Genomic DNA, 67,694 nt, shown 5'->3' with positions numbered 1-67,694 from the left:
ATAGATTCTTCTCGACGCAATTTGATAGGCTATGGACAAAAATATATATATAGGAGCTATATCTAAATCTGAACCGATTTATTCCAAAAATTTATATACGTCAATCTGTTTTTATTCAATGCGCTGTGCAAAACTTTGTCTTAATCGGACACAAATTATAATTTAGGTGAACTATTGTGGAGTCGAACAGACCGATATATGGGAGCTATATATAAATCTGAAATAGAGTTCGTCCTTTGGCCAATTAAGTGGGCTGTGCCAAATCTCATCTAATTCGGATAATAAATGCGTCTTGTCCTATTTTCAATTTTACATGAACAGACAGATGGACATACATAAATCGACTCAGAACGTGATCCTTTCATTTTCTCAAAACCAGGGGTCTATCTCGTTTCATTTATTCCGAGCCTCACTTCGGCCCTTTGTATGTGTCCTCGTTCGATAATATAAGATATCATGAAGTTGGTCAATCCGATGGGTTGCATTCGTGTCTCTACGATTGAGATTTACGGGTTTTTGAGACGTGGCAGTAGTCTTACCCCAGCAGAAGTTGGAATTTTAGAAATGTATACCTAAGTCATTGACAAACTGATACTAATATGATCCTCCTACTTATCCTTGTGGGAGAATTTCCATAGCTTTTGAAGACCAAATATTTCCGATTCAAACTTGCTGACCAATTCATTGGCATTCTGCTTCTGCTTCAGTCAGATGAGTCTTTGTTTTGTCCTCTTTGATGTTAAATATCTCCGTGAAAGCCTTCACATTCGACCATGCTAAATCACAACTCTGCCCAGGTATCAGGTGGTGGTTTTAACTTCCATTGCTTTAGTCACTGCTCATATCCATCAATATAGAATACAGCCTACCACCTTAGTGTTTCCTACGGCCATTTTCTTCATATAGAGGGTCGGTGGCTTTATTAAAGTTTCGACGGACATCTTCGAAATATTCACCGGAGACCCGAAAAAGTATATATATATTCTTGATCAGAATAACATTCTTTGTCGAATTCGGCATTTCTGTCTGTTCGTCTGTTGAAATCACGATAGAGGTCGCAATATTTAAGAAAGAGTTCTGGTTGTTTGGTATTAGGATATATGAAATAAAATGGAATATATCGGTCAAAATTAAGCGTAATTTAGAATTTTGTGTTCTCATTGTATAGCACATCTCCGTACTAAAAATTATCAATAGTTATCCAATTTTCAGGGTAGCTCCCATATAATGGTACCCCACAATATTCGGTATTTTGGCGATTTTGGACACGCCTTTTAACCGAATTGGCTGTCATTTTGTATTTATTATTTTTATTGGATGTCAAGTTTCACTACCGAAAATTATCAATATCTGTTCCTGCTTGGTATAGCCCCACTATTCGGTATTTCGAGTATCTAAAACATATTTTTCTCGAGTCTTTTTCGGTGTTTTTAAAGTAAAAAAGTATCCACGTCAGTATTTCGTGGTGTTAGAGTCTTGATCCCCAACCAATACCTCCCACTACATAATTGTGTAGAACCAACTTACATAGACTACTGGGTGTCATCGATGGTGGTGGCACCTATCATCAACATTGCTACAACGTTAGCATTGGGACCGACTGTCAATACAGCAATTTTAAACATAAATAATACTCAATATTCATATTGAGTTTTAAACTTTAAACAGCAACAATAACAACGACGACAACAAAAAACTAACGGTAGTTAATGCAATTGTTTATGGTTTACATGTTTCTCTTCTCTTGCCCCACACTTTTAAAATGTCACCAACTTCTGAGATACCTTGTGGACACTCAAAGTCTAGCCACACACACGCACGCAGGCGAACCTACGATATCTATATTATTACCGAGGCAAATGTAAACAATGTGGTGGACCGAGGAGACCCATTGGTGGTCGTTACTAACAACAGTCGTGGGCATTGCGTTTTTGTCTTTTTTTTTCTTTTTGACTTTTTTACTTTGGGTTGTGTGTAAAGTTTTCGTGTCAAGAATATTTTTATACAATAAATTAAAAATGTTGTTTCCTGAAAATGGGTCAATGATTTGTTGACTTTGTCTTTTCAAAAAAATTACTATACTAAACTTTTTTTAAAAAAATTTAAAACATAATTGCAATGCTGATTAAATAAAATGATACAACTTAATAATATACAAAAAAAAAGAAATAAACAACTTGTGTTTGCCTCTTTGAAGGCCCTTTTGTTAGATTGCATAAAAATAAGCAACCAAGTTTGTTGCTTAAGTCTTTTATTTTTGCCTAGCTGTCTGCCTGCCTGCTTGTCTTGTAAAAAAAAATACCAAAAAATATATTAGTGGTCATTTCTCAATATGCGATTATTAAACAGCCCATGGGGTCTTTTTAAATAATCCCGATTAATCATCTGTTATTAATATCCGATCATTTAATAACAACTCATAAGTGAATTAGTAATTTAATAAATTTGCATCATGTTGTAAATAATCTACAAACATTAATCTGCCAATGATGAGGTTGCAACATCAGCCTTAGCCTCATCGCCATCATCATCATCGCCGTCGCTTGAAATTCTTTTGTAATTGACCCAGCATTTGAAAAGCGTAGTGCAAACGAGAACTTTTACGATCGCTTATCTTTAGTGGTGTTCGGAAATTAATTACAACGATTAACACGAAATAAAAAGCCCATTAATAAAACACCAATGATGATGTGCTGATATTATTCATGGGCTGACTAATTAAAAATAAGTGTAAGAACATTTGTTAAATGTCAGGTTCAACAGGTAATATTGGATAAGCAAATGATATAGTTTCAAGAATTGTAATTTGCATAACCTCTCCCTTAATGTGGAGTGAAAAATTCTCATTCCGAGTGTAACTTTTTGAAATATTGGTCGGACAATTCATTCCAATCATACCCACCAATATTCAAAATTTATGTCACTTTGGGTTCGCATTGAATAACATACATTCGTACCAAAAAGCCCTCTATAAAGGACAGCATAGTTATAGGGGGCCCGAAATGCCAAATTAAATTATTGCAACTATACCCTTTAAAATATCGACGTATTCCTGAACCTGTCATTAATTTAAAAAAAAATCGTACCTTTAGGTCTTCATTTTGAAAATATTTAAATAGTTTTTTTTCGTTAATGGCTCATGTTATGTTACACATGTTATTCACTTGAACCGCAACAACAGAGGGAAGAACAAATAACCGGTTCATTTAACTATCAAACATACTTTCATTTTTGTTTCCTCTTAATAGTCGCACAACAGACACACACTCTCTCACACATAAATACAATTTGTAACAACCAGGAAATTATTGACATGCATTTCAAAAGCTACATTAGCCCTTTTCAAATACACACACACACACAAGAAGACAAGTGTAGGTTGTAGAAAAGCATTTTGAACTTTCACTCTAATACATTTTGATAAAGATATGCTAATGAGAGCACTTAGAAATGACTAGACAATATAAAGACATTTTTTTCAAATTTGTAAAACTTCGTATTCAAGAAAAGGAGAAAAAATATTCATCTTAATTAATCATGAATATATGATTTACACAAATTTGAAATATTTATTAAATTAATTCAATTCAACTTACAATGCTAACTAAAATATTCACTTATTTATTTATTTTTTGAATATCAGGTTTTTACCTATTTATACCCTTCACCACACTGTGGTACAGGGTATTATGTCTTTGTGCATATGTTTGTAACAGGCAAAAATAATCGAGATAGACCCATGGTTCCTTTTGAGAATATGCATAGAATCACTTTTTAAGTCGATTTATGCATGTCCGTCCGTCCACGTATTTTTGTTAACAAAGTACAGGTAGCATTTATGATTCGATTTGAATGAAATTTGGTGCAGTTCACTTATTTGGCTCAAGGACGAACACTATTGAAATTCCAGAAAATCGGTTCAGATTTAGATATAGCTCCCATATATAGTTTCGTCCGATTTTATGTGAAGGATGCACCAAATTCCCAATATGTGTCCGATGGGCACAACATTTTGCACTGAGTTCTGAATTCGGTCCAGACTGATGTCTACGAAGTTCTGTGAAAATCCGTTCAGATTTAGATATAGCTCCCATATATAGTTTCGTGCGATTTTTGGTGAATGATACACCAAACTCCCAATATTTGCCCGATTGGAACAAAAGTTTGAACAGAGTACTGAATCAGGTTCAGATTGATGTCTGCGAAGGTTTGTGAAAATCGGTTTAGATTTAGATATAGCTCCCGTATATAGTTTCGTCCGATTTTTGGTGACTCCCAATATTTGCCCGATTGGTTCAAAATTTTGCACAGAGTACTGCATCAGGTTCAGATTGATGTCTGCGAAGTTTTGTTAAAATCGGTTCAGATTTAGAATACATATGTAGAATATACCCAAAGTGGTGAAGGGTATCATACAGTCGGCTTCGTCCGGCTTTTGAACTTTCCTTACTGGTTTTGATTTGTATTTTTGTCTAGATTTTCTTTAAAATATGTATGTCATTATGACAATTTATTTTCTAAACAGCAAACTTTTCCCTGCCTCTGTTTTACATTGTAAACCTGAACAACACCATGTGACATCATTATCATCGAAATCTGTCAATCAAAATACAAAAAGTGAGAGTTAAAATAAATAGTTGTGTTAATTAATTACAACAATGAATGGCAATAAATCACCAATCAGTGGTGACCAAGACAGGGACATACCAATGATGATGATGATAATGACGATGGTGATATAATTTAACAATGATTTCATTTAATATTATTTATTTATTTTAATTATGCATAAAATTGTAACATTGTTAGGTGACTTGACGGTAATTTTATAAAAATGGATTTGGTTTATTTTAAATGACACAAACTATGTCTCTTAAGTCTTTTGTTTCAAGGATAAAATATAAAACATGAGATCAAACATGATTACAAAAAAAGAAATCCGACGAAAATATATATAGGTGCAATAATAGCTTTTGACCGTGGTAGTCACACTACGCTAGTTTTAAGCTAATTATATTATGTTTGTTATTTAAAAATCAACATCCCTGAAGATGAAATCCAATGAATTTCGAAATATTGGAAATTAATAAATAAATAAAAATATTCAGCTCAAGATCGATCAGCCATCTATAATTTATTAAACATTCGAAAGGTCGAAAAATCATAAACATAATTATATGAGAGCTATATCTAAATCTAAACTGGTTTCGACAAACCTTATTACACTTAACCCTACGGTCAATAACCAAAAAAGTATACGTAGATCAATAACCGTGGTACATTTGTACCCATCCAAAGATAGCTCTGTAACTCATTAAAAAATTGGACTATCGTGAGGTTTTTTGTTTTAAATTAGTCTATGCGGATCTGGTCTAGATGTAGGAACTCAAAATTATATATACATTAAAATAATATATATTTAAATCCATGCTTAAATGATAATCTATCTAAAACAATCATAGTAAATTCGTTATAACTTTCGAACGGGTTAATCTTTTTTAGTTATTCATAGCTTATCCTTTTGTGACAATTGATAATCAAGTAGATTAAAATAACATTTAAGAATTAGTTACTCTTTTAGGAGTGTTCCCATTTTCACATTGCGTTAAAACCAGGGACGTACGCAGGGGGGCGGCCCGGGGGGCCCGGGGGGCCCGGGCCCCCCCCGAAAGGAAAACCAGGGTAGTTTCAGACTTCCACGAGTCGCCCTGATGGCCCCATGTTGTCTAGGGCCACAAAAATTTGCAGAAGGTTTGAGGAACACCTAAATGAGATCCCAATAAAAAAATAACTAAAAAAGATTAACCCGTTCGAAAGCTATAACGAATTTACTATGATTGTTTTAGATAGATTATCATTTAAGCATGGATTTAAATATATATTATTTTAATGTATATATCATTTTGAGTTCCTACATCTAGACTAGATCCGCATAGACTAATTAAAACAAAAAACCTCACTATAGTCCAATTTTTTAATGAGTTACAGAGCTATCTTTGGATGGGTACAAATGTACCACGGTTATTGATCTACGTAGGTAATAACTTTAAAAAAATGTAAAAATTATAAAAATGGAAAATATTTATAATTTTTTTCTTCGATAATGTGTGAAAATACCTCAAGAATGATTCCTCAAAATTTGATCCAAATATCTCCATTATTAAACATTTTACAGCATTTTTATTCAAAAAAAGGTACAAATGTACCCGGTTATTGACCGTAGGGTTAATTTTTTCCTCAATTACATTCGCTATGCACACATTTGTCTCAATCGGACAAATATTGGGAGTTTGGTGTATCATTCACATAAAATCGGATGAACCTATATATGGGAGCTATATTAAAATCTGAAACTATTTTAACAAAACTTCGCACACATCAATCTGGACCTAATTCATAACTCTGTGCAAAATTTTGTGCCAATCGGACATATATTGCGAGTTTGGTGCATCATTCACATAAAATCGGACGAACCTATGAACCTGAACCGATTTTCTCCAATTTCAATAGGGTTCGTCCTTGGGTTAAACAAGTGTACCAAATTCCATCCAAATCGTATCATAAATGCGACCGACTTTGTACACAAAAATACATGGACGGACAGACGGACGGAAGCGTAAATCGATTCAGAAAGGAACCATGGGTCTATCTCGATTACTTTTGCCTGTTACAAACATAGGGTATAAGAAGAAAAAAGTACGGGCCAATAGGACTGCATTTTTCCATAGAAGCACATTTACTGGCCCCTATGTCAGCTTTTCTTCTATAAAAAAATATTACAGGCCTCTACGATTGTTTTCTCTCTCTCTAAATATTAAGGCCGTCCAATAGCCCGCCACCATAATGTAAAGTATTTATTAAATTTGGAACATAGTCTGCAATACCTAGAGTTATTTAACGTAGACTCCATATCGTTTTTATATTTTTGATCACAATAAAACTTGTCGTATTTAGTATGGAGCTCACCCCATTTAAAATATTGCTGTCAATCCTTGGGTACTTGTTAATGTAAGAGTGATATATATCGGTTCGCGCTTTAGCATAGCCCCTATATAATGGTACCGAGCAATTTTGTTATTTTGATGGTTTTATGTTCATTCTCCTATCAAAGAGGTTGTTATAAAAAAGATTTGCAAACAATAATTAATATTTGTTGGCAGTTTGACCTAGCCCCAGTATACAGGTCCCACCCAATTTTATGTAACCAATTTGTCTCTATTTTGGCATTCAGGGTTCTTAGAGGACGAAACATATATTTGCAGAAAAATGTTCAATGAATGTCCATGCTTTGACATATACCCCATAAAAAAATCCGGATATACTTTTTAGAGCTTTAGTCGTCCTTTCCAAATGAAATGGCTGCAATTTGCCATTGCGGATTCTTAGCTTATTTGCAGAAAATTGTGAATATAGGATTGCAGACTATTTTCTGTTTGTTGATAGTCCTAGTATTGAATTTCATTATATCAGACAAAAACCAGTAAGGAAAGTTCAAAAGTCGGACGGGGCCGATACCCTTCACCACTTTGGGTATATTCTACATATGTATCCTGAATCTGAACCGATTTCAATAAAACTTCGCAGAAATCAATCTGAATCTGATTCAGTACTATGTGCAAAATTTTGGCACTATCGGGCAAATACTGGGAGTTTGGTGAATCATTCACCAAAAATCGGACGAAACTATATATGGGAGCTATATCTAAATTTGAACCGATTTTAACAAAACTTCGCAGACATCAATCTGAACTTGATTCAGTACTCTGTGCAAAATTTTGTCCCAATCGGGCAAATATTCAGAGTTTGGTGTTTCATTCACAAAAAATCGGACGAAAATATATATGGAAGCTATATCTAAACCTGAACCGATTTTAACAAAACTTCGTAGACAGTCTGGACCTAATTCAGAACTCTGTGCAAAATTTTGTGCCAATCGGACACATATTGGGAGTTTGGTTTATCATTCACATAAATCGACGAGACTATATATAGGAGCTATATCTAAATCTGAACCGATTTTCTGCAATTTCAATAGTGTTCGTCCTTAGACTAAATAAGTGAACTGTACCAAATTTCATCCAAATCGAATCATAAATGCGAGCTGTACTTTGTTAACAAAAATACATGGACGGACGGACAGACGGACATGCGTAAATCGACTCAGAAAGTGATTCTATGCATATTCTCAAAAGGAACCATGGGTCTATCTCGATTACTTTTGCCTGTTACAAACATATGCCCTGTACCACAGTGTGGTGAAGGGTATAAAAAATCCCCGGGTAGACAATTTCCCATAATTGTGTTATATCGTGAACATCTCCCTTATGTAAGTACCCCACCGATTATAGATTAGTATTTTTGTATAGGTTAGTATTTTTTATATGAGACCTTAATGAAGTTTGAAAGGTCTTATTATAGAAATAAACAATTATTCTTAAAACAGACCAGTAGGCCTATTCTGTAGCTTTTAACAACATTCGATATTGTTTAAATTTCTTTTGTTATTGTAAAAACAATAAAACTAACAAATGAAATTGTTGTAAAATAGACAATATCGAATGTTGTTAAAAAGTTACAGAATACAGGGGCAGGAGGCACTCGCATAGAATCTTAGAAAGGCAACAGGGAAAGTTCTTATTACAGAAAATCTGAAAATAAATTTATAGAAGTCTACAAGACCAAATTTCTTCTTCAGATGACCAAAAGGACATCTTATATAATTATAGACCAAAGGTTTCTCCTTTAGAAGACCAGAAGATATTCCTATAGAAGACCAGAAAAACGTCCTACCAAAGACCAAAGGACATTTTTATAGAAGACAAGAAGTCTTCTTTAGGAGGGAAGAAGATCTTCTTATAGAATACCAGAAGATCTTCCTTTACAAAAGAAGAAAATCTTTTTTTTAGAAAAACAGAAGTCCAAAACTTTTAGAAGTCCAGGATGTATTCCTTTAGGATACCAGAAAGCCCTATCAAATCCCAGAAGGTTTCTTTATGGAAGATCAAAAGGTCTTCCTTTAGGAGCCTGGAGGTCTTCCCATATATATGACCAGAAGGCCAAAAGGCCTTCCTAAGGAAATGTCTAGATCTAAGATGATCTAGACATTCCCTTATGTAAGTACCCCACCGATTATAGATTAGTATTTTTGTATAGGTTAGTATTTTTTATATGAGACCTTAATGAAGTTTGAAAGGTCTTATTATAGAAATCAACAATTATTCTTAAAACAGACCAGGAGGCACTCGCATAGAATCTTAGAAAGGCAACAGGGAAAGTTCTTATTACAGAAGATCTGAAAATAAATTTATAGAAGACTACAAGACCAAATTTCTTCTTCAGATGACTAGAAGGACTTCTTATATAATTATAGACCAAAGGTTTCTCCTTTAGAAGACCAGAAGATATTCCTATAGAAGACCACTAGGTCCGTTTTTACTCAGAACGTCTTCTTATAGAATACCAGATGATCTTCCTTTAGAAGACCAGAAAAACGTCCTACCAAAGACCAAAGGATATTTTTATAAAAGACCAGAAGTCTTCCTTTAGGAGGGAAGAAGGTCTTCTTAGAGAATACCAGAAGATGTTTCTTTACAAAAGAAGAACATCTTTTTTTAGAAAAACAGAAGTCCAAAACTTTTAGAAGTCCAGGATGTATTCCTTTAGGATACCAGAAAGCCCTATCAAATTCCAGAAGATTTCCCTATAGAAGATCAAATGTCTTCTTTTAGGAGCCTGGAGGTCATCCCATATATATGACCAGAAGGCCAAAAAGCCTTCCTATGGAAGACTAACGATAAGGAAAGATGGTCTAGACATTTCCTTACGTTTGTATTGCGTTGTATTTTGTCTGCAGGCAGGTCAAATTCGAAGATGGGCTATATCGGTCCACGTTTTGGGGTAACCCCTATATAAGGGTACCTCCAAATTTTTACCCACGTGGGGTTATAATTTTCATGCCAAGTAATTGCCAGCGTACCTGTGGTGGAGGGTATGCAAAGATCGGCCAGGCCGAAATTAACGCCTGTTTAAGATAGTTTTTTCCTTGAAGACTAGAATCTTATAGGAAACCAATCGAACTTCTTAGAACTACAAAATGGCTACAATAATGCCTTTTAGGCCGACTATTATTGCGGTCCATATGTAATTTTTTCCCCATATTTGGCCCACATTTATTTCACAAATGTGCATTGCCGATAATTGTATCTATCTGTACTCATTCAATCACAAGAAAGTAGCTTCCCATTACCTATTTCTCAGGATTTTGAAACTATTTATAGTTTCATGCAACCTCTTTTGTTTTGTTATTGTTTTTCTTCCCAGTCGTATTGTTCCTTTTTTGTTTGTTCTCCTAAAAATGTCAATTTCGCCTTTAGCAGCCCAATGAGATCAGCGAGTATTATAAAGTTCAGTCACAAATGGTTTACTTTTAAAATGTTGTCCCATTATTTAGGGCTTTTTTCCCATGACAATTTAACATTTCTTAAAGTTTGTTGTTGTTTTTTTTTTGCGATGCTTGGTGTTTGTTGTTGTTGCTTTAAGTTTCCTTGCCAAATTTTTGTTTATAAGTATATCGCCTTAAACTACAAAAAAAAATCAAAACAACAATAACCCACAAAAAATGTCATGCAAAGAAACAAAAATAAAACAAAGAAATGAAATCAGAAAAAAACACAACAAAAGAGACAAAAACAGAAAACCCAAAAACAACAAACGAAACATAAGAAACTGTAATAAAATAAAAACCCTAAGATTAAGCAATAATAGGTTTTTGTAATATTCACTAAAGTTTCTTTTTATAGTTTGCGATTGTTGTTGTAGTTTTTGTGTTATTTTTTTTTTTTTTTTGCACAAAGTTTCCTAATATCCAGTATTTTGTGTGCTCTTTTTTTGTCTATGTTTCTGAGGCGTGTTTGTGTGCCACAATAAAAAAAAGGAAATACAGACGACAAGCAAATGTGCAGAGAAGAAAAAAACACCAAAATTTTGTCATTGTTTTGAATTTCAATTTAGGTTTGACTTAGTTTTAGTTTCTTGGCTGCTGAGCTCTGGTGTTTGTGGGTTGGGAAGCTTGGCCAAAAAAGTATCTTCGACAGAGAGGTAGTGGTGACTGCAATTGCTTTATTTGTGGGAGCATTAATAAATTTGACAAACAATAATGTTAGTAAGGCAAGCAAGCAGCCACCCCAGCTAGTCAACACATTAGTCAGTCAGTCAGCCAGCCCAGTCAGCCACCCAGCACCTAGTCTAGTCTAGATTTATCTGCATGGCACAGACGAAAACAAAAAACTAAAACAAATTGAAAATTGTACAAAGCACGACAGACCATTACAGGAAAACAATAACAACGAGTAAGTTTTGTTGGTGAGAATTTTTGTTGGAGAATAAGTATTGTCGCTTAGGTAATGGTTAGTTGTACTCCAAACAAAAGACTTAAGCAACAAACTTGTTTTGTTTTTATACATTTTCTTCTTTTATTACACTTACCCAGTAAGTCAGTACCCGGCTGTCACTTTTAGTGAGTTTGTCTGTCTGTCTGCCTATTTTGTTGTTTGTAAGTTTTTTTTTTTTAATTCGATATGGTCATAGAATTGCGACAAAACACTTTTTTTCATTTAATTTCCGTTTTATTTAAAATATATTATGTTTAATTTATTTACATACAAATGGGTCTACAAAATTTAATGGGAAGCTGTTTGTGTTTCTTAATTACGAGGGAGGGTAGTTTTTTGTGACACAAACCTATAAATTTAGTATTAAATAGGTGCTATATTTTTGAGATTATGTCATACAAATGGATGTCTCGATGTAACTGTTATATGAGTTGGAAAACGTTAAGAAGTTTTTATAACATCAGAAACAGATTTAGACATCTCCTAATCTTGTATAAAAGGATTTTGTGGACTTCTGATGATTTTTTTCTAGCATTCTATAATGAGATTTGTAGTTTTTACAATAATTATTTATTTATTACCTATTATATTTATAATTTGTTATTATTGGCTACTGAGGCCTTAAGCTTATTCTATAACAATACTTTATGGCTTACCTTAGATGAGCGAAGAATAAAAATTTCTTATAGAATGGACTTTAGTGACGGACTTTATATGGCAGGTCAGATGGTCATCATATAAAGTAATGGTTTTATGTAGAAGGGAAGGAAGTTCAGAAAGGTAAAGGTACCTTATTAGCAGATCCCCTGATCTACTGACATCCAACAGTAATGATTTTAAGGGGTTTAATAAGAACGCCTGAAAACAGACGTTCTTTTTATACCCTTCACCACACTGTGGTACAGGGTATTATGTCTTTGTGTATATGTTTTTGTAACAGTCAAAAGGAAACGAGATAGAAACATGGTACCTTTTGAGAATAGGCATAGAATCCCTTTCTGAGTCGATTTATGCATGTCCGTCTGTCCGTCCGACCGTCTGTTCGTCCATGTATTTTTGTGAACAAAGTACAGGTCGCAGTTATGATCCGTTTTAGATGACATTTGGCATAGGTCACTTATTTGGCCCAAGGATGAACCCTATTGAAATTGGGAAAAATCGGTTCAGATTTAGATATAGCTCCCATATATATTTTCGTCCGATTTAATGTAAATGGTGCACCAAAGTCCCTATATACCTTTCGATTTGCACGAAATCTGGCATAGCGTAAAGAATTAGGTCTAGAATGATGTGTGATAAGTTTCCGGAAAATCGGTTCAGATTTAGGTATAGCCCCCATATATATCTTCGTCCGATTTAAGGTAAATGGTGTACCAAAGTCCCTATATATCTTTTGATTTGCCCCAAATTTGGCATAGCGAAATGAATTAGGTCTAAAATGATGTGTGTTAAGTTTCCTGAAAATCGGTTCAGATATAGCTCCCATATATATTTTCGTCCGATTTATTATAAATGGTGTACCAAAGTCCCTATACATATTTCGATTTGCACCAAATTTGGTATAGTGCACTGAAATGAGACTGGAGTGATGTGTGTAAAGTTTCCTGAAAATCAGTTCAGATTTATATATAGCCCCTATATATTTTTTCTTCCGATTTAATGTAAATTGTGCACTAAAGACCCAAAGTTTGTCCGATTGCCACACAATTTTTTACAACTGTAGTTAATATAAGCTAATCTCTGCCATTCTCACTGAAATCGTTTCAGATTTTGATATATCTGCTACATATATATTTTCATTCATTGTACACAAAATTGACACAAATTTTGCACAACGTTCTAAAGTTTTGAAATCGGTTCGGTTCCAAGGTCTAGCCATAGGCATGGATTTTTAAAAAATATTTTTCCAAGGTCTAGCCTTAGGGGTGGATTTTTATACATATTTTCCAGGGTTTCCAAGTTCTAACATTTGGCGTGGATTTTCTGAAAATATTTTCCATTCACCAAGATATGGTTTGGAAAACCCACCTAGAATCATGGGAATACCTAAAATGAGGGCGGAATCTTTAAATTAATATTTTTTACAATTTTTGCCACCAATAACACAGACTGCCAATAGTTGTCAAATTGACCGATTGGAAAGTTTAAATACAACAACAAGGTTTTTTCTGTGCAAAGCCGTATGGAAATCTAATATTGTAATGGTGACAATATTTTTCCAAGGAACCTGCAACATTTTTTTCGTTATTTAAATTAAAAAAAAATAATTAAAATTCTTTGTTATAGATTTTATGTAAATTATTTTAATTGGAAGTTTTCATTGAATACCAAGCAATACAGCTATTTAAAAGAGGCTAATAAATTCCTACAAGTTATACAATTTCAAAATCAAACTACATAAAACATGTTGCTAGTTGTTGTTGTTAGTTGTTCTGTTTTAACTTAATGTTGTTTATTTATTTATTTTTTCTATCTCAAAAGAATTTATTAGTTTTCAAGCGATAAATCAAGTTGGAGGGGGAAAACACAAACTAATTGCAAATATACCGAAAAACTAGTCTAAGGCAAGTTTTGACGTGAAACGCCAACTCGTATGAAACCACAATATTAAACATGGATTGAAAAAAGCACTAAAAACAACAAACACAAAACTCCAATGGCTACATGTATATCTGTAACAGTCAAAGAAAAAAAATCTCAAAGCTCTATGAACTGTCGTAATTCAAAGGAGACCACAAAACAACTTTCGTTTTATTGCAAAATATGTGTGTTGTTTCTTTTTTTTTTTGCAAATGAACGCAAACATAAACAACCCCAACAGCCAAGACCACCACCACCAACAAAACGACCAAATAGGCAGCACAAGTCAGTCATTTCATTTTGGTGGAGGGGAGGCTCTAATATCTTGTTATCGAACCAGACCAGATTTGTTACTTTGCACCACATATTACAGCGAACCAAACTACCAGCCACCTATAATGGCCATAAAATAAACCCGATTGAAAGGAAAAAACAACAACAAATATTCAACAATTTGTTATTAGATAAACCAAGTAATAAAAAAAACCAAAAATAAAAAAAAAACACAATATGATTTCGTAAAACAAAAACCTAGAGAGTATTCACAAAAATTATTAACAACTATTAGCAATAAATACAAAAATAAGCAGAAACAATAACAACCGATGATGGAAAACTATTTCAAATATGAAACAATTATTTTTTTTGGCAAAGTTCGTGTCTTAAGTCTTTTGTTTTTAGTTTTTTTTTTTTCATAGAAAAGTAATACACGAAATTTGATTCCTTAAAGGAATCGTTTGGATTTTTGTTGTTACTGTTTTATGGTTTCACTGACAGCTGTGAGAATTTTTATGAGGTAATAATAAGAAAAAATCGTGTTGTTGTATAGAAGAAAATATTATGTAGCTAGGTGAATTAAAGCTGAACATTGAGAATGCATTGTTCAACTAAAAAATATTTTTAAGTGGCATTTTTAAAATGAAGTGGTTGTAATTTTTTTTGACCGCATTTTTTCTCCGAATTGGCTGTAATTTAGTACTTTGAGTTCTTATTGGGTATGAAATCTCTTCACAAAAAAATTATAAATATAGGTCGATTTTTCGGGTAGCCCTCATATAAGGGTACCCCCAATTTTCGGTATTTTTGGGTTCTTTTGAGCGTATTTCAACCGAATTCGCTGAAATTTGGTATTTTGTAGTCGTATATGGGAGTTCTTATTGCGTAGCAAATATCTCCACAAAAAATTATGAGTATAGGTCCATTTTTTCGGATAGCCCCCATATAAGGGTACCCCCAAATTTCGGCCCGGCCGAACTTAACGCTTTTTCACTTGTTTATATTAAAATAGTTATCTAATTTGTTCCGGATTTTGGGTTTGGTTCTAAGACTCTTTTGTAATCATTTCATCTGCGGAGGATATTGAGATAAAAACTAGAACGTAAGGTTGGATAATGAACTATAGTCCGGATTTAGGCCTAGCCCCTGTCTTGAACGTACCAGAAGGAGTGGACCGATATTCCCCATCTTCGAACTTGAAGTAAGTTTGGAAGAAATAATAAGATACGCAAAGTTTGGATGAAATCAAAATTTTCTGAAACGGATTTGGTCCAAAGAAACATGGGATCTAGAACCAATATTTCGATGAGGCACATTTTGTCTGTATCAAAGTGTATACATCCTCATTAGCCATATGGCTGCGGGTATAAATATCCATTAAAAATTGCTGAAATTTGTATTTGGTGTACATTATGGTTTACATAATAAGTTTGTAAAAAGGTCACTTTTCGTTCCCTATATTTTCATTTCAAGTACCTGTCAGTATATCTATGGTGGAGGGTATCCAAAGTTCGGCCCGGCCGAACTTAATTCTTTTTCATTTGTTAAAATATATTTTCAAGCTATATTTATGAGCATGGATTTTGTCTTCTAATTTGCTATGATTTCTCTAAAGCACATATAGGATTTTACTATTTTTCTCTCTGACTCTAAAGTCGACCGCTTTGATTCTGTAGTCTTCTGATTTTCTATGTGGGATCCTTTCGGACTTTCAACCTCCTTTAAAATACCAATAAGATTTCTTACTTCTTCAGCTCATCACTACAGACTCAATGTATCATTTTCAGATCGGTCTTAGGCCGATTTATTTTAAAAATTTGTTCTACGATTTTGAACCCCAAGAACACGTACTGTTAAATTATAATTTCGTCGGCTGTAACTGTAATAGTGGATTTTTATAAATATTTTTTCTATAGGCTAAGTATAACCTTGGATTTTTTAAATATATTATTCATAACGTGGATTTTTATACCCTTCACAACTATGTTGTCAGGGTATTAAAGCTTTGTGCAGCCCCAAGAGTTTGTAACGCCGCGAAATATTGGTCCCAGACCCAGCATTAAATATACCGATTGCCTTATCTCGACTAGCTGAGTCGTTCTAGACATGTGTGTCCGTCCGTCCGTCTGTCCATTATAATTTGTAAACATGATACAGACCACAATTATGGATCAATCTTCACGAAATTTTGGATGTAGAAGGGTTTTGGCCAGTGAGGACCCCTATTGTTTTTGGTAAAGATCGGTTAATATTTAGGGGATGATATGAACCAAATATGACCCGAACATCGCGAAATTTTACATGTAGAAGAGGATTGGGACAGATAATATGCATGTCTGCTTTGATAAAGATCGGTCATTATTTAGCGGATCAAATTGACAAACTTTGTATTCTATGACGTACATATTTACTCGCGAAGCATACAGATTCGCGAAGTTGATAGTGTATCCAAGTGGAATGGTTGACCTTCAAAATGACTCAAATTTACATTCTCGTATGTACTCGGACGTGGGAGTTACACACAAATATTTACAGGTGATTACGATACAGATATTATTTTGTAACCCATTACCTCATTAGAGGGCGGAAATATAGCGCTGAAGTTCCAAATATGGTTTTAATATATATTTTTATTTTTACCCGTTTTATTTGTGCAAAAAAATCTGTAACAATTTTTTTTTACAAAAATAATTTTAATTTTTTCAAATGTCAAAAATTTGTATTTAATCCAAAAATAGGAAAACATATTAGAATTTGTACTCAATTTCACGTTCAATCACAACATTCAAGTCAAACGATAATGACTCAAAGCAATGTTACGTTTTGATGTCTTGTCTCGAAGCTAACCACGTTCACCACAGACTCGCTCGGTCGCTCGCCCGTTCATTTATTTCAGTATTCCGCAAAATATGAGTAGGTGTAAATATGTCATAAATTTAAGTTTTTTTCGTTTTTACGTTAAATGTTAATAGCGCGGCCTGGCGTTGCACCCCGCCATTTCAACTGTAATAGCTAATCAATATTTTATTTAACAAATTGGAAAAAAATAATATTTTCAAAGCAGCACAATTTGCTGTGTGGAGGGAGTGACTTGATTGCAGTTATTTTGTTGGGGTTGTTATGATATCCATTCTAGCTGATTTTTTTTGCGATATGGAGGTATGTCATTATTTGTCAGGGAAGCAGGGGCGAAAAATGTTTGCAAAGGTCGTTTAAAATGGTTTTAGTTAAATCAAAATTAATGGGTTAAAATCTCGAAATTGAAATTGAATTGACCTTTAGCAAATTTGTATTACTTTGCTAATTACTTTTGGGGGCAAATAATTACTTTTTTGAGTGACGTGTGGATTATGTGGACTTTCATTATTTTATTACAAATTTTAAAAAATCATAATCAGACTTAGGCAATGGAAAAATATTGAAAAAAAATCGCTCTTATTTATGAATACTGAAAAAAATTAAAAAATCCATCTTAAGACTAGACCTTGGAAAATTTTTTTTAAAGAATCCACGCCTAAGGAAAAAATATTTTTAAAGAATCCACGCCTAAGGAAAAATATTTTTATAGAATCCACGCCTAAGGAAAAAATTTTTTAAAAGAATCCACGCCTAAGGAAAAATATTTTTAAAGAATCCTCGCCTAAGGAAAAAATATTTTTAAGGAATCCACGCCTAAGGAAAAAATATTTTTAAGGAATCCACGCCTAAGGAAAAAATATTTTTAAAAAATCCACGCCTAAGGAAAAATATTTTTAAAGAATCCACGCCTAAGGAAAAAATATTTTTAAAGAATCCACGCCTAAGGAAAAAATGGAAAATGTTTCTTTAAGCAGCAATTATATCCAGTCCATGGAGAAATATTTAAAAATAAATAGCAAATCAATATTAAAAAATTTCAATTTAAATTAAGTTCCATATCCCCTTGAAGTCACTTCATATCACTTCGAAGAAATCAAATAATTCTAAATAAAACTCTCAACTCTGCATTACTAATGTATTCATGGCGACAATGTATAGAAAATGAAACTTAAAGCGAAACCAAGTTTTAATTTTAAATGTTAGCAATGGCAGGCAGACATTTTAATAAACAGCAACAACAACAAAAAAAGAAAACCAGTTAACCTTTATATAGCAACAAATTAAATTTATGAAAACGAAAAATGAAAAAAAAACACAAAACAACATACATAATTAAACAAAAGCAAAAACAACAAAAAACACTCTTTTGAATTCTGAAGTGTAGCTCTATGCGAACAAAACGGCCAAACCTATGAAGCGGCCCAAAAAAAAGAAGTAGAATTTATAATTTTTTTTTTTTTTTTGTTTTCATATACATTTTTCATAGCTGTTGTTTATAAAGAGGCTCCTAAATGGTGTATTTCTTTAAGTTTTTTACTTGATTGCTTACAACGCAATCATACTTGAATGACTACAGAAACCACTTTTCATTTCATTTAAACAAACAAATGTTAATGATAAAATAAAAAAATCCACAAAACTTTAGTAGCCAAAAAAACGCAACTTGCAGAACCTTTTTGCCAAGCCAAAACATGAAAACACAACAAGTTATAGCTGAAGAAGCTCCTCCAGTCCGCTTGTTTGCCAGTCGGCCGCTTGAAAATGAACACGTTTTCTTTAACCGAAGACTCCTCCATTGAGATTTACACTTAAATGACTATGAAGCTCATGTCTATTTCTTTTTTCACTTAGCCGGTTTATTTGAAATGTTATTTAGACTTTTTTGTTATTGTTGTTTTTGTAAATATAAAAAAATAAACATTACTTATAATGTGATTGCACATATTAATAAATAATGAATGATGGAGACAGTGGTTTGAAATACAGATAAAAAATTAAAAAAACCAGTAAGGAAAGTAGTAAAGTCGGACGGGGCCGACTATATGATGCCCTTCACCACTATGGGTATATTAAACAGGACTATTAACATGAAATTGGATGAAATAAAATATGTGATATTTATCTAAATGTGAATCTACCTAGATCTGTCCATAAATTATGTAAATCGACTTCAAACAAATATAAATAGGTCATCCGTTGGGCTATGCCTGTACTTTTAGAAAACGCAACTACGTAATTCTATGCTCAATTTTGTACGTTGTGCAAAATTTGATGTCAATCTGACTAACATGAGGAGTTTGATTACTTGAAATCGGGCGAAAATATATATGGAAGCTCTATCCAAATATTAAGCGATTTCAAACACACTTGTCACAGGTTAGGTTATACAAATTTTAGAACGTTTTGTTCCTATTGGTTTCTTGGTGCGTAAATTACTTAAAATCAATCTATAAGGCAGACATCACTCTAGGCTAAATTCAGTACGTTATGCCAAATTTCGTGCAAATCGAAGGATATATTGGGACTTTGGGGCACCATTTACATGAAATCGGACGAAACTATATATGGGAACTATATCTAAATCTGGACCGATTTTCACGAAACTTGGCAGGCATCATGCTAGGCTCAATTCAGTACGTTATGCCAAATTTCGTGCAAATCGAAAGATATATTGGGACTTTGGTGCACCATTTACATGAAATCGGTCAAAACTATATATGGGAGCTATATCTAAATCTGGACCGATTTTCTTGAAACTTGGCAGACATCACTCTAGGCTTAATTCAGTACGTTATGTCAAATTTCGTGCAAATCGAAAGATATATAGGGACTTTGGTGCACCATTTACATGAAATCGGACGAAACTATATATGGGAGCTATATCTAAATCTGGACCGATTTTCACGAAACTTGGCAGGCATCATTCTATGCTCAATTCAGTACGTTATGCCATATTTCGTGCAAATCGAAAGATATATAGGGACTTTGGGGCACCATTTACATGAAATCGGACGAAACTATATATGGGAGCTATATCTAAATATGGACCGATTTTCTTGAAACTTGGCAGACATCACTCTGGGCTAAAATCAGTACGTTATGCCAAATTTCGTGCAAATCGAAGGATATATAGGGACTTTGGGGCACCATTTACATGAAATCGGACGAAACTATATATGGGAGCTATATCTAAATCTGGACCGATTTTCACTAAACTTGGCAGGCATCATTCTAGGCTCAATTCAGTACGTTATGCCAAATTTCGTGCAAATCGAAAGATATGTTGGGACTTTGGTGCACCATTTACATGAAATCGGTCAAAACTATATATGGGAGCTATATCTAAATCTGGACCGATTTTCTTGAAACTTGGCAGGCATCACTCTAGGCTTAATTCTAGTACGTTATGCCAAATTTCGTGCAAATTGAAAGATGTATAAAGACTTTTGGTCACCATTTACATGAAATCGGAAGAAACTATATATGGGAGCTATATCTAAATCGGACCGATTTTCTTGAAACTTGGCAGACATCTCTCTAGGCTTAATTCAGTATGTTATGCCAAATTGTGTGCAAATCGAAGGATATATAGGGACTTTGGGGCACCATTTACATGAAATCGGACGAAACTATATATGGGAGCTATATCTAAATCTGGACCGATTTTCACGAAATTTGGCAGGCGTCATTCTAGACCTAAATGATTAGGCTGTACCAAATTTCGTGCAAATCGGAAGATATATAGGGACCGTTTACATTAAATCTATTAAATATATATATGGGAGCTATATCTAAATCTGAACCGATTTGTCCCAATTTCAATAGGGTTCGTCCTTGGGCCAAATAAGTGACCTACGCCAAATTTCATCCAAATCGGATCATAAATGCGACCTGTACTTTGTTCACAAAAATACATGGACAGACAGACAGACGGACAGACGGACGGACGGACGGACATGCATAAATCGAATTAAAAAGTGATTCTATGCATATTCTCAAAAGGAACAATGTGTCTATCTCGTTTCCTTTTGCCTGTTACAAACATATGCACAAAGACATAGTACCCTGTACCACAGTGTGGTGAAGGGTATAAAAATCCACGCATAGGCAATGGAACATTTTTTTTAAACCAGTAAGGAAAGTAGTAAAGTCGGATGGGGCCGACTATATGGTACCACTTTGGCAATATTCATGAAATACATTTGTACAGACCTTGAACTTTTGAAATTCGACTAAGTTAAATATGTGATCTGTGTCTATATGTGAACCGACTTAACCCAACAATCAATAACCGGGTATATTTGTATAAAGTATATATATATATATATTCTTGATCAGCGTAAAATTCTATGACGATTTATGCAGGCCCGTCTTTCAGTTGCAATCACTCTAACGTTTAAACGAATTGAGATAGATTTGGGATAGATTTGCATAAAGTTGTCTCTTGTCCGCAGGTCCGAAGATGAGTTTTATCGGTCCACGTACCAAATGTCTCCACTAAAAATTATTAATATCGGTCCACTTTTTCGGGTAGCGGTTAAACCAGACCTATTTCGATACGTTGCGCGTAATGTTGTCCCAATCGGACACACTTTAAAACTTTGGTGCCCCATTTGCGAAAAATCGGACAAACATATATATGGGAGCTATATCTAAATCTGAACCGATTTCGATTAAACATGGCACACGTTAGTCTATCCTAACTTCGGTATGTTGTGCAAAATTTCGTGCCAATCGACATAAATTTGACACTTTGGTGCACCATTTGCTACAAATCGGACGAAAATATATATGGGAGCAGTATCTAAATCTAATCCGATTTCAATAAAACTTGGCACAAGTTAGTCTATACTAACTTCAGTACGTTGTGCAAAATTTCGTGCCAATCGACCTATATTTGACACTTTGGTGCATCATTTGCGAAAAATCGGACGAAAATATATATGGGAGCTATATCTAAATCTGAATCGAATTTTCCCAATTTCAATAGGGTTCGTCCCTGGGCCAAATACATGACATGTGCTAAAATTCATCTCATTCGGATAATAAATGTTACAAGTTTACGTATTTTGCCTGTTACAAGTTTATAAAAAGTCGTTCTTTTAGATAGACCCCGAAAAAATTCAAAAATCCACTCCTAAGGCTAGACCTTGGAAAAATATTTTTAAAAAATCCACGCCTAATACTAGACCTTGGAAAACAATTAAAAATAATACCGCCTACGGCCAGACCTTAAAAACATGTTGAAAAACCCCCACCCTTTTAGCTAGACTATGAAAATAGTTTTAAAAAATCCACGCTTATAACTGAACATTAGAAAATATTATTTAAATATTCCACCCTTTTTATTCTCATTCAAAATCACTGTTCATCTTCAGACCAAAAAAAAAACGGGCAAATGTCATGCAATTGTAAAGCTTAAATGAATTTACACATTCAAATGATAATTATGGGATTGTCATGAAGACGCACTCAGCAAGCTCACTCACTTGCACACACACACAGACTAACACACATAGATAATAAATTAGAAACATTCAACATATATATGTTTCTATACAAATCTATGCCTAAAATCTCAGTTAAGCAGCAGACAAGCAACCAGAATAGGCCATACATCTTGAAGATGTTGTTAAATTTTTGTTGATGTTGTTTTTTTTCGAGTGGAACAACAACAATAACAAATGTCAAAGTTTATTTTTTTGGTTTGAAGTCATAGAAGAAAAATAAAAAAAATGAGAAGAGTGGTTTGACATTTTTCTAAAATGATAAGAAGTAGAAAAAATAATATAAAACTTGTCTATTTCTTGTGTTAGTGTGGCTGTGTTTGTTCCAAGTCATATTAATCATTTCAATTATAGAAACACCAAAACCGGATCTAAATTTCAAGCTTTATAATTATTTACTTTAGTATTTACAACATGGCTAAGACATGGTAACAGCAGCAGCAGCAAAAACAGCCGCTGCAACAACTACATCTACATTAATAGCTGTCAATAATAATAATAATAGTAGTACCCAGCCCTGTTTTTAGCTACCATGTTTTCTAGTGACATACATACACACTTACACATAAGACTACAGAGATAAATGATTAACTTGTTTTGGTAGAATTTTTGAAATGTTTCGTTTTGCGAAAAAAAAAACAGACAGAGATAAATTTTTGAAACACCCTACACAGAGAATTTGGGGTAAATACAGTTTAAAAAGTGTGTAGGCCTTCCGAAAACCTTACCAACCACAGAACAATCAACAGAATATGTATTTTTTAAAGGATATTCATTTTATAAGGGATTTATATAAGCAAAAACTAGGTCGAAAAAGCCTTTTCAAGGAAAATTCATAAATAATTGCTACATTTACAGAAAAAGTTTTAATGGAGAAAATTTTAATTCAAAGGTCTCCTATAGAAAAATACATTTCATCGCTCCGATGGATTTAAGATATTTGGAAGGTACTAGCCTAATTTTACAGTTTGAAATTTCTATTTCTCAAAGGCTAATAAAACTTCTAGGTATATATTTGTCAGAAAAAGTCCATGTCTTTAAACAAGTCCACATGTAATGCTCCCGACTCAACCTAAGTATAGTAATGGTCCTGGCCGCATCTCCCCAACCCAAGCGACAAATAATTAGCTATTTAGTACGTTATACAGGACTTGTCAAATTTCGGTATTTTGAAGATCACAGCCTTATTTTTCAACCGAAGTGGCAGTTCTGGTTCATGTTTTGTAATCCACCATATACAGTTCATATTTCAAAGGTCCTGGCCTAATGTTCCAATCGTGGCTAAAATTAGGAATTTCAGTTTCGTAGAGGTTAAACCAGCGAGTGAAGCGGTATAGTCGAACGGGGCCGACCATATGATACCCTACACAACTTTCACGAAAATCCAACTTTCTGTCGTACTACATTCAGAGCTTGGCAATATTTCGCTATAATTGCACCCTCTTGACCGACTAGAGGTCAACAAATATTACTAATATTCAGTACAGCCCTTCTAATTACTTGTCCAGTTTCCCTTCGCCGTGGGTTGTGTTGTGAAGTTCGGCTTTTAATTATGGCCTATATGTAGATCGACTCGAAAAAACACAAAAAAATAAGTTTTCGGTCCACTTAATCCCAATATTAGTATCTGATCACCACCGAAAATTATAGGCGTTGTCCTTGACCATACCTGGTTCCTCATGGAAAATTTCAAGGCGATCAAGGCTATATTTCTGCCCTCTTGTGTGGTAATGGGTTACTGAATAATATATGCATACGTATGCAACTGTAAATATTTAAGTGTATCTCCCCCATCCGAGTACCTACGACAATATAATTGGTATCAGTTTAAAGGTCAACCACTCCTCTTGGATTGACCTTCGGGTCTATGTTCTTAACCCCTCAATATATACGCTATAGAATACAAATGTTGCCACTTTTCACACTAAAGTCAGTGTCCATTTGACCAACTAAATATTGACCGATCTTTATCTAACAGGCATGCTTATTCTTTGGCCCGATGCCCTTCTCCATGTAAAAAATTCGCGAAGTTTGGGCCATAACTGCGGCCTCTAGAGCGGCCCGGAAACCCAAACAAAATTAACTATTTGGTCCATTTCATCCCCTAAATATTAACCGATCTTTACCAAAAACAATAGGGGTCTTCATTAGGCAGAATCCATCCTACATGCAAACATTCGTGACGATCGTGTCCTGTATCGTGTTAACAACTTATAATGGAGAGATAGGTATACTTAAAGGTGGGTTTGGACAAATATTTCGCGGCGTTACAAACTGGGGCTGCACAAAGTTATAATAACCTGACAACATAGTTGTGTAGGGTCTGCTTTAAATCGAGAAGGGGGTTTCCTTTAATCTTGTCTGTAGGTCTTCTATAAAATAGCTTTTCAATCTGTATACTATAATCAATAACATTCTTCAAATATCTTTTACCAATGGAAGCCTTTGTTAAAAGTCTCAAGGTGTCTAAAGTAAAGTCTGAAGAAGACAGAAAGCCTGCCAAAGTGTATTTCTGTACCAAAAACCCAAACTGTTGGTATGCTAAGGCTTATCTATAAAAAAAACAGTAAAGAAAGTAGTAAAGTCGGAAGGGGCCGACTATATGATACCCTTCAACACTTTGAAGGACCATTAACATGAAATTACACATGTCATTCTGCTACCTATACTAAATTGTGGTCAGATATAGAGTTGTTTCTTACAATGGGACAAAATTATGTTAATACATTTAAAGCAAAATATCGAAATCTAAACCGATTTCATCAAAACTTGTCACATGTTATGTTACACTTATTTCAGTAGGTTTTTTGCATTCGGCCACATTTTGAGTTCTTCATTTAAACGCACGTCGTTCTAGGCATAATTCAGAATGCTATGCCAAAGCTCGTGCAAATCGAAGGATATATAGGGACTTTGTTGCACCATTTTTATAAAATCGGACGAAAATTTATATGGGAGCTATATCTAAATCTGAACCGATTTTTCCCAATTTCAATGGGGTTCTTCCTTGGGCCAAGTAAGTGACCTATGCCAAATTTCATCCAAATCGGATAATACATGCGACCTGTACTTTGTTTACAATTTCACATGGAAAGACGGACGGACGGACAGACGGACGGACGGACATGCATAAATCGACTTAAAAAGTGATTATATGCATATTCTCAAAAGGAACCATGGGTCTATCTTGATTCATTTTGCCTGTTACAAACATATGCACAAAGACATAATACCCTGTACCACAGTGTGGTGAAGGGTATAAAAAACCAAATTACAAAGAATTTGGTTGAAAAACGCGCTCAAGAACCCCAAAATACCGAAAATTGGGGGGTACCCTTATATGGGGGTTACCCGAATAAATTGACCTATATTTATAATTTATAGTGGAGAGATTTGCTACCTAATAAGAACTCGACGTACTAAATTACAGTCAATTCTGTCAAAAAATACGATCAGAACCCCAAAATACCAAAAATTTGGGGGTACCGTTATATGGGGACTACCAGAAAAACTGGACTTATATTTAGTGGAGTAATTTGGTACCCAATAAGAACCCAATGTACAAAATTTCAGAGAATTCAGTTATAAAACGAGCCCAAGAACTCGAAAATACCGAAAATTGTGGGTACCCTTATTTGGGGACTATCCGAAAAAATGGACCTATATTTATAATTTTTAGTAGGGAGATTTGCTACCCAATAAGAACTCAAAGTACCAAATTTCAGCGAATTCGGTCCAAAAATGCGATCAAAACCCCCAAAATACCAAAAATTTGGGGGTACCCTTATATGGGGACTACCAGAAAAACTGGACTTATATTTATAATTTTTAGTGGAGTAATTTGGTACCCAATAAGAACCCAATGTACAACATTTCAGAGAATTCACTTATAAAACGAGCTCAAGAACCCCAAAATACCGAAAATTGTGGGTACCCTTATATGGGGACTATCCGAAAAAATTGACCTATATTTATAATTGTTAGTAGGGAGATTTGCTACCCAATAAGAACTCAAAGTACCAAATTTCGGCGAATTCAGTTAAAAAACGTGCTAAATAACCCCAAAATACCGAAAATTGGGGGGTACCCTTATATGCGAGCTATGCCTAAACGTGGACCTATTTTCTCCAATTTCAATAGGGTACGTCCTTGCGCCAATTAAGTGACCTGTGCCAAATTTCATCCAAATCGGATCATAAATGGGACCTGTACTTTGTTAACAAAAATACATGGACGGACGGACAGACAGAAGGACATGCATAAATCGACTCAGAAAGTGATTCTATGCATATTCTCAAAAGCAACCATGGGTCTATCTCGATTATTTTTGCCTATTACAAACATATGCACAAAGACATAATACCCTGTACCACAGTGTGGTGAAGGGTATAAAAATCAAGGAATAAATGTCTTACAAATTATTTTTTAGAACGCATATTTTTACCATGTATTCTAAGGTAGAAAATCATTGTTTTTATTTCATAATTTTCCATTAATACTTTTCCCAGTATGATTTTATTCCCATTTTGATTAATAACATTTTCTACTTCCTTTCCAAAAAAAATCCTCCCATCTAATTGCATAGAGTATAATCGAGTCGACATAGTCATTAGCAAATTGCTTAATTGTTTTTATTTTGGAAACACATTTGTGTTTGTCGACAATTCTCCAGAGACGCTCTAGACGCCAGAGAGTTTAGTCACTTGTAACGGTATTTAAGCCTCATTAAATTCTTGCCTAATTACCAAAGTTTCATTAAACGGCAGAACAACAATCAGCCGTCAGAGGCAGAGAAGCAATTGATGTGTTATTGCAAACAACCTGTATTGGTGATTTTTATTGCATTTGTATCTGTTGTTGTTGTAAACAACAGCAACAACAATTACAATGAAATAGATAAACGTCATTTTGTTAAATAGAAACGTTAACGCAATGTTTTTGTTGTTGCTGTTTTGCGAAAAAGTTAATTTTTGTTAAACACAGACATCCGTTTTGTTGTTGTTGTTGTTGTTGTGCGATATCTACAGCAAACGCTTAAGCCAAATAAATGGCAAAAACAATAGCAACAACTACAATAACGACGACACTAAACCGTCCTAATCTATAGACAAAATAGTAATTACATCGCCTCCAATATAAGCGGATGATGACGGTGACGACGATGATGATGTGTGGCGTTAAGCACGTTACGTTATTGCATTACGCGAATTTTCCATTGCAAATCGAAGTTTTTAATACTATTTAACACTTTGCTGAAGTGGATTTCAGTTTTTTTCGTTATTTATTTTTTTGTTAAACATCTTCAAATCCGAACAACTAGCTTAGAAAGAATATTTATGGCAAAGATAGTCAATCACTTGGAAGACGTTGCTGAATGCTCTTCTTCTTCTTTGTCATCGTTGTCGTAGTTTTTGTTTTACGAAAACAATTCACTTTTATTTTCATTTGAAATGTTGTTGAACTTTTAAAGTCACGACTTTTATGACTTTACCAGCCTGCCAGCCAGCCATCCAGCACATGAGTTGTGTGGCGCAGTGTGATGCGATTTTCTGTTGGCCGCACTTGGTGTTGTTGTTGCTCATAGATGTTGTCGCATTTGATTTGTTTTTGGTTTTTTGGGCACACGTTTTTCTATCGATGAATGTTTGAAGTGGGGTTTTGATTTTTGCTTGCAACGGCAGATGAGTCGTTTGCCTGTTATGTTTGTGTTGTATTCTCCACCATAAAGCATGATAAAATGGCAATGATTATTAGAAGAAAAAGACAAAAAAAAAAAAAAAAAACAAAAACTATAAAATGTTGACATTTATTATTTTGTGCTAAGATTTGTTAAACTCGTTATGTAACATTTTGTTAATTTTTATTCCGTTTGGTTGTTTTTTCCCACTAGAATATATTATTTATTATTGAGATGGTGTGTGTTTTTGTTTGTTTTTTTAGAACATTATACGCAACCCACAAAAATGAATTTTTTATATGGAAACAGATATTCCAATGAATCGATATTGGTTAAGTTCTATTGAATCAGAATTTTTAAAGGTTGATGTTAGAATGTAAAATCAAAAGGTACATTTGATAAATCATGTTTGTGTCTTAAGCCTTTTGTTTGTTGAACAATATCTATGATATGAAAATGGAGCAAAGAAAATGTATACTAACGCATCAATTGAGAACGACTGGACCTATTTGACCCAAAATTTCTTTCAGTTGTCGGTAATTACAGTGGGAAGGTTTTCATGAAAGAAAATTTTGAGAAAATCCGGGAAAATCTTTCAAGAATGATTTTAAAGAAACTGCTGGCCGATTTGACTTTATGTTTCTGTTAGTAGTCTGCAGTTGAAGTGGTAAGATTTTAATGAAAGAACATTTTGAGAAAAATCCGCGAAAATGTTGCAAAATATATTTTGAAAGATATTAGCATTTCCACATATTTTATATCGAACCTTTATGGTTTCATCTCTTCGTAGTTCTTTTTGGACATATTTTGGGCAAAAATGGCCAGCGTATATCTTTAATTAATTGTCAATTATGGAAAATTCTCAAAATATGTTAATTTTCTACAATTAATTGGAATGTCATTGCCTTGAAAAAGTAAATTTATATTTTCATTAGAGTTAAATTTAATAATAAGAAATCGAAAAGAGAGAGTAAGATTAATCGCTATCATTATTTGCATGGTATGTATAGGTTGTGAATTTTTTTCTCAAATAAAACCCAGTACGACATGGTAAAGTAAAGATTGAGCAGTTCTATTATGTGGAGCCTATACCAAAAACCATACCGACAATTATGAGGGAAGTTTCTTACCTTATGGGGAATACCGCATTAAAGGCCATTAAATGGATATTTTGTTACTACTTTCCGAATCCCTTAGGATAAGGATGCATAAAAGCGCACAATAATGTAACAAATTGTTTTGATCTTATAAATACAACACATATCTCATTGACCGAAACTTGATCCTGTCCTTAATAGGAAACAACACCAGGAATATGTATGATTTTAAGTGCATTTTCACATAGAAAGGGCTATAATCTGGCACATCGAGTTTTGTTAAAGCTGACATACATCTATGCAGAAAATTATCAATACAAGTCCATTTTTTGACATACCCTTCATATACAGCTCCAGCACAATTTTCGATATTTTGAGGCTTGTAGACGCATTTTCCAATCAAAAAAAGTTCTAATTTGGGATATGGAGGTTTCTGCGGCTGGCATACATCTACGCCAAAAATGAGCTCTATATGTCTATATAGCTCCCTTATAGATGTCCCGCACAATTTTCGGTATTTCGAGTGTTTTACCATATTATCCAAAAAATAAGAGACTCTAAATCGACATATGGTGGTCCATTTTTTTGGCATTACCCCAATATAAAAGTATCGCCTAATTTTTGTTATGTCGAGATTTTTTGACGTATTTTCCAACCGTAGAGGCTCTAAATTGCCATTTCGGAGGTTTAGATGCTGATATACATCTGCACACAAAACGATAAAGATACTGAAAAAATTTTCGACGATTTTGGCCGCATTTCCCAACCGAATAGGATGTAATTTGGCATTATATTTTAGGTCAATGTTTGATGTAGCTCCCATTTGATGGTGCCGCACAATGTTCGATTTTTTGAAAATATTTGACGGATTTTGTAACCGAAAATGATATTATTTGGCACTCCACGTCACATCGATAGGTCAATTTTTTTAAATACATACAGATATTCCACTATATTTTTATCATCTTGAAGTTTCTAAGCCAGTTTTATAATCTTAGCATTGTCTCCATATAATGGTTCCGGTTTTTAGAGAAACTCATATTCACAACCAGTAAGCGGAGCAGTATAGTCGAACGAGGCCGCCTTATACAACTACCACAAGTCTAACATTCTACACATTTATATTCCGAGCCTGGGCATTTGTTGATATTTGCATAAATCGTTCGATTCAATAGTAGTCCAGATTCTCTTCCCCGTGTAAAATGTGTTCAACTATAATTATGTCCTCTTGATAGATTAGAAAAGCTGACGGTCCACTTCATCCCCTATATATCATCTGACCATAATAATCCTTGTACCCAACCGGAACTTCATGTAAAATTCCATAGCGATCACAGCATTATTTGCGTCTTCCAGTGTGGTAATGGGTTACAAAATAATATCAGAATACGTAGACACCTGAAAATATTAAAGTGTAACTTCCATATCCGAGCAGATACATCACTAAAATTAGTATCACTTAAAAGTCAAATACTCGTCTACGAGATTGTCAACTTCTCCGGTCTATATTTTGCCATTCTTAAAAATAAAAAAAATCTGAGTCCTTTGAACTGCAAGATTTTTCATGAATGTTTGTTCCCTGGTCAGATCCCTTTCTCCGTGTAAAATTCCGTTGTGTTTAGGTCATAATTTTAGCCAGTAAAGTGACCCGAAAAACAGACAAAAGTAATGTTTTTGATCCCCTAAATATTAACCAATCGTTACCAAAAACAATAGCGGCCTTCTCCGACCCAACCGAACCTACATAAAAATTTCGTGACGATGGATAAATAACTATGGCCTGTACTGTATTTACAAATTATAATGGAAGAATGGATGTACACACATGTTTAGATCGACACAGCTAGTCGGCATATGATCGTCGGTATACTAAAAGGTGGGTCTAGGGCTACTATTTCACGGCGTAACATAGGTGGGAAGGGTATAAAAATGGTGGGGGCCCATTCGTATCGAATGAAGAATATTTTTAATACATATCATTCTAACATCTTAAGGCCATTGAATCTTTTTCGTCCTTAATTTATTTTTGACCTCCAAATATCCTACAAAAATGTCGCTCATACGCCTTGAGCTAGGTTCCTCAAACGCATGAAATCGATACTCGAATGTTTGCAAAGTCATTTTCTATTTTCACCCAGTACTTGCTCTGAAAACCTTATATCTACAAAAATTAATAAATTTCAAATTATGAAGAACTGAACTTCAACAAAATAAGGTGGCAAACGATGCATAAGGACTCAAGAGAGAGTAGAAAGATATATTTTACTAACATATTTCTTATGCGATATGACTCTCATTATGTTTTTTGAATATACTCGTCACGGGATTTTATTCCCATAAAGAATTGCCCACCTGTCATATTACAACTTGTTTCACAGCGCAATCAGAATCAGAGATATGAAGATATTACGAATTTCTATGTGCTATGGATTTTTATACCCTACACAACTATGTTGTCAGGGTATTATAGCTTTGTGCAGCCCCAAGAGTTTGTAACGCCGCGAAATATTGGTCCTAGACCCACCTTTAAGTATACCGATCATCATATCTCGACTAGCTGAGTCGATCTAGACATGTGTGTCCGTCCGTCTGTCCATTATAATTTGTAAACACGATACAGGGCACAGTTATGGACCAATCTTCACGATTTAGGGGATAAAATGGACCAAATACTAAATTTTTGTCGGTTTTTCTGGTCACTCCAGAGGCCGCAATAATGGTCCAAATTTTCCATGGAGATGGGGATCAGGCCAAAGAATAAGCATGCCTGTTTTCATAAAGATCAGTCAATATTTAGCGGGACAAATGGTCCTTGACTTTTGTATAAAAAATTACAAAATTTGTATTCTATAGCGTATATATTTACCCCTGAAGACATAGACCCGAGAAGTTTATATCGCTTTGAAATGTTCCATGAGGTTCCAGTTATGGTCAAGGACAACGCCTATAATTTTCGGTGATGATCAGATAATAATTTTTTGTGTTATTATCGAGTCGATCTATAGACCACAAATGAAAGCCGAACATCAGAGCACAACCCACGGTGAAGGGAGTCTTGACAATAGCTGTACTGAATACTCGTAATATTCGGAAAATATGTCAGTGTGAGGTACTGTTTACCACTAATCGGGCAAGAGGGTGCAAATATAACGAAATATTGCCCAGGCTCGGAATATACATCCGCATAAAATTTGAGTTCCGTGGTAGTTGTGTAGGGTATCGTATACTGCTCCGCTCACTGGTTAAAATATCGAATATCGGGATTTTCAAACCTAGTTAGAAAGTTCAAATCGATGTGGCCGATTATAAATACCCTCAGTGGAATTTTTTTAATCGGTACACTTTCTAACCAGGTTTGAGGATTTGAGTCTCCGTATCAGCTTCCATATATTTGAAGCTTCCCAATTATATAAAAATACGATCTTTTAAAGTTGTCCATATTTATCGGTGAGGTACCAGAAGAAATTGAGTTATGGAGTCCATATCAGACCCATAAATATGTTCTGTATAAATCCGTTTAATATTAGTTGTATAAATTTCTAAAATGTTTGCCCTTAGGGAGGATATACCTTAAGATATATGGCGATGGGGTCAATTTACGGACTTGACCCAGGGTTAGTGAAGATATTGCGATTCTTAAAGTTTGAACTTGATCAGATGGAATGGATTTAACGTAGATTTGAAAAATATAAAATTATGTGCTGATATTCTCAAAAACTACTCCATTTTTTATACCCTTCACCATAGTATGGAGGGTATATTAATTTTGTTTTTCCGTTTGTAACTCATCGAAATAATCATTTCCGACCCTATAAAGTATATATATTCTTGATAAGCGTAAAATTCTAAGACGATCTAAGCATGTCCGTCTGTCCGTCTGTTGTAATCACTCTAGCGTCTAAACGAGTTGAGATAGATCGCCAAAATTTTGCACAGAGTCGTCTTTTGTCTGCAGGCAGGTCAAGTTCGAAGATGGGACATATCGGTCCACGTTTAGGCATAGCTCCCATATAAGGGTACCCCAAAATTTTCGGTATTTTGGGGTTTTTGAGCGCGTTTTTCAACCGAATTCGCTGAAATTTGGTATATTGAGTTGCTATTGGGTACCCAATTTCTCCACAAAAAAATATACATATAGGTCCATTTTTTCTGGTAGCCCCCATATAACGGTACCCTCTAATTTTCAGTATTTTGGGTGGTTCTGATCGTAGTTTTCAACCGAATTGGCTGTAATTTAGTACTTTGAGTTCTTATTGGGTACCAAATCTCTCCACTAAAAATTATAAATATAAGTCCATTTTTTCTGGTAGTCCCCATATAAGGGTACCCCCCAAATGTCGGTATTTTGGGGTTCTTGAGCGCGTTTTTCAACCGATTTCGCTGAAATTTGGTACATTGGGTTCTTAGTGGGTGCCAAATATCTCCATTAAAAATTATAGATATAGGTCCATTTTTTCTGGTAGCCCCCATATAAGGGTACCCCCCAAATGTCGGTATTTTGGGGTTCTTGAGCGCGTTTTTCAACCGATTTCGCTGAAATTTGGTATATTTGGTTCTTATTGGGTGCCAAATATCTCTACCAAAAATTATAAATATAGGTCCAATTTTTCTGGTAGCCCCCATATAAGGGTACCCCCAAATTTCTCTATTTTGAGGAATTCAACCGAATTCGCTGAAATTTGGTATTTTGTAGTCGAATATGGTAACAAATTTCCCTACAAAAAATTTTTAATATGCACCCCCTTTTTGGGGTAGTCACCATATAACCCCTTTTTTATATTAAAATAGTTATTTATATTAAAATAGTTATGCAATTTGTTCCGCGTTTTGGGTTGGGTTCTAAAACTCTGTTGTAATCATATCACCAGCGGAGGATATCGAGATAAAAAACTAGAACATAAGGATCGATAATGAACTATATATGAACTATAACCCGTATTTAGACCTAGCCCCTGTGTGGGAGGTACCAGAAGGAGTGGATCGATATTCCCCATCTTCGAATTTGAATTAAGTTTGGAAGAAATAATAAGATGAGCAAAGTTTGGATGAAATCTAAATTTTTTGAAACAGATTTGGTCCAAAGAAACATGGGGTGTAGAACCAATATTTCGATGAGGCACATTTTCACGGTGTTAAAGCGTATACACCCACATTAGCAGTAAGGCTGAGGCTATAATTATCCATTAAAAATTTCTGAAATTTGTATTATAGTTTACATAGAAATGTCGGTATAGGTCCACTTTTTGGTATGTTCCCTATATTTTCATTTCTAGTACCTGTAAGTATATCTATGGTGGAGGGTATCCAAAGTTCGGCCCGGCCGAACTTAACGCTTATTCACTTGTTTGGCATTATTTTTGGTCAATTATTACAAATCTATGAGTTCCATACAATTCAAACTTTCAATTTTTTAATAACACAAGAAAAAACCTTTTTTTTTTTTTGAAAAAAAAAAAAACAAAAAATGCGAAACAAATGCTCAAATTATTCGTGCTTTACAAAACAATGATGTAATTTTTAATGCATTTCAATTTTCGGTTTAACTTTTCAATGTATTTCATTATTTGTTATTTTTGTTCATTTGTTTGTTTATTTGTTGCTTGTGTTTTTTTTTCTTTTCTATGAGATTTTATATAATTTGCATTTAGCCTTAAGGCGATCATTTAAAGTATAACAATTTTGATTTTTTCTCTGTGTGAGATTATTAAAACTCCTCCAAAACAAAAACGACTGAGAACAAAAACAACAACAACAACAGCATGAGTACCATAACAATTGTTTCGATTTCTAGCAATGTTTTCTTAATAATAACAAAGAGTAACAATGAAACATAAAGCTAAAGTACCGCCAAAGAAGACAACAACAACAAAAAGGAAATTTTTCAAAAACCAAAAAGAAACAGAAACGAAAATCTATATATTTGCAAATGAATGTAATGTTTTTTGTTGTTGTTGTTGCTGTAGTTATTTGTGAATAATATAATAGTAAAAGTATACGTTAAGTGTACGAATTTGTTTGTGGTTGTTTTCTGCGATTTTTGCTACTACGATTTTGTGTTATTTTCGTGCAAGGCCGTTCACTTGGCGGGAATGTATAACTAATGGTCTTTGTGCTACAAATTTTTTTTGGGTAACAACGGTAAAAAAAAACCTTAGCTTAGCTGGCAGTCATAATGTGAATTTTTTGCTGCGATTTCAAACCACACAAATGTAAAATGTTTTGCCTGATTTTCGGTTACCCTTAACATGAAAACGAAAATGTTGTTTGAAACAAAAAAAAAATGAGAGCAAAAGGTAGCTGTTGTACGTTTTGTTGTTGTTTTTTTTTATACGGATATATGTTTGTAGTTTACGTATTAATGAAAGTGAAAATAAAGGTAAATTTCAGGAACTTATTACGGTGAGTGACGAGGTGTGTTGAATTTTGACTTCTTGTTTTTGGGGTTCAATGTAACACATTTTTTTGGGGCGAAAATATTTGTTGCAAAAAATGTGAAAGGTAATTTTTGGAATAAAGGGTGAGAAGGTTATCTTATGAGATAGTTCCGCATATAATACTAGGTGTAAATTAGTTGATTAATTGTCATAATACCACCATAAGGCGAACTGTACTTTAAATTTGTCATTCTATTAGTGAAACCCCGAAATAATCGTGGCAGGCCCAGTCAGAATAAAATTCGATGAAAATTTCATCATATCTCCGTCTATAGTGCTGTGTCTTGAAATCACGATAGTGGTAGCAATATTTAAAATATAGCTTTGAACATTTTGCACTATTCCTCTGATATTTGAAAAATTAAATGAGAAATATCGGTATAAGTTTCGATATAGCCGCCATGTAAACATCTCACCAACTTGTAGGTATGTTGGTGGTTCTGAATTTTGTGTTCCGGATTTTTCGAGAAAAAATAACATATTTTCTGAAACAGTTCAGCAAAGGTCTTAAATACAATTTCTGGCAGTAGTTGGATTTACAAGATCAGGGAGTGAAAAAATTGCAGAAACTAATATTTGAAAAAATCAATGCTTGGAAAAAAATCGTTAAAAAAACCAAAAATCAGAAAAGTCGCCAGAAAAATTATTTAAAAAATATGGAAGTCTCCGAAAAAAATTCACGCATATGTTGGTTTATGAACACAAATTAATTTCAAACGACTATGGGAATCTTTCAAAAATTAATCCACGACTATGGAAGTGTTAGAAAAAATATTCTTTAATAAATTTAGGGCTATGGAAATCTTCGAAAAAAATATTCATTTATAAAATCAAGCCTGTTGGAAGTCTATAAAATAATATTTTTTTAAAAAGTTATGCCTACGGAGTCTTTAAAAAATACTATTTAAAACCAGTGAGCGGAACAGTATAGTCGGACGAGGCCGACCCTACGATACCCTACACAACTACCATGGAAGTCAAATTTTCAGCGGATGTTTATTCCGAGCCTGGGCAATATTTCATGATATTTGCATCCTCTTGCCCGATTAGAGGTAAACAGCACCTCTTCCTCACACTGACATATTTTCCGAATATTGCGAGTATTCAGTACACCTATTGTCCAGATTCCCTTCACCGTGGGTAGTGTTGTGATGTTCGGCTTTCATTTGTGGTCTATAGATCGACTCGATAATAACACAAAAAAATAAGTTTTCGGTCCACTTCATTCCAAAATTATTATCTGATAATCACCGAAAATTATAGGCGTTGTCCTTGACCATAACTGGAACCTTATGGAACATTTCAAAGCGATCAGCGCTATAGTTCCGATCTCTAGAGTGATAATGGGTTACTAAATAATATACGAATACGGAGATACCTGTAACTATTTAAATGTAACTCCCACATCCGAGCACATACAACAATATAATTGGTATTAATTTAAAGGATATAATATCCTCTTGGATATAATATCAACTTTTCGGGTATATGTCCTTTCGGGGTAAACATATACGCTATAGAATACAAATTTTGTCATCTTTCACACAAAAGTCAGAGTCCATTTGACGCGCTAAATATTGACCGATCTTTATCCCAACAGGCATGCTTATTCCTTGGCCCGGTCCGCTTCTCCATGCAAAATTTCACGATGTTCGGGTCCTTATTGCGGCCTCTGGAGCGACCAGAAAAACCAACAAAAATTTAGTATTTTGTCCATTTCATCCCCTAAATATTAACTGATCTTTCCCGAAAACAATAGTGGTCTTCATTGGCCAGAACCCATCCTACATGCAAAATTTCGTGAAGATTGGTCCATAACTGTGGCCTGTATCGTGTTTACAAATTATAATGGACAGACTTACGGACGGACACACATGTCTAGATCGACTCAGCTAGTCGAGATATGACGATTGGTATAGTTAAAGGTGGACCTAGGACCAATATTTCGCGGCGTTACAAACTTTTGGGGCTGCATAAAGCTATAATACCCTGACAACATAGTTGAGTAGAGTATTAAAATCTATGCTTATGGAAATCTTTAAAAAAATATTCTTTGAAAAATCCACTCATATGGAAGTTTTCGAAACATATTCTTTACATGACTACGAAAGTCTTTGAAAAAGTATGTGTCAAAAATCCTTGAATATGGAAGTCTTGGAAAAAGTATTTTTGAAGTCCTCGACAAAAAATTATTTTTTTTAATTCACGACTATAAACCCCTTAAAAATATTTTTTAAAGAATCCACGTCTATGGGAGTCTCTGAAAAATATTCATAAAAAAATCCACTCCTATGGAAGTATTTGGAAAAATATTTTTTAAATAATCCTCGCCTTTGGATGACTTTGAAAAGTATTGTTTAAATAATCCACGCACATGGCAGTGGATTTGAAATATATTTTTGGAAAAATATTTTTTAAGTAAGCTATGCTAAGGAAGTCTTGGAAAAAAATCCACTATGGAAGTCTTTGAAAAAGAAAATCTTTAAAAAATCCAGGTCTATGGAAGTCTTTTAGAAAATATTTTTTAAATAATCTACGCCTATGGAAGACTATGAATTTTGTTTTTTTTAGATAATACGCGCCTAAGGAACACATTGAAAATTTTGTTTTTATAATCAACGCCTAAGGAAGTCTTTGAAAAAATATTTTTAAATAATGCAAGCCTAGGAAGTCTTTGAAAAAATATTTTTTTAAATAATCCACGCCTAAGGTCTTTAAAAAATAAAAAAACACTCATATGGAAGTCTTCGAAAAAATATTCTTAAAAAAAACCCATGTCTATGAAAGTTTTGCAAAAAATATTTTTCAAAACCCATTCGACTTTTGAAGTCTTCAAAAAATATTTTTTAAAAATTCATGCATATGAAAGTCTAGAAAAATAATCTTAAAATAATCCACGTCTATGGAAGTCTCTGAAATATATTCTTTAAAATGGAAGTCTTTAAATAACTCTTCGCCTATTGAAGTCTTTAAAAAAACATTCTATGGAAGTCTTTGAAAAAATATTTATTATAAAGTTCACTACTATTGAAGTCTCTGAAAAATTATTGTTAAAAAAATTGTTTTTTAAAATTCCCGCCTACGAAAGTCTGTGAAAAAATATTCTTTAAACATTTTTGGAGAAAAAGAACATATGATTAATTTATCATTTTTTTTTCTCATTATTTTCAGGAACACATTCAAGAAGTTCTTGACAAATGGACCCAAATCGATGATGAAATTTGGGCCAAAGTAATTGTCTTTGAACGTAATCGTCGTGTGGCCAAAGCCTATGCTCGGGCACCAGTATTAACAATAAATGGCTCAGATGATGGCTTTGATGGCATGCGGTAAGTAATTAATGTTGTTTAATTTCCTCTCTTTTTTTTGGTTTGTAAACATTTTGTTTAAATTTGTTATTTGACTTGACAGTTGGAGCTTCCTAAAGCTGAGAATACAAACATTAAATGGTGACCACAATTATAGTTATTTAAGACTTCTCTGGTTTCTTAAAGATTCGGATGGGTTTGGGTTTTTAGATGAAACCGAAAGTGAAGATACAAAACAGAGGGTTTTGATATGCTCAGCAAAGTATTGTTGTAACTAACTTCGTTGATACCCTTGACCTAGAAGTGTAGAGTTGGTTGGTGTTTTGTTGTGTGTTTAATGTGGCCAATTATTTATGGCCACAATACACAAGCGTACAAATCAAAGGTAATAAAATACCCTTCATCATGGAAATCATGATGACGATTGTCGGCATCATTATTATGCCTAAGAGAAACAATTTGTTTCATCATGATAATGCTGTTTAACAAAATGCTAATCATGTTGTTGTAGAGTTATATGATAGACATCAATATCATTCGCAGAGATGAAGCCACCCTGACAAAAACTAAAATCAAAATGACGTTTAAATTGTTGAAAAGTTTTTTAATATTAAAAGTGTTTAAAAGCATTTAATGAACTTGTCGTTTTTTATTTCTTTTTCTTGTCTCGAAACATTTTAGCTCCAATCATGATAATTTTTTGCAAAGAATAGCCTTCCTTCTTGCAGAAGCTAATAAAATGTATAATCGCCTGTAATCACAGAAAATTTTTGTTTTTAAGACAAATTGCTAACAAATTTATTGCTATCTTGTTTTTTTTCATAAGCCACCATCACCAGATCTTGACAAACAATAGAATGACAACTTATTTAAGTGCAAAAAAAGAACTGTTGAAAAAATACTTTTTGCTGTTGTTGGGTTTTTATTTTGGCTGGGGTTGGAATATTTTTTTTTTAGCTGTGAAGAAGGTCGCCTTAAATGGGAAACTTACTTTTAATGGAAATTTTATTTAAGTTATTAACAATTGGTGAGGTTCAATGGCCATGTACTGAACTTCTTATAGAAAATAGCTTATTGGAATTCTGAAAAGAATATTCCATTAAAATTCAAGTTTATGGAAGTTTATGAAGGAAAATGTATTTTACACAGATTCACGCTAAAAGAAGTTCTAGAAAAACGATCCTTAGGAAACATGCGCCTATGGAAGCCATTGAAAAAATATTCTTTAAAAAATCCACGCCAGAGGAAGCCATTGAAAAAATATTCTTTAAAAAATCCACGCCAGAGGAAGCCATTGAAAAAATATTCTTTAAAAAATCCACGCCTATGGAAGTCTCTGAAAAAATATTATTTAAAAATCCACACCAATGGAAATCTCTGAAAAAAAATTCTTTAAAAAATCCACGCCTGTGCAAGCCATTGAAAAAATATTCTTTAAAAAATCAAAGCCTGTGGAAGTCTTTGAAAAAATATTCTTTAAAAAATCCATGCCTGTGGAAGCCATTGAAAAAATATTCTTTAAAAAGGCAAAACCTGTGGAAGTCGTTGAAAAAATTGCTTTAAAAAATCCACGCCAGTGGAAGTCATTGAAAAACTATTCTTTAAAAAAGTCATTGAAAAAATATTATATAAAAAATCCACGCCAGTGGAAGCCATTGAAAAAATATTCCTTAAAAAAGCCATTGAAAATTTTTTATTTAAAAAATCCACGCCAGTGAAAAAAATATTTTTTGAAAAATCCACGCCTATGGAGGTCTCTGAAAAAATATTCTTTAAAAGTCCACACCTATGGAAGTCTCTGAAAAAAGATTTAAAAAAAAAATAGTTTTTTTAAATAAAATTTATTTATTATTTTACTTTATCTGTAGCTTATTTTGTAAGCTTAATATAATCCATTCAAAACGTTCACAGATCATAAGTGTACAATAATTTTACCTCCATTAGCAAAACAAAAGACTTAAGACACATACGTATATAATAAATATTTTATGATCGTTTTTATACCCTTCACCACACTGTGGTACAGGGTATTATGCCTTTGTGCATATGTTTGTAACAGGCAAAAGGAATCGAGATAGACCCATGGTTCCTTTTGAGAATATGCATAGAATCACTTTCTGAATCGATTTACGCATATCCGTCTGTCCGTCCGTCCGTACGTACGTCTGTCCGTCCGTCCGTCCGTCTGTCCATGTATTTTTGTTAACAAAGTACAGGTCGCATTTATGATCCGATTTGGATGAAATTTGGCACAGTTCACTTATTTGGCCCATGGACGAACCCTATTGAAATTGGGAAAAATCGGTTCAGATTTAGATATATTTTCGTCCGATTTAATGTAAACGGTCCCTATATATCTTTCCATTTGCACGAAATTTGGTACAGCGTAATGAATTAGGTCTAGAATGATGTTTGCAAAGTTTCGTGAAAATCGGTTCAGATTTAGATATAGCTCCCATATATAGTTTCGTCCGATTTCATATAAATGGTGCACCAAAGTCCCTATATATCCTTCGATTTGGACGAAATTTGGCATAACGTACTGAAATGAGCCTAGAGTAATGTCTGCCATGTTTCGAGGAAATCGGTCCAGATTTCTATATAGCTCCCATATATAGTTTCGTCCGATTTCATGTAAATGGTGCACCAAAGTTCCTATATATTATTCGATTTGCACGAAATTTGGTACAGCCTAATCATTTAGGTCTAGAATAATGTCTGCCAAGTTTCGTGAAAATCGGTCCAGATTTAGATATAGCTCCCATATATAGTTTCGTCCGATTTGATGTAAATGGTCCACCAAAGTCGCTAAATATCTTTCGATTTGCACAAATTTTGGCATAACGTACTGAATTGAGTCTAGAATGAAGTCTGCCAAGTTTCGTGACAATAGGTCAAGATTTAGATATAGCTCCCATATATAGTTTCGTCCGATTTCATGTAAATGGTGCCCCAAAGTCCCTATATACCTTTCGATTTGCACGAAATTTGCCATAACGTACTGAATTGAGCCTGGAGTGATGTCTGCGTTGTTTCGTGAAAATCGGTCCAGATTTAGATATAGCTCCCTTTTATTATAGATTGATTTTAAGTAAAGGATTTTAAGTGACGCACCAGGGAACCAATAGGCTGATAGGAACAAAACGTTCTGAAATTACTATAACCTAAACTGTGACATGTTTGTTTTAAATCGCTTAATATTTGGGTAGAGCTTCCATATATATTTTCACCCGATGTTAAGTAAATTGGGCATCAAACTCCTCATGTAGTCAGGTTGACATCAAATTTTGCACAACTTACAAAATTGAGCATAGAATTACGTAGTTGCGTTTTCTAGAAGTACAGACATAGCCCAGTATTTTTTTGAAGTCGATTTACATACTTTATGGATAGATCTAGTAGGTAGATTCACATTTAGATATATATCACATATTTTATTTCATCCAATTTCATGTTAATAGTCCTGTTCAATATACCCATAGTGGTGAAGGGTATCATATAGTCGGCCCCGTCCGACTTTACTACTTTCCTTACTGGTTTTATTTTCTTTTTTGGAAATATAAAAGTTATTATTTCGAAATACTACTATTAAACATATTTTCCGCAAAGTTATAAAATAAATTCGTTTTCGTGAAATATATACAAAGAAATAAATAGAAGAAAAGTAAAAATATAGCCAAAATAATACTTTCACGGAAACAGATTATAACTTTGATTAATTTGTGCTTTCAGTCTTAGTTTATAAATAAAGTAAAAGTTAATATATGCTAGTTTAAATGTGGATAAACAAAAATATAAAATTATAAATAAATTAAAATTTATTAAAATTTATTTTCCCCAATTGACATGAGTCTCTTGGGGAATTGTCAAATTCCATGTTCATGCATTACTTAATTTAATATTTTTTTTTTACTTCTCCAATTTCGCTTCCAAAAATTCTATTTCATCTTTCCCATTGAATTATTCTTGATTAAATTGATGATTAAATTTTTGAAATATTTTTAAAAACACAGTTTTCATTTTTCCATAAAATATACATATTTGGAATTAAATACCCTTTTGACATTTACACCCAGTTCCTATTTATCTGCCTATCATTTCATTTTTCACCCAAACCATAACATGCAATACAACATTTTAGTAATTACATATTTCTAAAAAAAAAAACAAAATTACGTAACACCAACAAAAATCATGTCAAAAATGTTTTAACAAAATAAAACAAAAGATTTAAGACACGAACAGAATTGCCTATTTCTCAATATCGTATATCTATGTCACAATATTATCTCTTCCAGCCTCTCTATTTAGAGGTGTAATAAATTGTCTAACAAAATATCGAATGTTAAAATATAATTATTATTATTGCTAACTTAATATTGATTGATAGTTATTTTCGGCATTACGGTTGTATGTGAAAATGTCAGTTGTAAAACCAAAAAACAAAAGACTTAAGACACCAAAACATTACATGCAATTTTTTTGATAATCACTTTCAATTTTCGTTTATTCGAATCGATTACATGAAAAAACACCTTGCATGTAATGTCTTGCAAGTGTGTATGTATATGTGTACACCATGGGGTTTTTATACTATGAAATTCATATAAACTTTTGACCTCAGGTTCACAGTGATTTTCATTACTGTACAACACCATAACCGAAATTATTTTCCTGTTTCATTGGATTTTTGGTTTTGTTTTTATAAATATTTTCGGCCTGTCGTTTACTGCAAATATTGTTGTTGTTAAAACACTTGTTACGATTTCCGTTGAAATTGAAAAGAGAAGAACAAACAGCAACAGCACAAAAAAATGCCAAAATTCATCATAAATTCAAAAATAGCATTTAAATGAAGGCACATCACTTGGCAAATGAAAGATAGATAGATGGATGGTTGGTTGGATAGATGGATGAATGGCTGACTGGCTGGTTGTTCGGCTATTTTGTTGGTGGTTGGCCGGTAGTTCGTTTAGTCGGTTTGTTTGTTTATTTGTTTGGCCATAAACAAGAAGTAGCTAAAAGCAACAACAGCAGAAAAAAAACTTGAAGATGATTACAATGACCTCGTCACGTTTGACTTTCGCTATTTAAAGACAAACGTCAGCAAGCAAGCCAACCACCAGCAGCTACAAGAAGTGAACAAATAACAGCAGCAGCAACAACAACATCTACCAGAAAATGAAGAAGAACCTACAATAACAACATGAAAATAAGAAGAAGAAAAACAAATGGCAATCATATCACTTAGTTTGCATCTTGTTGGGCTTCACCAAGATGCACTTTACATTATGATTTGCTATTTGTATGTGTGTGTGTGTGTGTGAGAGTGTTTGAGTAAAGGCCCCCTTGGCAAAGTTTGATGTTAGCCTATCTTTCGGCTGTATAAGTGATGGCCAGACCTCTTCAACAAGGTTGCCAGCCTTTATAAATAGGCGTGGATTTTTTAAAAATATTTGTTCATGTAATAAAATAGGCGTGCATTTTTATACCCTACAAAACTATGTTGTCAGGGTATTATAGCTTTGTGCAGCCCCAAGAGTTTGTAACGCAGTGAAATATTGGTGCTAGACCCACCTTTATGTATACCGATCGTCATATCTCGACTAGCTGAGTCGATCTAGACATGTGTCCGTCCGTCCGTCTGTACATTATAATTTGTAAACACGATACAGGCCACAGTTATGGACCAATCTTCGCCAAATGTTGAATGTAGAATGGGTTCTGGCCAATGAAGACCCCTATTATTTTTGGTAAAGATCGGTTAATATTTAGGGGATGAAATGGACCAAAAACTTTATTTTTGTCTGATTTTCTGGTCGCTCCAGAGGCCGCAATTATGCCCCAAACATCGCGAATTTTTACACGGAAAAGACAATCGAACCAAAGAATAAGCATGCCTATTTTGATAAAGATCAGTCAATATTTAGCGGGTCAAATGGACCCTGACTTTGTGTGAAAGAATACAAAATTTGTATTCTATGACATATATATTTAATCCTGAAGGGCATAGAACCGAGAAGTTGATAGTATATCCAAGAGGAGTGGCTGGTCTTTAATTTTATACCAATTATATTGTAGTATGTACTCGAATGTGGAAGTTACACTTAAATGTTTACATGTGCTTATGTATTAATATATTATGTAGTAACCCATTACCACACTAGAGGGCGGAAATATAACACTGATCGCTTTTCCTTCCAGTTCCAGTTATGGTCAAGGACAACGCCTATAATTTTCGATGATGATCAGTTAATAATTTTGGAATGATGTGGACCGAACACATAATTTTTTTGTGTATTTCAATTCTATCTATAGGTCACAATTATAAGCCGAACATCACAACACAACCTACGGTAAAGGGAATCGGACAAGTGATTAGAAGGACTGCACTGAATATTAGTAATATTTGTTGACCTCGAGTCGGTCAAGAGGGTGCAAATATGGCGAAATATTCTACATGCTCAGAATATAGAACCACAGAAAGTTAGATTTTCGTTGAAGTTATGTAGGGCATTATATGGTCGGCCCCAACCGACTATACTGCTCCGCTCACGGGTTTAAACATATTTTTCAAGTAAAACCAGTAAGGAAAGTAGTAAAGTCGGACGAGGCCGACTATATGATACCCTTCACCACTGTGGATATATTCAACAGAATAATCCTAAAAGACGTCGAATTTTTGAAGGACCATTAACATGAAAATGGATACGATATACCAAATTTCGTGCAAATCGAAATATATGTAATGACTTTGATACACCATTTACATTAAATCGGACGAAAATATATAAGTGAGCTAACACACATCATTCTAGAACACATTCAGTACGCTGTACCAAATTTCGTTCAAATCGAAAGATATATAAGGACTTTGGGTCACCATTTACTTTAAATCGGACGAAAATATATATGGGAGCTATATCTAAATCTGGACCGATTTTCAGGAAACTTAACACACATCATTCTCGACCTAATCCATTACGCTATGCCGAATTTCGTCCAAATCGAAAGATATATAGGGACTTTGGTACACCATTTACATTAAATCGGACGAAAATATATATGTGAGCTCTATCTAAATCTGGACCGATTTTCAGGAAACTTAACATACATCATTCTATACCTAACACATTACGCTGTGCCGAATTTCGTGCAAATCGAAAGTAAATGTACACCATTTACTTTAAATCGGACGAAAATATATATGGGAGCTATATCTAAATCTGGACCGATTTTCAGGAAACTTAACACACATCATTCTAGACCTAATCCATTACGCTATGCCGAATTTCGTGCAAATCGAAAGATATATAGGGACTTTGGTACACCATTTACATAAAATCGGACGAAAATATATATGGGAGCTATATCTAAATGTGGACCGATTTTCAAGAAACTTAACACACATCATTCTAGACCTAATCTTTTACGCTGTGCCGAATTTCGTGCAAATCGAAAGTAAATGTACACCATTTACTTTGAATCGGACGAAAATATATATGGGAGCTATATCTAAATCTGGACCGATTTTCAGGAAACTTAACACACATCATTCTAGACCTAATACAGTACGCTGTATTGAATTTCGTGAAAATCGAAAGATGTATAGGGACTTTGGTACACCATTTACATAAAATCGGACGAAAATATATATGGGAGCTATATCTAAATCTGGACCGATTTTCAGGAAACTTAACACACATCATTCTAGACTTAATCCTTTACGCTGTGCCAAATTTCGAGCAAATCGAAAGATGTATAGGGACTTCGGTGCACCATTTACATTAAATCGGTCGAAAATATATATAGGAGCTATATCTAAATTCCTGGGAACTTAACACACATCATTCTAGACCTAATTTAGTACGCTGTATTGAATTTCGTGAAAATCGAAAGATGTATAGGGACTTTGGTACACCATTTACATTAAAGGAACGAAAATATATATGGGAGCTATATCTAAATCGGAACCGATTTTTCCCAATTTCAATAGGGTTCGTCCTTGGGCCAAATAAGTGACCTATGCCAAATTTCATCCAATTCGGATTATAAATGCGACCTGTACTTTGTTTACAATTTAACATCGACAGGCAGACGGACCGACGGACGGACGGACATGCATAAATCGACTTAAAAAGTGATTCTATGTATATTCTCAAAAGGAACCATGTGTCTATCTCGTTTTGGTTTTCCTGTTACAAACATATGCACAAAGACATAATCCCTGTACCACAGTGTGGTGAAGGGTATAAAAATAGGCGTGGATTTTCTTTTAAATTTTTGTTGGATTTTTAAAATATTTTTTTCAAAAACCTCCATATGTGTGGATATTTTTAAAATATTTTTTTCAAAAACCTCCATAGGTGTGGATATTTTTAAAATATTTTTTTTTTTTTTTTTATTTTTAAAATGTTTTCCTTCATAGGTGTAGATTTTAAATATTTTTTTAAAAACATTCAAAGGTATGGATTTTTTAAAATTTTGTTTCATTGGCAACCCTCCACACAATAGCCTCTCGGGTAACCTTCCTCCACATCCCCATACATTGTGTTATTTAAACTTCTACTTCGTCTTCTATTCGTGATTAGTTTGCCATGGATTTGCATTTGATTTAGCCAAAAAAAAAAAAAACAGATCCCCTTGCAAAACTCCAACAATAACAAAGGCTGTCTAAATAAATTTTGTTTCGTCGGTTTATTTAATGAAGCAGAAGCTCCTGCCTGCCGTTTTTTGTTACAAAATGGGTAAGTCAGTCAGTGATCATGTAACAAAACAAAACCTCTTTTCTAGTACGCTATTTATTTGTCATCGTACTTGTTATACTGACGTTAGATTGTCTTTTTTTTCAAAATAAAAAGGGGATTGTTTGTCAAACTTCTGCTTCTTGGGAGTTATTTTTCTGGGCTTACAAGACACTCACACACAAAGCGAAAACAACTTAAATGAAGAATCACATGGGGAACCAAAAGCAACAAAAACATTGAAAATCTTTTAAAATGCAAGTGACATTTTTAAGGTGATATCTTCAAATACAAGATGAAAACGTGCCTTTGTGTTGAGGCAATTTTTGACACAGCACCAGAAACCAGCACACCCCTTCACCACTCACACAGAAATACAACAAATAAGTTACAGTGAAACGTGCCATTGCGGTTTCCTTTGTTTTGTGCCATATTCTCATAGGCAACAAAATAAAAACCCCTGAAAAAAGATCAACTACAATTTGATAGAGTCAAGGCAGGATTATGAATATAAATAACATTTCTAGGTAAATGTAAAATAAGAGAACACACATACACACGAAAAACTAAATTTTAAACAAAAGACAAATTTTAAAATGTCAAACGTGTTTCACAAATTTCAAATTGAGGCTAGAACAGAATTGTCGTTACGTTACGTATCAAACAAATACATCAGAAAATGAAACACAACAACAAACAACAATGTAATATTAAATGACAAATTTCCAAGGAATTGGAAGTAAGCCGGTGAATAGACTGTTGATTTACTTTAAAATGATTATAATTGAATAATTAGAGTTATGGGAATGTTACAAGAGTAGGTATACGTACTGACATAACGTATACGCTTTATTATTCCCTAACAATATTATAATACACTATTATAGAAGTCTTCGCAAAATATCGCCTCACAAATTATAGCTTGAAAAATATTATTTAAAAAATCAACGCCTAAGTCTTTGAAAACATAATTTTTATAAAATCCACTTCAAAGCTTTGAAAAAAAAATTTTCTTAAAAAATCCCCGACAAAGTCTTTAAAAAATACATGCCTATGAAAGCCTTTGAAATCCACAGCTATGGAAGCCTTAAAAAATCCACAGCTTTGGAAATCTTTGAAAAAAGTCTTTAAAAAATACACAGGTATGAACAACATATTTTTTATTTAATAATTCCGTGAAAATCTTTGAAAAAATATGTTTTAAAAAGCCACACCTATTGAAGTCTATGAAAAAGATCCACGCCTTTGGAACTCTTAAACAGTATTTTTTAATAAATCAATGCCATTGGAAGTCTCCTAAAATATTCTTTAAAAGAAACTCGCCAATGGATATTTTGACGATATATGCCACAACACTCTACGTACTTAAGCACGGAAAAAAACCTTATCAAAATATTACTAAATTTCTTAAAAATCATAACAATACTAGCTGTCAAATATTGATTAAAAAGTATGTTTCACAATTAAACTTTTGACAGTAACAATAAAATTGACAAGTTGTCAGCGATAATTAAGAAGACCCTCCTCAGATTATTGGAGAACGCACTCAATATTTCTTAAACTATTAACAGTCTTTCTATCTGTCCATACGATTTTACCTTCGGGAAACGCGTATCAAGTTTATCCTTCTTGATACAAATTTAGTTAACACTTTTAAATGTCTATTAATTAAACACACACGGCAGACCGACAACCAACAGATCCAAACTTCTCGCTTATACAAGAAGAGCTCAACGAGAATAAAACCTTAAACGCATAAATGGTCCTGGCACAAAATATGTTCGCCAACAACAGTAGCAAGAAACAGAAGTGTTGATTTAATTTATCACCCAGCATTATGGTGGCCATAAAGAGGCTGAAACGATACTCTGCAGAAGCAGAAGAAAATCGTAAAAGCTGACTAATAAACCATTCTTCTTGCCATGATCGTCTTCGTCATCTTCCTAGCGATGTTCTGTTTACAAGGAGCTCCTTGGGTTTCTTTTCTTCCAGAATTTTACAAAAATGATGGTCTTTGATTTGTATGGCCCTAGGCGTTTACCTTGCTGGCAGACGCAGTTGTGTGTTGTTGTAAGTGGTATGTTGTTGTAAGGCAATAAAATGCAAATTATTGTAATGATCTCCAAACAAGGCGCACTCAGGGCATGTTGTTGGCAACTACCTTGGATGTGGGTATTAATTAGACACGCATTGTTGTGACAGGAGGTGCTAACTCATGCAGCTAACAAGGCAAGCCAAAGCGTTGGCCAAAGCGGTGAGGGGAGATCATCAAACCAAACAGGATGGCAAGTCATTTAGCATTTGTTTGTTTGTTGTTGCTGCTGCTGCATTCAACGTTGTTGCCCGCTGATTACAATTGAGTAGATTGAGAGTAGAGTAGTCTGACTGACTGACTGAAATACCTTGTGTTAAGTTAATGAGAATTAATTTGATGACGATAAGATCTTGAATGGCAAATAACAAAAGACTTAAGTGACATACACTGCACTACTGTAGAGTTGCTAGAGTTATTTTTGGTTTGCTAGGCTACATACACCTTTATGCGATGTTGGTATAAAGGGTGTGGGTGAAAAATTGTTTTGCGTAGTTGGTTGCAATTTTTCTAACATGTCACCACAAAAATATTAAATGTCATTCTCAATTATTATCTGAATATGTTAAGTGGAAGAATTTTTGTTCAGGAACACAATTGAAAGCAAAAAAAGGAAAAATATACGTGTGTGTGTACGATATATTGCATGTGCCAACGCCCTTCATCAACGTTAAATAGTCAATCAATGACTATAATAAATAGTTTTGAGGAGAGTCAGATTCATTAGATGTGGAAAAATGTGTAAGGTTGTAAATTAGTGGGGACTTGATTAGAGTTTAGCGTTAGAGAGGAAGTTGTTTACTTTTTCTACTACAAAAATGCATTCATGAATTTGTATACCCTACACAACTATGTTGTCAGGGTATTATAGCTTTGTGCAGCCCCAAAAGTTTGTAACGCCGCGAAATATTGGTCCTAGACCCACCTTTAAGTATACCGATCGTCATATCTCTACTAGCTGAGTCGATCTAGACATGTGTGTCCGTCCGTCCGTCTGTCCATTATTATTTGTAAACACGATACAAGCCGCAGTTATGGACCAATCTTCACGAAATTTTGCATGTAGGATGGGTTCTGGCCAATGAAGACCCCTATTGTTTTTTATAATGATCGCTTAATTTTTAGGGGATGAAATGGACCAAATACTAAATTTTTGTCGGCATGCCTGCTTTGATAAAGATCGGTCAATATTTAGCGGGCCAAATGGACCCTGACTTTTGTGTGAAAAATTACAAAATTTTTATTCTGGGGCATATATACTCGCTACTGAAGAACTGAAGGAGATATTGATAGCAAGTCCAAGATGAGTTGTTGACCTTCAAATTGATACCAATTATATGGCTGTATGTACTCCGATGCGGGAGTTATACGTAATTAAGTAAAGGTGACTATGTGCATATTATTACTATTACTCCATTAGAGGACGGAAATGTCGCGCTGATCGCTTTGAAATTGTACATGAAGTTCCGATTATGGTCAATGACGACGCTTATAGTTTTCGGTGAAGTTGAGATTTCATTCAGGGGGTGTAATGAACCGAAAACTTTACTTTTGTCAGATTTTCTAGTCGCTCTAGAGGCAATGATTATATACAGAACATCACATATTTTACAAGGTGAAGGGGATCTGACCAAACACTTAGAGCGGCTGTTTAGATGATGATCGGTCAAATTTCCGAGGGTCAAATCAACCAAAACCTAAAGTGACCAATTTTTTATTGTATGGCGTAAAAATTTACTTCAAGAAAAAACATTTTGGAAAATGTGCAAGACTTAGAAGGGGGAGTTGTTGATCTGTAATGGGTAAAAAGGGTGCAAATATCACGAAATATTGCCCAGGCTCAGAATATAGAACCACCGAAAGTGTGCTTTTCGTGGTAGTTGTGTAGGGTATCATATGGTCGGCCCCGTCCGACTATACTGCTCCGCTCACTGGTTATAACTGTTTTTTTATATATAAATAAATAATAAATAAATTGAAAAATAAGATAACGAAGTTCTCATATAGAATATATATTTATCGGTGTAGATTTTAATGCTGATATATTAAAGGTGGGTCTAGGACCACCTTTACAAAAATTGGTATCTAGTGGGAAAAATTGGTACAAACACGCAATGAGATCGGTTCAAATGATATTTTTAAAATTTTTGACGTTTAGGCTGATTTTCGTGTTTTGGTCTATTCTGAGGCGTATAGTAAAATTTTATGGCGACAAATTGTTGTAGAATACTCGGACCTGTTATTAGCAAAATTTTAAATTATTTAAAGTCTGGACAATTATAACTAGACATTGAAATGTATGTTATATTAAAATATGGGTGCATAAGTGCGTATTCGTATTGACGCAACGTATACGCCTTAAGAAAAATCTATGTATATAGAAGTCCGTGAAAGACAAAAAATAAAAAAAAAAAAATATATAGTTTTATACTCCAACTAATAGAAATGGAAATCATCATTGAAGAATTCTTTAAAATTCATGACCTCTTTATGGAGACAATATCATTGTAAATTAAAATGTATATTATTTCCTTGAAGCTTTTCAATGGGTTAAGCAAACTTCAATTATTCATTTAAAGGAATATAATTTTTATTGGCAAAATTATATTTTAATTGATCCGATGTCTAGCCACTTATAATTATTGCAACTCTCACTTATAAAACACATATTAACGGCTGTGAAATATACGTTGTATTATAATATGAGTACATTGGTCCGTATTCGTATTGATATAACGTATACGCCTTAGAAAAAAACTATGCTTATGGATGACGGTGAAAAACTGTCTTTAAATGAGATTGTGAAAGTTATTTAAAAAATATTGGTATGACACAACTGACAGAAATCATTGAAAAATATTAATATGAACAAAACATGAAAACATTGTTGAGTTCGATGCGGCCACCATACAATCCATTAACTCCTTTAAAAAGTCGGGCCCTCTATATATATTGTATTTGATTAAAGCTTTCGAATGGGTTAAGCCTCTTCAATTATTTTTTATAGAAATCGAATTTAAGCCCTACATATAGAGTTATCAGTACGACGGGTAAAATCAGCAACCACCTTGGTTTTTCTTTGGTATAAAATGATTAAACAGCATTTTTAAACCGCAAAGGTACAAATGTGCCCGGTTATTGTGCGTATGGTGAAATATTCGGGCTTTTCGAAGAAGTTGAAAAGATTTTCTTTAAAAAATCTAGTCTTGCAAAAGTCCTGTAAAAAAGTTCCTAAAATCCCACACTTATTATAGTCCTTAAACTATGTGTTTTTTCTAAATCAGTGTGCATAGCAATTATAGTCCTTAAAAATTTTTTAAAAACTCCCCAAAATTTTCCTCTAAAATTCAGCAATCACCTTGGTGATAGATATTTTTTCGGGTACATGATGATATTAATATTGTATGACTATTTGTGTAAATGAATGTACTAAATTGTCCTTAAATATTATTCCTGTTTTTAAGTTCATTAAAACTAATAGTTTATTTTCAATACATCATTCCCCTACTCCATATGTCATGTCATTTTATTTAGAGATACCATAGATTTTCATTAGTCCACCTATAAAGCATGCCAAAATTTTTCTTTGATCTTAGCCATATTACAATACATACACACATTTATATATATTTTTTAAATTAATAATACCCGCACATTTTATAAAACCCAAAAACCGTCAAAACCTAGACTTATGCTGCCAAAAGATATCCTACATGATGGCGCCATTTAAAACGCCGAGTTTTTTTGCCAATAAACGTTTTCCATAATTGTGTGTCGCACGAGAAAAAAAAATAACAGCTTGACTGGACACAATAAAAACCAAAAACTAGCCCGTGGGTGTTGTGTGTGTGTCTTTGTTGTCAATATAACTGATTTCAAACTATTAATCACGGTCTAAACGATAATATTCCAGCATAGTGTTGAGTGAGTGGCCACTACGCGTTCTATTTTTAAGACTCCGATCTTAATGAAATTTATTTCAAAAAACAAAAACTTATTGTCAATTGTTATTAGATAACAACAAAAACAAGAACATATGGCTTTATAGCACGTCAAGTAATAAACAACAACAAAAGACATTGAGAACACGACAACCACCACCCCATATTGTTATGGCCATTGTCAACTTTTTAGTTGGCGTTTAGAGTAAATGACACCAAGATTTATGGTAACTATAATAAAAAATGGTCAAGACGACAAGAAAGACTTAAGACACACAATTCAACCGAAGAAAAAAGTGGCCAAATAGATTTGCAAAATATAAATCTGGGTGTGCCTGTCAGGGTTCTTTTTTGTTGTCGTTTTTTCATAATTCGTTAGATATTCGTTAAATGTTAGATGAAAAGCCATAAAGAAACGACTACAATATTCTATATAGGTTAACAACTCAACCCCCTCAGAGAATAAATTTGATAGAAAATCTAAATTGGTCTGATAGCAGAATTCGATTACCATTTGCTATATTTCTTTGAAAAAACGTCAAATAGAAACGCTAAAGTACCGTAATATTATGCAAAATATGATGACTCGGTGAGATTTTTATGACATTTTGCTACGTTATATAGAGCAAGGTAAATATGCCATGGGAATTAAATTGAAGTGAAGTTTGTGCCTTAAGTTTTTTGTTTGTTGGAAGTGCTTAAGCATCTACCATAAATTCATTGAAAATTGCAGGGATGATATTGAAACCACACTACCGGTAAACATAAATTCCGAAAACACACACACACAACTTTACTTCCTTTCAAGGTAGATAACGTTATTATTTAATAAAATACCTTGGTCAACAAAAATATTTTTATTCGCAAATCTAGTTTTACTGGACGAACATGTCAAGCCGAAAAAATGTCCTTCTCTTTTTTTATTTAGCATTACAATCTTAAAATACACAAAAGCCTGTTTCAGGCCTAGCAACACAAAAAACATGAAAAAAATCCCGAAACTTTATATGGAGAACAAGTTATTGTCTCATAAAACAACCCTCCTTACAATCCGCAATGAAACAACACTTTTACTTTTGTTTTGCAGTTATTTTTTCCATTCGATTAAATATGTGTAAACGGTAAAAAATGTAAAGCGAACTAGCAATGAAAAAAAAATACCAAAAGAAGATGATAACAAAACAACATACCAAAAATAAAAACTTGTGGCATTATCAAGGATCAGTGACTAGTGAGGCTATTTCTGATTCAGAAAATGCGATACGAAAAAAAAAATAATTTTGAAATCCCAGATTCTGTAGTCTTATGAAAAATATTTTTTCAATCCAAGCTGATAAGTCCTTGAATATTTGTTTTAAAATTAAATGTTACTACAGTCCTTGATTACACTTTACAACACAAAAACTAATTATCGGGAAATTCAAAAAATATGATAGACCGACTACAAGGATTGATAGCAATATTCCCCAATTTCAAGAGATTTGAGATTTCGGTTTCGGATTTCTCTAAACGCTTACATTTTAAGTATGTGATGTCTTTGGCATCATAGGGGGATGATGGATACCAAGCAACGGCTCTGATTGGCTTTAAAATGGCGAAGTCCAGGCTTAACTTGGTCCCTCTTTCATCTCAATTGTGGACACTGACCTTCCCGCGGTGCTACCTGAAGTAGCTATTTTCATCACCCGATGAAATAGTGAGCTAATATGTGCCGCCAGTTCACCCATAAGAACTATAAAAAAATGGGTTGAGCCGTCGGGTTAGTTGCCCACCTTTGGAAACTCAACCTACTATGAAAAAGCAAAGAAAAAGAAAACCAAACCCCCCTAATATTGACGACCCCGCACACGTATAAAGGACCACGATCTGCGAATCTGCACTTGGAATGTTGTATAGAACAGGCGCAGTGTTCGCTTTTTCGGATGTACTCAAGAAGTACAAAGCCGATATTATTGCCTAACCCGAAATGCGATGAAAAGGGACTGGCGTAAATAAATCAGATTATTACGCCCTGTATTATAGCTGCCATGAGACGAGACATGACTTTGGCTGCGGATTTATGGTTAACAGGAGAATAAAAGACCTCGTCTCCAGATTCACTCCAGTAGATGATCGAATTGCTATAATCCGTATAAAAGCATCATCAGTCTCATTTGCGCCCATGCTCCGACCGAAGATAAAGATGAACATGCCAAAGACATATTTTACGAGCACCTAAAAACATCATATGACCGTTGCCCTGGTCATGACATTAAAATTCTGCTAGGAGATTTTAATGCAAAAATCGGAAAGGAAAATATACATGATAGTTAGCAGTACCAGATTCAAGCATCTCGTTATACACAAAGCCACTTGGATTTCTTCCGATCGAACAACGAGAAATCAAATCGATCATGTTGTGATAGACGGAAGGCATTCATCCAGTGTTTTAGACGTCCGACCGATCCTAGGAGCGAATATCGATTCTGGCCATTAACTTGTGGCAGCCAAGATATGCACCCGTCTTAATGTAGCAGCAAAGGTGCGATCTAACACAACACGGGAACTCGACTTCGAAAAGCTGCAAACACAACATATAGCAGAAGCCTACTCCGCTCAACTTACCCTACTGCTTGACGAAAGCACCCCTTGTCCCGATAGTAATATAGAAGCACAATGGCATAGAATTGCCCACTCCCTACAAACTGCAGCAAAATCAACACTTCGGTACCAAAGACCACCATCAAGAAATCCGTGGTACGATCAGGAGTGTCGTAATGCTACTGTTGTGAAAAACGCAGCGTATAGGTCAACCCTGCGGACATTAGCAACACGTAATGCGTTGGCGAACTATCGGGAGAAACATATTTTCAGAAAAAGAAGAAAGAACAAGAAAAACGTGAGCGTGAGCAAATCTAGGTGTAGAGGAGTCAGAATGAAGTCCGATTCTACCAACGGGTAAAACAACAAACCGAAGGCTTTGGTGAAGGCACATCCTTTTGTAGAGATAAAGACGGAGACTTGGTGGCAGATACATACAGCGTTCTGAGGATCTGGAAGGAGCATTTAGAGAAACTTCAAATAGTAGCAGTGAAGTGGAAACCCCAGAACCAATACTAGATGACGGTATAGAGTGTATACCACCTAGCCAAGATGAAGTCAGAATAGCAATCAATCGGCTGAAAAATAATAATGCAGCAGGTGCCGATGGGTTACAAGGCGAACTATTCAAGACTGGTGGTTAGATGCTGGTAATGAGCATGATTAGTACAATAGAAGAATGCATCCTGTGTCCTGTGCACAAAAAAGGAGACAAGAAGATATGTGCCAACTATAGAGGAATAAGTTTCCTTCCCATTGCATATTAAGTGCTATCCAGCGTACTGTGTCAACGACCTGGCAAATCCACCACTGACCAGATTTTCACTCTGCGCCAAATCCTGGAAAAAACCATGAAAAACACATCGACACATTCCACCTATTCGTCGACTATAAAGCCGCATTCGACAGCCCTATCTGCTCAGAGGTGTATAAAGACATGTCGGCGTTTGGCATTCCTGCAAAATTAAATCGGCTATGCAGGATAACTTTAACTTGCACAAGATCAGCAGTTAAAGTCGGAAAGGACCTCTCGGAGTCCTTTAATACCGAACGAGGATTCAGACAAGATGATTGTTTGTCGTGTGACATTTTTAACATCCTGCTGGAAAAGGTCATACGAGAGGCAAAAGTGAACAAAAATGGCACTCTGTACACCAAACCACACATGTTACTCGCCTACACCGATGACATCGACATAATTGAACAAATTGGGAACGAGTCTGACAATGTAGGTCTGGCAGTAAACGGCGAGAAGTTTTACTATAAGTCTCAGAATATATCAAAACTCGAAAATCAGCCATATGATCCGAATTGGATGAAATTTGAAATTGGGAAAAAATCGGTTCAGATTTAGATATAGCTCCCATATATATTTTCGTCCAATTTAAGGTAAATGGTGTACAAAAGTCCCTATATATCTTTCGATTTACGCAAAATCTGGCATAGCGTACTGAATTAAGTCTAGGATGATGTGTGCAAATTTCGTGAAAATCGGTACAGATTTAGATATAGCTCCCATATATATCTTCGTCCGATTCAAGGTAAATGGTGTCCCAAAGTCCCTATATGTCTTTCGATTTGCACGAAATTTGGCACAGCGTAATGAATAAGGTCTAGAATGATGGGAGTTAAGTTTCATATAGCTCCCATATATAGTTTCGTCCGATTTCATGTAAATGGTGCCCCAAAGTCCCTATATATCTTCCATATATATTTTCGCCCGATTATAAGTAAATTGGGCATCAAACTCTTCATGTTAGTCAGATTGACATCAAAGTTTGCACATCGTACAAAGTTGAGCATAAAATTATGTATTTGCGTTTTCTAGAAGTACAGACATAGCCCAACGGATGACCTATTTATATTTGTTTGAAGTCGATTTACATACTTTATAGATAGATCTGAGTAGATTCACATTTAGATAAATATCACATATTTTATTTCATCCAATTTTATGCTAATAGTCCTGTTTAATATACCCATAGTGGTGAAGGGTATCATATAGTCGGCCTCGTCCAACTTTACTACTTTCCTTACTGGTTTATATTAAAATAGTTATCTGATTTCTTCCGCGTTTTGTGTTTGGTTCTAAGACTCTGTTGTAATCATTTCACCTGCGGAGGATAGCGAGGTAAAAAATTAGAACGTAAGGTTTGATAATGAACTTTAGCAGCATTTAGACCAGGCCCTGTGTGGAGGTTCCAGAAGGAGTGGACCGATATTCCCCATCTTCCAACTTTAACTAAGTTTGGAAGAAATAATAAGATGGGCAAAGTTTGAATGAAATATAAGTTTTTTGAAACGGATTTGGTCCAAAGAAACTTGGGGTCTAGAACCAATATTTCGATGAGGCACATTTTCAACGTGTTAAAGTGTATACACCCTCATTAGCCATAAGGCAGAGAATATATGTATCCATAAAATATTTCTAAAATTTTAATTATGGTTTACATAATCCATTTTTAGAAATGTCGGCACAGGTCCACTTTTTGATATATTCCCTATATGTTCATGTCTAGTACCTGTCAGTATATCTGGAGGGTATCCAAAGTTCGGCCCGGCCAAACTTAACTCTTTTTCACTTGTTTAAAGTTTCATATTGATTTTTTGTGCATCATTTTTATGAAATCGGCAGGCATTCATCCTGTATTTTTATAGACATTACTTACTGGTTAACTTTGGATTAAATCGTAAAACAAATATTACAACAATTCTATAACTTGATTTTTAAATAAATTTAGTTTTTGTTTATAAGGAAAAACGCTTTTGTCTTAAGTCTTTTGTTTAACTGAAGTATTCCTTAACATCGATATATTTCATAACCAATATCATAACAAAATCATAACATTTCTAATCACAAATAAAATATCTAAAATATTGCCAATATTTAAGAGGGTATAAAAATACAAAAATTTCATGCTTCTATAAAAAATGCTTAAGCTATAATGGAATATTTTTTGAGGTTATAAAGAAACCACAAAAATGTTGTTTCATTTTGGTTGTTTTTTTTTTCATTCTTTCAACATAAAACAAAATGCATAATACATAGATACCGTAGATACAAAAATATATATGTATACGAAAAAAAATTAAAGGTGTATATAAAAGGCGTTGTAAATATGTACCGCTGTATAGTTTACAAAAACAAACCGAAAAAAATTGGTTGATATTTTGCTAATAAGCCAGCACTGCCAATGCTGTTGGCAGCAACAAGTGAAGTAAAGACAAAAACAAAAAATGCAACAGCGTTAAAGGTAAATGTTGCCGTTGCTGTTGTTGTTGCAGTTACCGCCTTTTGGTGTTTCGCTGGCTTGATAATAGTTACTGTAACATTTAGCCACCATCATCATCATTACCAACATTGCAACAACAAAAGAAGTTTTTTTTCTGAACGGCAACAACCATCAGTGGATGACCTTGCAACCGTTGCACTCGCATAATCCTCTGCACTCTGGCTAACTGTTGAGGTGCATTAAGTAGACAACGATTGTTTTTTTTTCATTTTTTTTTTTTTTTTTGGTTAATTTTTGTTTTTGTGTGTTTTTATGAATTTTTGTTGTTGTTGCGATTATATTTTTGAGAGTGTTGTTGTTGTGTTTTGTACAAAAAGTTTTATACCATTTGCGGATTGTGTGCTAAACGAGCCTGGTGTATTAAATAATGATGCCATGGTGTGGTTTTTCAGCAGGTTTCTGCTTCAATGATGATGATGATCTTGTGAATTTTCAGTTTTTTTTTTAACTTTCAAAGTTGCGGTTTGTTTAGAGGGGCTTTTTTTGACCAAAAATTTTTAGAACTGGTAATGAGAAAAATGTTATTTTTAGTCGAATAAAAAGCATGATACATAATCTTGATGAAGTCAATTTGTATATACTCCATTGTAAGAAACCCCATAAAGTAGTATTCTTGAGAATAAAACTCTATGTCGATTTATCCATGCACATTAGTCTGTTGAAATCAGACTTATCAATAACGAAAAAATTATACGTAGATCAATAACCGTGGTACATTTGTACCCATCCAAAGATAGCTCTGTAATGCATAAAAAAATTGGACTATCGTGAGATTTTTTGTCTTAAATTAGTCTATACGAATCTGGTCTTGATGTAGGAACTCGAAATTATATATACATTAAAATAATATATATTTAAATCCATTTTTAAATGATAATCTATCTAAAATAATCCTAGTAAATTCGTTATAGCTTTCGAATGGGTTAAGCTTTTGTAGTTACAAGGGAAAACCAACGTAGTTTCTGAATTCCACGAGTCGCCCTGATGGCCCCATGTTGTCTAGGGTCACAAAAATTTGCAGCGGGGTTGGGGAACACCTAAATAAGATCCCAAAAAAAACCAGTAAGGAAAGTAGTATAGTCGGACTGGGACGACTATATGATACCCTTCACCACTTTGGGTATATTCGACACATGTATCCTAACAGACGACGCGTTTTTGTTATATATCTATATCTGAACCGATTTCAGGGAAAATTGCCAGAGACTAATATATATTACTTCAGTAGGTTGTGTCAACCTATGGATCTTTTCACGAAGCTTAGCAACATCATTCTAGACTTAATTCAGTACGCTATGACAAATTTCGTATAAATCGATGATTTTCAGAGACTTTGGTGCACCAATTACCTAAAATCTGATGAAAATATATATGGGAGCTATATATAAATCTGAACCGATTTTCACGAAACTTTGCCACATCATTCTAGACTTACTTCAGAACGCTATGGGAAAATTCGTGCAAATTAAAAGATATACAGGGACTTTGGTGCACCAATTACCAATTCTAAATCTGAACCGATTTTCATGAAACTTAGCACACATTATTATAGACGCAATTCAGTACGCTATGCCAAATTTCGTGCACCAAATGGAATGGAAGCTATATCTAAATCTGAACCGATTTTCACGAAACTTTGCATAGATCATTCTAGACTTAATTTAGTAAGCTATATCAAAATTCGAGCAAATCAAAAGATTTGCAGTGACTTTAGTGGACTATTTACCTAAAATCGGGCGAAGCTATATATGGGGGCTATATCTAAATCGGAACCGATTTTCACGAAACTTTGCACACATCATTCTAGACTTAATCTAGTATGCTATGCCAAATTTCGTGCAAATCGAATGATATATAGGGTCTTTTTTACACAATTTACCTTAAATCGGACGAAGATATATATATGGGAGCTATATCTAAATCTGAACCGATTTACACGAAATTTGGCGGACATCATGATATACCTTATTCATTACGCTGTGCCAAATTTCGTGCAAATCGAAAGATATATAGGGACATTGGTACACCATTTACCTCACATCGGACGAAAATATATATGGGAGCTATATCTAAATCTGAACCGATCTCTCCCAATTTCTATAGGGTTCGTCCATGGGCCAAACAAATGAGCTTTGCCAAATTTCATCCAATACGGATCATAAATGCGACCTGTACTTTGTTTACAATTTAACATGGACAGACGGATGTACGGACATGCATAAATCGACTCAGAAAGTGATTCTATGCATATTCTCAAAAAGAACCATGGGTCTATCTCGATTATTTTTGCCTGTTACAAACATATGCACAAAGACATAATACACTGTACCACAGTGTGGTGAAGGGTATAAATAGAGAAAAAAGTTCTTCGACTTTGGTTTACCTCTTCATGGAAATGCCTACATATGTAGCCATAGTTCCCCGATCTTAGCTATTATATTTTATAGTTCTGTCGATAATTTAAACTAGAAATGGGTTTCAAATTGTTTTCACTTTCATTCGTCTTTAAGTGGCCAAGAATATTGATTGTGATCATAAAGACTTTTTTCTGCTTATAATAAATCTCCATATTATGTGCTACACATTGCAATCTCTATATATAAAAAAAATCTCTACAAATATTTCAAAATTTTTTATGTCACATCATAATGCCATTAACCAAGACATTGAATACAAATCTACCGCAAATGAAAAAACAAATAATGTTTATTTCTTATGCAATCAATATTTAAGTTTTATGTTAAAAATAAAAAAATTAACAAAATTTTAATGGCAAACAAATTAAAAACTCAAATGACAGACATTCTTATTTCATTACCACAACGACAACAATAAATGTGTTTTGTGGTAGACGAAGCAATTTGTGGCAAATGAATGAAGAAAAAAAAATCATTTCACAGCTAAAGTCATAAAGTTTATGTGATTCACACGACACATCGGACTAATGTTTCTTTTTGTGGAACGATTATTATTTGTTGTCTAGTTTCTCTTTAGAAACTCGATATTAATAAGTTAATAATTATTTTATGTTGTTTTTTGTTACTTTCAGAATCGGTTTATGTGGCTTCGATAATCCAATGCGTGATCAGAAAACAGAAGAATTTAAAAAACACATTGGCCAGGTAAGTTATTGAAATAAAATATGGCATATAATAATTATGTGAAGTGAGATGGAGTCATGACAATCTACAATATTTTGTAATTTATATAAACATGTGAAATATCATATTTTATAGAAACATGTTGAATATCATATATAATAGACTCAATTGAGATGTAGTAAGGTACATTGGTGTCGGATATTTTGTTCAATAAGACGTTGTTAATTCGTACATTCTGCTGCAAAAATCAACCCACGTGTAGGGTATTAAGAACGAAACCCAAGCTAGTCTTAAATTCTTCATTTCACTTCCCACAAAAAAAAAAAACCCCAAAACTCAAATTAAACCCCATTAATAACTGCCAACATGCTAGATAAGCTTACCGAACAAGCTAACAACACCCACACCACACCCACCCCAACAACAAACATGTTTTGTCACACGTTCATACTGATTCCGCTGGTCATTAGTTGACACAAAAAATTAAGTTTTAATTAAAAATAAATCATTTTTAGAGTGCGATTTCTAGCATTGAAGCTGTCTAATACCATAAGCATGCGAATCAATCTCAATCATAATGTGACGCCATATCATATCAATCTTGATCCATATTAACAATAAATTCTAACCGCTGGCGTCAATTTCAATTTCCTTTATATGGTTGTGGAGACTGATCGATAGGAAAATTTAGAATATTTTTTTGTTGGTTAATGGCGTAACATAATTTTAGTTTTTGTTTTTTTAATATTTATTGAGGTTTTCACCATTTTTGGTGTATGGTCATTTTACATTTTTGTTTTTTCAAATAATTTGATAAATTACTTGATGATATTCAAGCCGATATTAAGGCCATAATGTTCAAGGAAACAGTTATGTGCATATGTATGTTCTTCTGTTCTTTTTTATTTATTCCCAGACTGGGTATAATATGAGTTATGCGACAAAAAATGACCGTCGAATCTGTTGTAATTAATAATATATAAATTTTTCATAAGAATATTAATCGTATAAAAATATATTTTCATGTGAGAAACAATTTTTTGTTATACCGTTTGCAGAATATACCAAAAAAAGATCGACCTACGGGTAGTTTTGGGCACATGTTTCTACCAAATTGGTTGTTATTTCGACGCCTCCGAACCATAGTATGCTAAGTCGACTTAGCGTGTTTTAAAGTTCTTTACGTTTTTAGATACTACGGTCCTTAATTTATATTCTCTGAAATTTTGGTAATCATCGGCCAATCCAAACCAAAGTTATAAGCAAAAATGTACTTATCATGGCACGTACGATTAAAGAAATTTCCATACTTTGAAAGCTTCTACTGAAAAACTCACTTTTCAGACTTAGCATACTATGGTTCGGAGGCGTCGATTTGTTATTTTGGGTAGTGGTATGGTAGTAAATTTTCCTACTAAAAATTATAAATATAGGTCCATATTTTAGGGAAGCCCCCACATAACCTGTAACCCAAAGATCTATATTTTAAGAAAATGTCCCCTCTTGGTTTGCCAAATCTTTCTACTGAACATGATCAGTATTGGTTCATTTCTTAGGTTATTCCCCATAATACGCTTCATCCAAAAATTTCGTTATCTTTGGGGTTTTGGACATGTGATTTAACCAACTTGGGGCAGGCGTTTGCTGTGAAAGGTTAGGCCTTGAGTTAACCTACAAGCTGGATAGCAACTGCATTGTTTTCCAAGCTGAAATCTTCGCGATCTGGAAGGCAGCGGAATTGATAAAAAGTCTGGATGCTACTATTTCCCTGGTCTCTTCACTTCGCTGTATCTCTTCTTGTGGTTAATCACAACGGACCTAATCGATCTCAGAGTGTTGCAGTCACACATGTGACTGCACATCCAAACCTAACCTAACCTAACCAACTTGGCTGCAATTTTATATTTATTATTTTCAATAAGTAGAAAATCTACCCACCAAAAATGATCAATATTGGACCCAGTTTCGGAAGGCATAAATATATACAGAAACTGATCAATATATGTCAATATTTTGAAAGAGCCCCCTTAGAAGAGTAGCGATCCATTGTCAGTGTTTTAAATGTTTTAGCTTTCTTTCCCCATTGTAGTGGTTGCAATTTGATATTCCGATGTATTGGAAGTAAATCATACTTTTTTAATTTTTTCATCGAAGTGACTATAATTTGCCATATCGGATTATTGGTTAATTAAAAACGTCTAGTTAGAGATTATGCGATATTGGATATATTGTTAAATAGCCCCATATAAATTTCTCGCTTGTTATACCCTTCACCACTATGTGGTACAGGGTGCATATGCTTGTAACAGGCAAAAGGAATCGAGATAGACACATGGTTCCTTTTCAGAATATACATAGAATCACTTTATGAGTCGAACAAGTACAGGTCGCATTTATGATCCGATTTGGATGAAATTTGGCACATATCACTTATTTCACCCAAGGACGAACCCTATAGAAATTGGAGAAAATCGGTTCAGATTTAGATTTAGCTCCCATAGTTTCGTCCGATTTTATGTAAATGGTGCACCAAACTCCCAATATTGGTCCGATTGGGACAAAATTTTGTACAGAGTAGTGAATTACATATATTCCAAGTTTTGTTGAAATCGGTTCAGATTTTGATATCGATCTCATATATAGTTTCGTCCGATTTTATGTTAATGGAGCACCAAAGTCCCTATATTTCCTTGGATTAGCATAAAATTTGGCGTAACGTACTAAATAAGGTCTAGCTAGAATGATGTGTATTACATTTCGTGAATATCAGTTCAGATTTAGATATAATTCCCATATATATTTTCGTCCAATTTCATGTAAATGGTGCACCAAAGTCCCTATATATCATACGATTTTCACGAAATTTGGCATAGCGTACTGAATTGAGACTAGAATGATGGATCCTAAGTTTCACGAAAATCGATTCAGATTTATATATAGCTCCCATATATATTTTCGTCCGATTTAATGTAAATGATGTATCAAAGTTTGTGTATATCATTCGATTTGGAAGAAATCTGGCATAGCGTAATGAATTAGGTCTAGATTGACGTGCGTTAGGTTTCATGAATATCGCTTCAGATTTATATATAGCTCCCATATATATTTTAGTTCGATTTAATGTAAATTGTACACTAAAGACCTAAAGTTTGTCCGATTGACACACAATTTTGTATAATGTAATATAAATTAATCTCTTGTAAGTGTTGAAATCGGTTCAGATTTAGATATAGCTCCCACATATATTCGTCTTCACAATGTATCAAATTGAGACCAGAATGACGTTATTGCATTTTTGAAAGAGGTGCATATGCAGATATAGCTTCCATTCATATTTCGAACGGATGTCTGATTCGGATTAAATTTTTAGTAGTGCGACATACTGAATATCGTGCACCAAGTTTGCTTTAAATCGCTTTAGTCCCATTCTACACAATCGACTGTAAATCTGCCCGAATGAAATTTAGCTTAGGTTGCAGAAAGGCATGTTTATGGGTTTATGTTAGTCCGTTCACTTATAGGTTCACGATGATGAATCAGTCAGTCAGTCAATCACTTTACTATTATATATACATATAATAGTAAAGTATATTATATATATATATATATATATATATTTATATAGATTTCTCTTGTGCAGTGACTTATACAAGAATTTATGGAGAATATTTTTGTCCTTTATGCCATCCTTATAAAACGACACCTAGCGGGAACATTTGGTACGAACTCGGAATAAGATAGATTTTAACCCAACAATGAAATTTCATCTTTTTAAGATTTTCCAGTTTTTGGTCTATTCTGAGACTTATAGTAAAACTTTATGGCGATAATTTTTCTGGAATGTTCTGACCTGCTATGACCCGTTTTAAATGAGATTACAATCATTTCTGGTAAAGGGGGCTGAAAAGACGCTTTCAAGGAGTAGACTGAAGGTTTACGTACTAGACAAAAATATTCCGCACATTTATATCTTTAATATTGTCGAAGACGCCATATAACTAAAATGCAAGGATTTCGAGAAATCTTAATCCGAATATTTTCAAATGTCTTAGAAGTGGGAAATATTGACATGTCTTTTGAGGTTACCTCCCGATGTAAACTTCCAAAATGTCAACACACGTGTCTTCTGTTTTTATCCCCTCTATAATCATTTTTTTGGAATTTCCCAATAATTAAAAACTTGAAATTTGCACAGTGTAATCAGGGAAGACAACAGGAAACAGATTATTTTACGGCCTGTATTTATAAGGCTCTGTACTGATGACATTAATGATCTGTTCTCTTCAAAATATAAATGGGAGGGGATTCCCTTCAAGGAAGCCCAGTATTTTTTCAGATTATTCAATAACTTCATATGGGTCAAATTCAAATTCAAAATTTTTCATTACATGACAACAGAAATGTATGTTCGGATTTAAATGCTAGTATATGATCGATAGCAAATATCGACTATAGCAAACTATGTCGATATATGTATTCATATATCTGAGGTATTTTTTACTAACTTTATTATAATTTTGTTTTCCTTACAGGGTGTCAAAATTAAAATGGACGATGCTGGCAATATCTTAATACGACGTTATGCCAAAAGTAATGTTTATATCAAAAGTACGGCTAGCAGTCCAAATGAGGAGACATCGATTGGAGCCGATATTTTGAAATTGCCCAATCAGGCATTGGAAAGTGAAAAAATAGTCAAAGTAAGTAGGCAAACCAAGATTCTCACACCAGATCCTCACAAAAGGTAGCCTTCCTTAGAAAATCCTTCAATAAAATTGTACTTCTGTCACCTGTCATTTTTACATCTCATCCATA

At 34.0% G+C, this 67,694-nt stretch overlaps 1 protein-coding gene across 1 annotated transcript; it reads left to right on the top strand.

Moving 5' to 3' along the window:
* Window positions 1-38,991: 38,991 nt before the first annotated feature.
* Window positions 38,992-67,579, top strand: LOC133332806 (mothers against decapentaplegic homolog 4-like; the record flags this gene model as incomplete). The annotated part of the gene is made up of 3 exons (XM_061541181.1): window positions 38,992-39,149; window positions 62,828-62,900; window positions 67,412-67,579. Coding segments are annotated over 3 exons (399 nt in total), but the record flags the coding sequence as incomplete, so codon positions are not given.
* Window positions 67,580-67,694: the final 115 nt, after the last annotated feature.

This window comes from Musca vetustissima, unplaced genomic scaffold (genome assembly GCF_032173495.1).
Source record: "Musca vetustissima isolate MV318-11 ecotype Yass unplaced genomic scaffold, APGP_CSIRO_Mvet_v1 utg81996, whole genome shotgun sequence".
Classification (NCBI taxonomy): Eukaryota; Metazoa; Arthropoda; class Insecta; order Diptera; family Muscidae; genus Musca; species Musca vetustissima.
Note: the sequence above shows the minus strand (reverse complement) of the source record. Positions and strands in the feature narration are given on the sequence as shown.